Raw genomic sequence first — 72,089 nt, 5'->3', positions numbered from 1 at the left:
GCAACGGCCAGCCTCGAAGGCTTCCATATACACCACCAGCAGCCTGGGAGCCAAGCTGTCCACATACTGTTCATAAAATTCAATCGGCAGTCCGTCCACCCCGGGCGTCTTGTTGCTGGCCATATGTTTGATGGCCACCCGTATTTCTGTGAGCGTGATCGGGCTACCCAGCTCCTTCGCGTCCTCCTCATCCAGGACCGGAAGCTGCCTCTCCCCCAGGTATTCCGCAATGTCCTGAACCCCCACTCCCAGCTGACTCTGGTACAATTCCTCATAATACCCCCTAAAACGTTCCAATACCGCTGCCTGGGAGTACACCATTTCTCCCTGCGCATTATTAATGCTGAGGATCGGGCAGCCCCTAAGTTCCGGGTTAGCTAGTCTGGCCAAGAGGGTGCCCACCTTGTCCCTTTCTGCATGTGCCCTGATGATATACTGCCTGTAGTCATAACACCTTAAACGTTCCGCCTCGGTGGCAACCACTTCCTTCGCTTCCAATAACTGGGCCTGTAACTCTGGCCTAGCCGGCCTGCGGCGCTCCAAGTCCCTCAAAGTTTCTTCCGCTTTCATGAGGTCGTTCAACACAGTCGTGCGAGCATTCGAGAACCTACCCAAACACACCCCTCTCACCACCACTTTCATTGCGTCCCATTCAGTGGACCTGCTCGTGGCCGTGCCCTCATTCACTCCGAAATAGCTATCAATGCCTTGCCGAACCGCATCGCTGAACACAGAATCCTCAAGCGTCTCCGGCCGAAGCCGCCATGTTGGTAACACTGAGCGCTCTCTCTGCCACTGAATGTGTACCAATAGGGGGTTATGATCGGAAATAGTCCTAGCCAGGTACTCCGCATGGGAAATCAATGGGGCTAGGGACCCACCGCAGAGCACCGAATCAATCCTGACATGCAGATCATGGAGAGCCGAGTAAAAGGAATAATCCCTGGCTCCCCTGTGCCGCTCCCTCCAGACATCCAGCAACCCCCATCTATCCTGCCAATCCTTCCTGTGCGCGGCCAGCCTGCGCACTGGGGAGTCCACCAGGGGGGGATGGGACCTATCCAGAGCCACATCCGTGATCGAATTGAAGTCCCCCCCTAACACTATCGGGCCCGCCAGGAAAGAGGCCAGGGACCCCGAGAGGCTATCAAAGTATCGAGCTTGTTCTGTGTTCGGTGCATATACACAGCAGAAAACCACATCCCTTCCATATAACCTCCCCTCCACCGCCACAAACCGGCCATCCGGGTCCACTACTTGATTCAGCACTTGAAAGGGTATCCCCGCCCTCACCCAGATCAGCACCCCCCTGGCATACGCTGAATAAGTGGTGCCAAACACCTGGCCCGCCATCTTTTCTGCAAGGCAGCGCACTCTTTTTTGGTGTGATGAGTCTCCTGGAGCATAGCAATCTGAACCCCCCTACGTACTAGATATGCATGGACTTTGTGACGTTTCACCATAGTTCGTAGCCCCCGGACATTCCACGTCAGGCATTTCAGATTAGGTAATGTCCCCATTCCAGCTTCGTACAGTCCGATTCAAATAACGAAGGATCATAGCCCCCCCAATGCAGTTGCCCCCCCCCCGAACATACCCAAAACAGAAAAACTTCCCAAACCCCACTCCCCAGGACAGAGCACACGAACCCAATGGCCGCCCCCATCCAAACTTTGAACCAACTTCTCGCACTCTTACCCTGTGGTCTCCACCACAGTCGGCCTTAAGGGCCCAAGGGGGGTGAGTCACCGCCGACCCCAGCAAGCGGAGCCCGCGCCCCGCACCTTCATCCCCTCCGAAGCACACAGCTCCCCCTCCCGGCGTCCCGTCCTCCATCAACAGGATACCACCCTACCATGAAGTCTAGATCTAGTCCCAATTCAATCTCAGCCGCAGAAGATACCATCCGATGTCTGTGGGGTCACTATCGGTCCCTTCGAGCTCTCCGCCTCTGAGAGTTCCTCTCCCGTCCTGCTGCCTTCCCCTCCCGAGTCCGTCTCTGCCCGTTCACTGTTCTGTTGCGACCCTGTAATGGCTGCCGTCGCTGCGAGCGCATCCCTCTTTTCCGCCGCCATTTGAGCCTCCCGTTTCTCTCGCTGACGCCTGTTGCGGGATCTGATGCGTTGTGATTGCCTCACCCGGGGCTGCTTGGGTTGGTCTCGCCTGCTTTTATGCGATCTGTCCGTCCCCGCTCTATACGACTCCAGCCATTGCCAAACTTCATCCGGAGTCTGAAAAAAGTGCGTGGAGCCATCCATAATGATCCGCAGCTTAGCCGGGTAGAGCAAGGAGTACTGGATGCCTTCCTCCCTGAGCTCCTTCTTCACCGCGAGGAACAATGCCCTGTTCTTCTGGACCGCTTGAGTATAGTCCGGGAAGATCGTAACCTTACTGTTCTCCACCTCATACGGGCCCGACATCCTGGCCCGCTGGATGAGGAGATCCCGGTCCTTGTAGTGGAGGAGCCGCACCACCATCGGTCGGGGGGGGCGGCCAAGCCCCGGCGGGCGTGCAGGTACCCGGTGAGCTCGCTCCAGAGTGAAAAAAGGAGTAAGCCCCTCCGGCGCTACCACAGTGCGGAACCAGTTCTCCATATAGGCCACCGCATCCTCCCCCTCAATCCGTTCCGGCAGGCCTACGACCCGCACGTTGTTCCGTCTATTGCGGCCTTCAGCATCCTCCGCCCTCCGCTCCAGCGTGTCCAGTCGGGCCAAAATGTCCGTGATCCTGTGCTCCGCGGTCACCACCGATGGCTTCAGGTCCAGCAACAGTTGGTCATGGTCCTTGACCCTGTCCGCCAGCTTCGCGTGATCCGCGTGCAGCAGCCCCAGGCCCGTGGCCACTTGGGCAATGTCTTGGTGCAATGCTTCCTTAGTTGAGGTAATCGCATCAAGTATGGCATCCAAACGCCGGTTCAGCCGCAGTTCTTGATCAAGCTCCGGGGAAGGGCTCTCGCTCAGCCGAGTCGATGTCGCCAAGTCCCCCTCAGGGCGTCCCTCGGCCACCGGCCCTCCGATCGCCGCCATTACAGGGTGCTGCGTCACAGGTCCCGGAACCCGTCTTGCGCTGGCGCCCGTAGTTCCGTGCCAGTCTCCGGGCACCGGGCAGTGCAATGTCCCCACCGACGCTCTCAGGAGCAACGACCAGTTAGACTAGCTCCGTCCCGTCGCCCCCCTCGGAAGCCTGAGGGGGGAAGGATGAGTCTTATGGCGGTGGCCAACGAAGGTCCCCAAGCTCCTGGGTGAATCCGGTCAGCGTCCCCTGGTCTCAGGACACAGCACCGCCTATCCTAGTGCCCCGATCTCTTGCCAAACGGCGACAACTTGGCTCAGGGCTGAAGTTCGGAGCTGTCCGACCTCCTCGCCGCCATTTTCTTCGCGCCCTCGGCAACACCTCGGCCGCCTCTTCAACTCGGTCCTCTCAGGGCCAGCAGTCCCCCAGTGACTCTCCGATTGTGCCCAGCTGTCCCCTTACACTTTAGAGGGCAGGAGCATCGTCTTCGGGTCGCCTAGGGTTCCGAAAACAGGAGAATTAGCGGGATTCCGCGCGGAGCTGCGAGCTCACGCCGCCATCCCGATCGGCGTCCAAGCCACGCCCCCCGTCCTCCGCCGTGTTACTACTCAGGAGGGTGTCCGTCTCCCTGTCGATGACGTGGATCGTGGCCATTATTTTGAGGTCGTCAGCTTTGATGGGCACTGAGATTTTTCCTTTCAATGGCAGGGGCGTATCTGCTCCATACGCATATATCCGAGTTTTGGATGGTACCACCGGAGGGCGAGGGCATAGGCTTCGATACTGTTGCAGGCCCATGACTTTTACTGTCGCTCCTGTGTCGATGACCACTTTTACTTCGGTTCCTGCGACTTGGACTATGCAGGTGGGTTGGGGTCTGCGACGTTGTTTGAGTTCTTTCGCGAAAGAGACTACATAGACTTCTCCATCGTCTTAGTCCGAGGACTCTTCTACGGTTTGTCAGTGTTTCGTGGGCTTTCTCTGGGCCCGGTCAAGTGGTGCCGCGTCTGCCACAGAAAGTTGTCGAACAGCTCGCGTTGGGGGTTTTTGCCCTCGGAAGTCTCGGGTTCTATTGCGTTGTCTGCAGACGGACGCGAAGTGGTTTTGTATTCCGCAGTTAATGCAGGTCTCCCCTTGAGCCGGACAATCTTTTGCGGCCTGCGGCTCGTGTCCACATACCCGCATTTGGATCTTGACGCGTCCCCTCGTGGTCCCCTAGACAAGTCTTCTCTAGGTCTGGCCTTCCCTGCATCAGCCCGCTCTGTCTTGATGGACTCCAGTTTCCCCTGGGACTTGGTTAGGGCTTGGTCCATTGGCGTGGCTCTAGGCGTAGACAGGTTTTGAGATCTGGCTAGTATCAAGATGTATTCTAGCGTGATTCTGGGCTTTCGCAGTATTAGGACGCATAGTGTATTGTCGCGGCATCCTTAGACCAGTTGTGTCCTGATTTCCTTTGGTTGGTCTTCATTCGTGCAGGTGCTGGCTAGTGCCATGAGGCATGCGTAGAATACGTCCATTGATTCTCCCTCTCTTTGGCGGGCTTGTCCGAGTTTGAATACTTCAAAATCTGGGTTTAGTTGCGGGTCGAAATGGAGCGAGCCGCGGGTGGCAGAAACCCGCAGCACTCGGGTCTGCAAAGTGCGCCGTGTTGGGGACACTTGACGACACTGGGCTGCCCCGCCGCACACGCGGCCACTGCTGAGGCCGGGTGGCGCGCAGAACAGAGCCACGGGTACGCGACAACTCCAGGCAGACGCACAGCAGCGCTGCCGTACGTCGGCAGCAGACAAGCTCCAGGCACCGCAAAGGTGCAAGCGAGGGTTGGGCCCCCTCCGCTCGTTGCCAATGTAGTGGGTGACTCCCTGGGCTATGCGGCCTAGCGCATGGGCAGGAACGCGCGGAACACACTCGTGAGGCCACACAGATACCAGTGTAGGAAGTGACGCCCACGAGCGGCCGTCCTCCATTTTTTGGATCCCAGCAGGCCACGCCTGGCCTGCGGATGTCAGGGGTGCCATGTCAGCAGGAACAACTAGACCCCCTACCATTACACTTGTGTCTGTGGCTCTGTGAGGTATCTAACTTCTGCTTTTTCTACAATCCCTTTCTGTAAACAATTGTCTTTCTTTAGGGTGGTTGGCATTAATACAAAGTTCCTCTACTACAGAGGTTATTTCGGTAGTTAAGGCATTACTGCGGAAGTGTCCAACGAAATAATAGACAAGTTCTTGTAGGTTTTATTTGTAGTGAAAGTGCAGGTAGTGGAGGTCAATTTACGCTTACCCATTGTAGGTCTTATGACTTTGTATCGATGAAAGAGATGTGGCCCTGGCTGCAACAGGCACTGGCTGGCCCATTCTTGGCCCGTACTTCGCCCTGGCACACCTCGTGCAGCAGAGTACCAAAGTGCGTTTTTTAAATATACTGTTGCAGGGAACGATGCGTGAAGGCTCCTCCTCTCGGCCCCAGTGCAGGCTGGATGTTGAAGTCGTCGAAACAAGAAGACGGATGTCCCGCGCAACGATGTGCTAAAGCGCGTTTTATAGCGCTACTGCTTCGGGTACAGTTGTGTGAGTGCCTCACCTCCTCCCTGCCCCAATGCAGACTGGATGTTGCAGTCGCAAAACAACAAAACAGGCTTCTAACATAGGTTCTTTATTTGGATCTACTGCACATGTTATATGGTAAAATACATTAACTCAAAAAGAGAGTAAGCAGCAATCTTGGTTATTCTTATTTTTTTAAATAATTTTATTGAAAATGTTCGACCACACAATGAATGACTTCTAAATATTACAGCTATGAGTGCTTTGAGTTTGAGGTATTTTCTCATTTTTTCCTGCATTGATATTTAGTACATAATATATAGATATGATATAATTATATGTCTGTTATAATAACTATTGGTAGATTTCCTGGATTCTTCGAAGGATCGAGGATTTACTGCGTATTCTAGCAGCAAACCATCTACGTTTTTTGCACATAGTAGCACGTTTTCAAAAATGTATTTAATATTCAGAGAAACTATTTTGTTTGACTTTTTTTCCTATATTTAAAGAAGATACTCTATATTATTGGTCTGTTGATTGTATATTTTTTAATTCAGTACTGTGCCCAGAGTAGCATTTTTCCTAAGTCTAAGTTAGTTCCCATTCTCAAAGAGTTGAACACATGCTTGTAATCCTATAAGGGTCAGAGCTGATTTGCATATCGCCATTGTCTAACCCAGGGTGGTGTGGAGTGCAAAAAAACGATGGATTAGGACCCAGATCTTTTGACTGGGTTGAATGTGTGACATTGATCCTCATTCGGTCCATCACCTGTTGTTTTTGCAAACTCGCTATAAGTGTACTGGGGATGCCCAGACGTGGGTCCCAGGCACTCCACACCACTGGAGTCAAGCTAGCCGGGCTGATGAGAGGTGTTACCTCGAAACCGGTCCGGTCCTCGGATGCTTGATTCCGTTCTGGGAAGGACATGGCTTTTGTAGTTCGGACTGGACTGTTCCCATGGGGCACAGGGTCAGAGCTGATTTGCATATCGCCATTGTCTAACCCAGGGTGGTGTGGAGTGCAAAAAAACGATGGATTAGGACCCAGATCTTTTGACTGGGTTGAATGTGTGACATTGATCCTCATTCGGTCCATCACCTGTTGTTTTTGCAAACTCGCTATAAGTGTACTGGGGATGCCCAGACGTGGGTCCCAGGCACTCCACACCACTGGAGTCAAGCTAGCCGGGCTGATGAGAGGTGTTACCTCGAAACCGGTCCGGTCCTCGGATGCTTGATTCCGTTCTGGGAAGGACATGGCTTTTGTAGTTCGGACTGGACTGTTCCCATGGGGCACAGGGTCAGAGCTGATTTGCATATCGCCATTGTCTAACCCAGGGTGGTGTGGAGTGCAAAAAAACGATGGATTAGGACCCAGATCTTTTGACTGGGTTGAATGTGTGACATTGATCCTCATTCGGTCCATCACCTGTTGTTTTTGTAATCCTATAAGAGCTTTGGTGCCCTGAATCCCCATGAATGAGGGCATGTGTCACATACTGTAACAATCCTACTCCTCTTACAGGTGTGTACCTTTGCAGGTATCCTTTCCATACAACTATGGTGCACACAACCTGCTTCTCTCACTCCGTGAATTCTTAGCAGGTCTTTGACCCCCGTTTACCCTTTCAAATGCGGTGCTATTTTCCACTCCATTCTTCTCCTCTTTCAACTTGGCTACTTTATGCTGCAGAACTCTGAGTTTAAACCATGAACAGAGGACCTTTTGTAACAGCTAATCTGCATAACCATGGCATGTTTCAGAAACAATTATCTTGTGCACCCATGTGCGCTCTGTACCACAACTGGTTTCGGGAGAACCACCTTGGTATGCAAGCACTGAAAGAGCGATTGTACGTCACAGGACACATACAGTCTATGTTCCCTGTTTGTGTGCCCCTTTTGCCTTCTGTTCCGCTTGTTTCCCCAGACACTGTGGCCTTTTGTTTGAGTATTTCTGTTAATCGGAGCCCGTGAAGGGGCTCTGATTAACAGCAATACTTAAACAAAAGGCCACAGTGGCTGGGGAAACAAGCGGAACAGAAGACAAACGGGGCACAAAAACAGGGAAACACGAAGTGAACAGAGGGCAGAAGGGCACCAAAACGAGTGGGACAGAGGGCAGAAGGGCACCAAAAACGAGTGGAACAGAGGGCTGAAGGGCACCAAAAACAAGTGGGACAGAGGGTAGAAAGGCAAAACAACGAGTGGGGCAGAAGGGCACCAAAAACGAGTGGGACAGAGGGCAGAAGGGCACAAAAAACAAGTGGGACAGAGGGCAGAAGGGCACCAAAAAACGAGTGGGACACAGAGGGCAGAAGGGCACCACAAACGAGTGGGACAGAGGGCAGAAAGGCACAAAAAACGAGTGGGACAGAGGGCAGAAGGGCACCAAAAAACAAGTGGGACAGAGGGCAGAATGGCACCAAAAACGAGTGGAAACGAGTGGGACAGAGGGCAGAATGGCACCAAAAAGGAGTGGGACAGAGGGAACAAGGGCACCAAAAACGAGTGGGACAGAGGGCAGAAAGGCAGAAAGGCAAAAAAACGAGTGGGCCAGAAGGGCACCAAAACCAAGTGGGACAGAGGGCAGGAGGGCACCAAAAACGAGTGGGACAGAGGGCAGAAAGGCAAAAAAAGAGTGGAACAGAGGGCAGAAGGGCACCAAAAACGAGTGGGACAGAGGGCAGAAGAACGATTGGGACAGAGGGCAGAAGGGCACCAAAAACGAGCGGGACATAGGGCAGAAGGGCACCAAAAACGAGTGGGACAGAGGGTAGAAAGGCAAAAAAAAAACAAGTGGGGCAGAAGGGCACCAAAAACGAGTGGGACAGAGGGCAGATGGGCACCAAAAAACGAGTGGGACAAAGGGCAGAAGGGCACCAAAAATGAGTGGGACAGAGGGCAGAATGGCACAAAAAGCGAGTAGGAAAGAGGGCAGAAGGGCACCAAAAACGAGAGGCATTTGGCGCCGCAGACACGTGCAGTTTGGTTCCTGGCGCACATAGCCATGGCTGCTGCGCACAGAGACCCTCCACTGCCGCACACAGAGGAAAAAAATTAGAGGGCACATTGCATACAATTAATAATAAACAATGGGAAAACGCATTAGAAAATGGCTGCACGCACTTAAGCATTGACAAAGCATATAGCTCTTCAGTGCTGAGCGCTATACCTTGTTAACTTAGTAGGATGCTTAAATGCCAATGGTCACTTCTTCTACACGTGGCAAACGTCGTAAATCATACATAAGGGTCACTGTTGTCCAAGCTCAAAGGGGGCTAAAATTCCACTTGAGGCTTTAACTTTTTGCAAATAAATACTGGGGTTGGCTCCTTCATTTTTATTACACAAAATGCAGAAGCAAATTCCACCTACATGGAGGGGGGGTTGGGGTGGGGAGAAGGCTCACAAACCGAGAACTTAACGTTCAGGCAGTTTCAGAGAGTTCTCACCTGTGAAATTAGGCCCAGTGAGAACCACACGTTTGTGGGTGGTTTGGGCAGATTTTATGGTTTTCTCTGAACTTGATTTTTCCAGAGAGAGCCAGAACTGCCCATACAAATCCGCCTTTTCTGGTTCGCCTGCAAAATGATTTTGAGTGAATTATGTAGTCCATTGTCACTCCCCAGTTGAATTATGTTTTAAAGTGTGGCTTTCGTTCAGCGATGACCCGTCAGCCTACATTCAGCATTAGTACTAAATAGAATATTTAATTCGTACAATATTCTGTTTGTCTTCTTTAGACTCAAATTTCGCTCTGAATTAAGGTTGTAACCCATCGTAATCTGCATACTTTTAAAAGTAAAGTTTAGAACATTTAAGGGGATGATGCAAACTAACAATTGTTCAAAATAAAATGCATCCATCACGTCCCAGTAGACCTTAAATTCCCTTTAAGATAATTATTTCCATTGCCAACCTCAGTATTGCGGTGTAATTTCTTGTCATTTCCTTCAACCAGCATTTATTTGTTAATAAATAGCTTCGGTCGCATGAAGTTCCCCAGCCTGTCAGTGGCCCATTTCCTGTAGTGAATTGAGGGTCAAATTCCCAGGTCTGCAGCATTTACCATCTCTTTTTTAATCCAAAGCTCAGCAAGGACCTCGTTCTGGTGATCTATTTTATAAGCTGCTGATGGAATTCCGTAAAATATTTTCTGTGAAGCAATAGAAATGTATGGACAGTCATTAAAGAATGTGCATAGTATACAGCATTTTAGCAAGGTAATGAGTGCCTTGGGTGGAAGATTACAAACCTTGTAAAACTTTGTCCTGAGTGAATGGGAGATGTAAGAAAGCGTAAATGCATGCAATGCCAAGTAAACTGTCTTTATAAGGGAGAAGGTGGAGTTTAGCCTAAAATATGATTCGAATTTCCAGATTAAATAAATAAATTAATTAAAGAAACATCATATAACATAAAACAAAGACGCTTTTCTGCCGTTTTTCCTATCTGACGAGTATGACATGCATGACACACGCGACTGTATGACGTAGTGATTATTTCTTTACACTTTCTCGATGGAAATGTTTTTAAACCCCAAAACGGGCCATTAATCAGTCTAATATCTTAGATTGCATTTTGTGACACAGAGTTTGACTGTAGGGCACACAAGTGTCCTACACCCACGAGGAAATGTCTCCCTATTATTGGGGTAAGTGTGCAGAATTATGTATGTCTGACAAGAGTTCGAAGGGAGCACACGGTTTGGGTACGTTTGCATGCATTTATTTTCCTCTACACATTTTTTTCCACACTTTGTTCTCTTTTGCAATTTCACACAAATAACATGGGTACTGCATGGAATGCAGTGCTGTTCCACTTTCTCCTGCCATACTTCTCTCTTATACCTGCTATTTGATGATATGTTACAGGATCCAGGGCAGATTCTTGGTGCTGGAATCTGCCGAACTGCTTCATATTTATTTATGTGCCCTGTCTATTTTTATCTTCCAGGTACTATCCCACCCTCAGCAGTGATACATCCACAGAGAGTACGAGTGCTGTATTAAACCTTGTGGAGGCACCTATAAAGTCGAAATTTCAGGGCCACCCTCGCAAATGATCTCCTAACACCCAATGCACCAAATTGTTTCATAAACTGACAGCTGCCAAAAGATGAGCTTTTAAGAGGCACATGTTATGTGAATCTGATGTCTCTGGTTTATGTACTTTAAGTTGTTAATGGGTATATTACATTAATACAGTATTTTCTCTATAGAATCTTTATTGTAAAGTTTTCGTTTCTTTGAATTGATTCTTTTTTTCTATCTTTTGGAAACAATACTTAAGAAAGCTTGATTGTAATTTTCTTTCAAGATCAAATCAATATTTTTTTGATCTATTGTCGTGGGGACCCTAAAAGGAGTAGGGTCCTTGAACCGGTGCCTACTTTGCATATTTGCTAATCCGGGACAGGGGAGTACCACTCTTTTGCAAGATTTGAATGCATGGTTGTGAATTGCAGATGAGACTCGTTGCACTGAGGATCTCAGACTTGAGGTAGGTCGTGAACACTTTGTGGACCAAAAGAACTCCTGAAACATGTCAACTGTAGGTAGTAGGGAGCTGTGATCACTTCCCAGAGTCTCTGTTATTTTGTTGTTTAATATCCCACAGTAAAGAACCCAGACTAAAAGATAGAGGATGTGTTCTACTGCATGTTATTTTTATTACAGCACATACAGCTCTGACCTCATCAATAGATGAGCTCATTACATTACAACCACCAAAGTGCTCTCAAAAATAATCAATAAGCCCATCCATTCTCGGAATAAACTGTCGGGCAGATGAGATGACCCTATGGAGAAGCATGACACATAGGTTTGTGTGTGAGCGTTTAGCTTCATGTTTTATAATGTTTCTGACACACATACAGCTACTGTTGGTAGGTTCTATAACACTGGTAATGTCATGAGAACCTCCTCATAGCTAATGCCATGTAACTTGTGCTTTATGCATTCTGTGGATCCACACATAAAGTTTTTGAATGGGTCACTGCGGAATAATAGACATTGAGCACTTTTATGCTATCCGTTGTGGTCATATGGATTTTTCACATGTCTGCAAGATCACTTACGAGTTTCCTAGTTTGTTTCTGTTTGAAATTACCGGCCAAAAAGTGTTTGGCCTTTTAATCTTTTTCATAATATTTTTGGTCATGGTGCAGAAATTTCTTGCCCACGTCTTTTTTCAGACTGTGCAGCGCAATTCAAGGCTCCATTCTTATTGTCCTCAAAAAACAGTTTTCTGTCCATTAACCCCTTTGCTATGGGGCTATTCCCCTGCTGTGCTGGGGGGCGGGGCGCGCACAGCGCTCCCATGCTCATGACGAGCTGAGCTCGTCATGAGCTACAGTGCTCCGGTGCTCATGACGAGCTGAGCTCGTCACGACCACGCCCGTTTAATGGAATGCTCAGCACAGCAGGGGAATTAGCTCAGCGTGCTAGCGTTCCACGGGCCATGATGAGCTGAGCTCGTCATGAGCACCGGAGCACCGTGGGTAATGACGAGCTGAGCTCGTAATGAGCATGGGAGGGGTTAATGTATTAATGTACGGGCACCAATAAAAGTTCATTGTATATAGAACTGGTTCTTTATGTCATCTCCCGCTGTTCATATCCCTTCACTTGTAACTTACACCGTTCACCTTTTCACAAGCACCTGTGAACAGTTTTGTACAGGTTACATGAAATTTCATGTAATAGTGTTTTTGTTTTGTTCCTTCAATCAAATGTATGAAAATGTTTTTTCGCACTTATTGTTTCTTTTTGTCAATTGGTTTTCTTCCCCTCTCTATCTTTCCCACTTTCCCTGCAACATTTTTTGTGCCTATTTCTTTTTCTAATTGTCAACTAAATAATACCTGTTGAGACATTGTTTTATGTTACATAATATCTTGGACCTGGAGGAAAGATTGGAGCGAAACGAGCCGGAGAGAATATCGGGCGGCTCTTAGTACCTACAAATCTGCTATTCGGGTAGCAAAATCTGGATTCTTTGAGGAAAGAATAGGCTCGGCGGCCAACTCCTCGAAAGAATCGTTTAGGGTCATTAAAGAACTCCTGAAAACTCTCGAACCTCAGGTCATTCACGAGGACCCACGTGAGAAATGCTCAGAACCGGCCTCCTTCTTTAAAGCTAAAATTGATAACATCCTGGCATCCCTCCCCCGGCTATCCAAGGACGTCTCCTCTGGTGGTAGCTGAAGCCCTCAGCCCAGGGTACGATCAGCAGAGTTGGTTTCTCTTGGTCCTGTCACTGTGGAGGAAGTTCTCACAGTCCTGACGACCATGAAAAGTGGTTCTCCGAAAGATCCTGCACCCATGAAATATCTGAAGCAGGTAGCCCCCACCATCAACGGCCCAGTGACGGACCTTATAAACCTGTCTCTCACCCAAGGAGTGGTACCCCCTAGTTGGAAAGGAGCGGTTGTTAAGGCTCTTTTGAAGAAGCCTAACCTGGACCCAGCCGACCTTGCCAACTTTAGGCCTATTTCCCTGCTCCCCGGCCTTAGTAAGGTGGCGGAGAAGCTGGTGAATAGTCGCCTGTCGGGCTTCTTGGAGGCCAACTCCCTTCTGGGCGATTCCCAAACGGGCTTTCGCCCCGGTCAGGGGACTGATACTGCCCTGCTGGCAGTCGTGGAGAATGCTAGGAGCATTTTGGATTCAGGGGGATCGGTGGCAGTGATCCTCCTGGACCTCAGTGCTGCATTTGACACCGTAGACCATCAGGTGCTTCTCCAACGGCTGTCGGGGGTGGGGGTCTCCGGGATGGCCCTCAAGTGGTTCGCTTCCTTTTTGGAAGGCCGGACATTTGAGGTGTGGGAAGGCCACGAGAAATCATCCTCAGTACCTCTCCAGTGTGGTGTGCCACAGGGCTCATCGTTGAGCCCTACCTTATTCAACGTTTATATGGCCCCGCTGGAGAGTGTGGTACTGCCTCTGGGTATCAAGATCATCAGCTATGCTGATGATACCCAGTTGGTGGTAGGCCTCTCCCAGTCGGCTTACCATCCCGACCGGCTGCACACGTGTTTGGATAAGATCTTCACGTGGATGTGCAGCTCAGCCCTCAAGCTTAACGGCTCCAAGACGGAACTGATGCTGCTGGGGAATTCCCCTCCTTCCTTATCTCCTAGGAGCTGGCCCAACTGCCTGGGACCGGTACCCACCCCCAAGCAGGAGATCAAGAGCCTGGGGGTGTGGCTCGAGCAGGACCTTTCCTTTAAAACACACGCAAAAAAGACCGCTGGCGTGTGTTTTGGCCTGCTTCGATCAGCCCGGAAGATTTTACCTCTCCTCCCGTTGGCCTCCAGGAGGTTACTCATTCAGGGGCTTATCATCTCGCGGCCGGACTTCAGCAACGCGTTGTTTCTGGGTGCTCCAGAATTCACCCTGAACAAACTGCAGCAAGTGCAGAACGCGGCCGCCAGGCTCCTGACGGGCCATCCTAGGCGTCAGTCGGCTCGCCCTGCGTTGATAGCGCTGCACTGGCTCCCTGTCAGAGAGAGGGTGAATTTTAAGGCACTCTGTATGGCTCACAAAATTCTGCAGGGGAAAGGCCCACCTATCCTAGGGGATATGGTACAGCCTTACAAGGCCTCCCGCTCTCTCCGTTCTGACCATCAACACCTGCTGCAGGTCATGAGGGTGAGGAAGGCAAGAACCGGTGGCAGAAGATTCTCCATAAATGTGGCCACCCTGTGGAATTCTCTCCCTCTGCACTTACGCTCGGAAACGAGCCTTCTTCGGTTCCGTAAACTTTTAAAAACGTATCTATTCCCTGTCTAGTTCTGGTGCCTATTTTGGTAGTGTTTCTTTCTGGATGAGCGCGGGGATGCCCAAGGGTAACCAGGCGCTATATAAAATTCGCTAATAATAATAATAATATTAATCTTACCCAGGTATCAACTGGGTTTATAGGTACCCTCCGGCAGATTGTTTCTACACACATCTTTTTTATGCACAGCTGTTCCAGCTGCAATCAAATTCTTCTCATCTTGTGGTAGATCTTTCATGAATAGTCACTTGTATATAAGCCCTCTTTCAGTTGGACTTCTAAGTAAGTTTTCTTGGCTTTGGCAATCCTGGTGCCTTGGCCACATCCCAAGTAACCTCATTGTTGTTTTCTGCAAATATTTTCCAGGATCTCCCTAGCAGACTCTCTTAGGGCTGGGCCATGGAATACTATTTTGTAGATGTACCATGGTCTGCAACTAGGGACCACCATAGGTGGTTTCTGAATGAAGTATCATGGGGGAAGCTGACTGGATAGGACACGGGTGCTTATTTTAGTGAACAAAAATGAAGGTAGTAGCAGATTGTAGATAAGGACAACATCTATTCTAGTGTATGATTTATAAACATTTAAGAAGAATGTATGCATGTATACAGTGTTGCACTCTCCAGACATCTAAGTGTCCTGTGTGCCCTTGTTCAGTGCAGGCAGGGCGTTTTGCATGTAGAATTGAAACACCGATCTGTCATCCCTAGAAATTACAGTGACATTGCAGTCATCCTCACAAATTGTGCTGACCTTAGGAAAGGCTGAGACAGTCACAAAAAGGCTCTTTGGTTGACTTACTTTTTGTCTTCATGTGGCCTTATGCAGAGAACAGAATTATAGATGGCGAGCCCAGTGCCCCTTTCAGACGAATGATTCTGTTCTCCTTGCTCTAATACCTGTTTTCTAACCCTCATTTGAATCGGGCTGCTGCCTCTCTTGTTTTATGTGCTCCAGTAGAGTGGAATGGCTGGAGGTACCAACACCCAAGCCACCTGGATGCATCTCCAGATCGCAAGTTGGCTTCCCGTGATAAAGCGATACCTATTTCTTTAAGGTGTAACCATTTTAGCAGTGTCTTTCACATGACTGGGGAATTGAGGCCCTGCACGCTCAGTGGGACAATTGCAAGAGGATTCATGTGAGTGTGAGATTTGGGTTTTTGCCTGAAACTCACCGAGGAACCCAGGGTGAACACGATGGGTTCCCCCTTCATGTCAAGAGCATTAGCTTAGGCATGAAAGTAACATTGTCCTATAATACCCTTCTGTGGATCTCTCACCTGTCCGTGGCAATCGTAGGGAGTGTTGGTCCCAGGTCATTTATCAGAAGTCTCATGTACGCTGGAAAAATAGGAATGGTTTGTTCTTTGCCACAGAATCAAAGTCATAAATCTACAATGTCCCTAACATTTCTTTCTTTTATTCTTGTTACCCTAATTTCCCTTGTAATGTTTATTGTAGGGTTGCAGATGAGCCGAAAGCACCAGACATTCATAGAGGACACAGAACTCAGCAGCCATGCGGCCAGAGCCCCTATAGCATGGGGAGCAGAGTTCCAGCCTTGCCATGCTAGTATTGTACAGTTCTACAACATTGGATTTCCACTTCAGAGCAAGTGCTCAGTTCAGACTTAGTGCTGACTCATCCAACAGCCTTCCACGTATGGGCAACGGGTTGGGCCATTTGTTAACTAGCACCTCCTAGCCTGTGCCCCCATCAGGGCCAAGTCATGCACCTCCTGCACTCACTGCCTCCACATTTGGCTATGAAGTTGTGCTCTTACAGCGCCTCTCTCGCCATCATAAAGGTTGCGGCATGACGGCGGCCATCTTATCATGCTTCAAGAAATGCTTGAATGCCACCTCACTCTATGCTACTCTTTTCTACTCTGCACTGTTCTACTCTACGCCATTGCACTCTATGCCACTGCACTCTGCTCTGCACCACTCTACTCTATTCCACTGTAGCCTATGCCACTACACTCTACGCTATTTTAATCTACTCTACTGCACTCTCCGCCACTGCACTTGCCACTCTGCTCTACTCTCTACTCTATATAACGCTGCACTCTACACCAATGCACTCCACTATACACCACTCTAATCTACTCTACTCTACGGCACTGCACTTAACTCTGCACCACTGCATTCTACGCAACTGCATTCTACGTCACTACACTCTACGCCACTCTGCAACCCTATAATAAACATTACAAGGGAACTTAGGGTAAAGAGAATTAAAGAAATAAATGTTAGTGGAAGAGGTGTGGTGCAGTGGCCAGGGTGCCTGACTCCAGACTATGGGATTCACGGTTCGATCCCTGGTGCCGGCGGTAGGTTAGCCCAGCACCATGTTACTCTGGGCAATAGTTCGCTTAATCTTCCAGAGGGCTCCCAGCGCTGGGACACCACTTCGGAGGTAGCTGTGCATTTTACAAATACTGGTATTTCATTTCATATTTTCTATTCTACTCCACTCTGCACCACTATACTCTATGCCTGTCTTATATCGCCTAAACCCATGAATTACCTAAGTAAGGACCATGTTTGTAACATGCTGCTGGCTGTGTGCTGGGCTCTTTCAGCCAACCTAACTTGAGTGGATGAACCTCTCAACCCCTGCGCACTGTTGCTGCTAGTGAATCACACTAGAAATATCATCATTTTAATTTTCATTTCACTTCTTTCAAATATAAATTTATCACATAACCAAATTCACCATTCTTCTTTGAAAGTATGATATTTAATCATCAGTTCATTTTCAATAACTTCAAACATATATTCAAAAAACAAAACATTTCATAATTTCACTGTATCAACAGAAACTTTCTTGACAACGTATAGTTGATGTAGCCCGATGCATTTCGAGTCCTTGATGGACTCTTCCTCAGGGGCCTGAAAATATGAATATCTCATATCAGCAATTTCATTATAATATCCTGTTTTTTCTCATCAGATTCAAGTTACAAAAACCTACGAATGCTCAAAACAACGAAATATCACTTTACATTTCATGTACAAGAAATAATGACTGCATCATGCACTTTTAAACCTTTTAAATCTAGAAACCACCACCATTTCACCTCAAAAGTGACTGTGATGAAAAAATATACTCACAACCAAACCACGAGGTTGTGATACCTGTAAACAAAAGTTCTGACTGTAAATGCATGCTGAATTCGTCTACCAATGCCCTAAACCCAAAGAACCACCTCGTGGAGCTTCCTCTTACCTCGAGTCTTTTTAAGTAGGAAACCACCGCGTTTCCGTTTCAATTCAAAATGCCACCTACAACAAAAGTGTAACAATCCTTAGCTTCGTGCTTCAATTTTCAAATGTTACCTCCGCTATCCCCCACGGACGCCCGTTCTTACCTAAACGCTCAACACCAACTCCTAACTCCACTAAAAGTGCATGATGCAGTCATTATTTCTTGTACATGAAATGTAAAGTGATATTTCGTTGTTTTGAGCATTCGTAGGTTTTTGTAACTTGAATCTGATGAGAAAAAACAGGATATTATAATGAAATTGCTGATATGAGATATTCATATTTTCAGGCCCCTGAGGAAGAGTCCATCAAGGACTCGAAATGCATCGGGCTACATCAACTATACGTTGTCAAGAAAGTTTCTGTTGATACAGTGAAATTATGAAATGTTTTGTTTTTTGAATATATGTTTGAAGTTATTGAAAATGAACTGATGATTAAATATCATACTTTCAAAGAAGAATGGTGAATTTGGTTATGTGATAAATTTATATTTGAAAGAAGTGAAATGAAAATTAAAATGATGATATTTCTAGTGTGATTCACTAGCAGCAACAGTGCGCAGGGGTTGAGAGGTTCATCCACTCAAGTTAGGTTGGTAGTTTAGCAGGCACGGAAGCAGGACAAACGTGCCACCGCTGCAGCACGCATGTGCAAAAATAAGAGGATCAAAACTATATTTTCGTGAAAAGAAAGGAGTGCCTTCCCTTTTATTATCTCATTTTGTCACGTTGTCCAAACGGAAAGAGCACCCACTGAAATAAAAGATGTCGTTTGACCAAATATCAAGCCTCACAGACGAGAGAGCAAAAACTTTGGCATATACTGCCGAGCAAGCAACAGATATTTATTCTTTGATTCAAGAAGTAAAGACTTCGGATGCCCAGGGCAACACGATAGTACAACAATTGAAGCAACTACAATTTCTAGCCAAAAGAGAAGTTAGCCAAAAACTCCATGCATCGACCCTGGTACAGTACCACAAAGAAAAAAGGATCCCACGAGGATTACGAATGTCTATCAAACCAATGCTTTACAGGTTCCATTTGAACAAAGATTTTATGGAAAAATGGTATCGAATATTAAATAAGTGTTCACTAGATTTAATATTGCTACTGGTTGAGGAATTGGCTAGAGTCATTGCAGACTTGACCCGTGAAATTGATGAGATCAAACAAAACTTAGAAGGAAGGATGCAAAAGGAAGATTGGGATAAAACTTTAAATGACATTAACACCACGTTGGATAAGTACACCAAGGAAATTCAAGAAGGAAAACTAAGAAAATTCAAGAGGGACACGCTTGATTACAAGCTCAACGAAGTATACTCTTGGGCTGAAGTCTATGCCCAGAGGAGAGCCTATCAACCTAGGAAAAAACCAACCACCACTTCGGAGGAGAGCTTAGTTTCAGACACCGACTTAAGTGCTTCTAGACCGTCAGCACAAACACAAATTGGAGAGGCATCCGGCCCCAGTGAACAGATAGAACCAGATCAAACAGCAACCACATCAAAGCCATCTTCTTTTCCCCAGGCAGGGGATTTAACACAACCACCAGGAAAACCAAAACAAAAACCAGGAGAAGTCAGAGAAGGAGCAAGAACAAGGAGCACCAAGTACATTTAGTGATGAATATTTCCAAAACAGAGTTAACATCGGAAGAACTTCAAGTGTTGAATAGAGGACTGGGTTTTGTCCCGACCTATGACACAAACATCTTGGAATGTGAAATAGCATTGTTCAAATTTATGAGAGTGTTAAGACTCAGGCATTTCTTCACTAATGTGGTTCCCACACAAGAAGTCAAAGAACCTACCGAATTTATGGAATTCAAAGTTAAATCTAAATATCAATCACCAGTTTCACACAAAATCTTGGATGCATTTGAAAAAGCAGTGAGGAATGATTTAGAGAAATTGAGTTTTCACAGATCTAAAACGAAGAATCTATCAGTTCATGAAAGGAACATTTAAAAAAAACTCCAAATGAATGAGAATATCCACATTCAAAAGGCTGATAAAGGAGGAGCAATAATTGTGATGGACAAAGAATTTTATGTGGCAAAAGTTAACGAACATGTGTCTGACGAATCCACATACCTGGAATTGGATAAAAATCCCGTCTATGATCTGGAAGTAACCTTAAAAATTATCTTAGATAAAGCGTGTGAACTTGGTCATATCTCAATGGCTACGAAACAATTCCTTTCAGTACAACATCCCAGGCGACCCCGCCTTTACATGTTGCCCAAAGTTCATAAAGACAAAGTGAACCCTCCCATGAGGCCCATTGTCACAGGTTGTGGCACGATTTTTGAACCATTGGGGCAGTACATAGATACTTTTTTACAGCAATTTGTTCAAGAGTGGCCATCCTACACAAAAGATACCAATCATTTTTTGCAGAGATTAAAAGACATCACCATAACACAAGATTTACTACTATGTACTATAGATGTAAAATCTCTTTATACTTCGATACCTCACCAAGCAGGACTGGAGGCTGTGGAATGGGCGTTGTTGGGGCTAGAAACTATTAGAGCAGAAAAATCTTTCATTCTAGAATTGTTGCATTTCTGCTTATATCACAGCTATTTTCAATGGGACAAAAAAATTTTCTTGCAACAGAATGGAACATCAATGGGATTTGCGGGGGCCCCCGCATATGCCAATACGTACATGGCTAAATTTGAAGCAGACTACATTTACTCGGATAAAGAATGGCAGGATCACAGCTTGATATATCAAAGATTTATCGATGATATTTTTGTATTATGGTCAGGCAACAGAGAAATGTTGGAAGAAAAAATCTTGACTTTAAACACTCATGTAGATCAAATCAAGTTCACTCACACCATCAGTGACCAAGAAATAGCATTTTTGGATGTTTTACTGACATTAAAAAATGGAACATTACAAACTGAAGTGTTTCGGAAAGAGACCGATGTCAACAATTCTTTATTGTTTCAGAGTTTTCATCCTCAGAATTTAAAAATGAATTTGCCCTTGTCGCAATACATGAGAATAAAACGGATATGTTCAGAATCTGAGACTTTGGAAAAACATTTGGAAATACAAGAAGGAAAATATGCATCCAGAGGTTACCCGGAGAATGTACTAAAGCAAACCAAGGACAAGGTTGCCAGGTTCAGTAGGGAGAATCTCCTGGAAAAGAAACCAAAGAAGATTCTGGACAGACAGGTGTTTGTTTCAAAATACTCTACAAGCTCATCAAAAATAAAAAACATAATAACAAGACACTGGGAACTTTTGTTACACGAACCAGATTTTGGAGGCATTTTTCTGCAAAAACCGATGTTTGCATATAACAGATCGAAAAACCTAAAGGAGCTGTTGAAAACACCTATAATCAAAAAAAGACTAACCCATAAAGGGATGAAAAGATGCATGAATTGTGTGCACTGCCACAATGTGATTGTTGGGAATACTTTGCATCATCCCCAGACAGGAAAAACCATTGACTTACATCATGACAGTGATTGCAACTCCAAAAGTGTGATCTATTTCATCAAATGTCCATGCGGCAAATTGTATGTGGGGAAAACTGAAAGAAAATTAAAAACAAGAATATCCGAACACAAAAGTACTATCAGGAATGTTAATATCAAGAGTAATTTAGCTAAACACTGGTCAGAAAACAGGCACAACATCTCCCAGCTACAGTTTTCAGTTTTGGAGAAAACTGAATCACAAGAAGGAGTGGATCTCACTAGATGCCTCCTACAAAGAGAGATATTTTGGATCCGGTACCTAGGGACCCAGGAACCTAAAGGTTTAAATGAAAAGATAGACTATACATGCTTTCTGTAAGAAAGATACTGTAATGCTAGGCTAGATACATGTAGAGGTTTTGGCCAAGCCTCTCTTCAGCATGTGAACATTTGACTATATTTTCCATACATGTATATTTGAATGGTTGAAATGCACTAAATGTACTATATTCATACTGAAACATTCTCCATGCATTTTATTTATTTTTTGAGCACCTTATTATTTATATTTTCCGTTTATTTATTTTTTATTATTTATCATTTTGTCTTTGAGTAAAAGTGGTAGTCAGAGGAACTTATGGTTTTATCAGGGCGGTATTTAGTGATACCGTTCGGTTTTTGGCCGTTGAGTATACTTCCCCGAGTGCCGATGGCTTCGTTTCGTTAGACTTCACCAAAATGGCGCGCCCGAGCGTTCGGAATCAGTCCGTTTTCACTGTCTCCCGAGAGACAAACGTGTTGTAAACCTGGCGAGCCCGGTGTTGGGCTTGAAATCGGCAGGGAGTGGAGTTAGGAGTTGGTGTTGAGCGTTTAGGTAAGAACGGGCGTCCGTGGGGGATAGCGGAGGTAACATTTGAAAATTGAAGCACGAAGCTAAGGATTGTTACACTTTTGTTGTAGGTGGCATTTTGAATTGAAACGGAAACGCGGTGGTTTCCTACTTAAAAAGACTCGAGGTAAGAGGAAGCTCCACGAGGTGGTTCTTTGGGTTTAGGGCATTGGTAGACGAATTCAGCATGCATTTACAGTCAGAACTTTTGTTTACAGGTATCACAACCTCGTGGTTTGGTTGTGAGTATATTTTTTCATCACAGTCACTTTTGAGGTGAAATGGTGGTGGTTTCTAGATTTAAAAGGTTTAAAAGTGCATGATGCAGTCATTATTTCTTGTACATGAAATGTTAAGTGATATTTCGTTGTTTTGAGCATTCGTAGGTTTTTGTAACTTGAATCTGATGAGAAAAAACAGGATATTATAATGAAATTGCTGATATGAGATATTCATATTTTCAGGCCCCTGAGGAAGAGTCCATCAAGGACTCGAAATGCATCGGGCTACATCAACTATACGTTGTCAAGAAAGTTTCTGTTGATACAGTGAAATTATGAAATGTTTTGTTTTTTGAATATATGTTTGAAGTTATTGAAAATGAACTGATGATTAAATATCATACTTTCAAAGAAGAATGGTGAATTTGGTTATGTGATAAATTTATATTTGAAAGAAGTGAAATGAAAATTAAAATGATGATATTTCTAGTGTGATTCACTAGCAGCAACAGTGCGCAGGGGTTGAGAGGTTCATCCACTCAAGTTAGGTTGGTAGTTTAGCAGGCACGGAAGCAGGACAAACGTGCCACCGCTGCAGCACGCATGTGAAAAAATAAGAGGATCAAAACTATATTTTCGTGAAAAGAAAGGAGTGCCTTCCCTTTTATTATCTCATCTGGGCTCTTTCAGCACATGCTTCTGGCACCTGTTAGCTGGGTGGCCACTTTCTATTAATAATGGCCTTGTTAGGGCAATATCAGATTATTGTTTTTTGCAGTTTTATATAGGGCAAACTCAAACCGAAGGTATTGGAGCACTTTAAATGAGCACCAGGTACTCTACAAAAGGCGACATTCATTTTTCTTATTTTTTTATCAGCATGGGGAGCGTAAGTGATTTGCTCTGGATCACAGGATGTTGAGCTGACACCGGGACCCGAACCCGAACCTGCTGCCCCAGTTTCAAAGTTGGAAACTCTGGCCATTACGCCACATTGTAGGAGGTTCGGCGTGGAGCGTTCATTAGGCTTTGCAATAAGCTGCGCAACTCCAGAGAGGGAACCTTGGAGGCCCTCTTGTGGCTGGAGATCTCAGCCGGTCAAATCGGTAGCTCCTTCCGGCGTTACCTGCAGGATTCCTTACAACTTCTAGATATGGAAGAAATCTGGACCTCTAACCCATCGCAGGAGGTACTTAAAACCCACATCGAAAGAAACGTCCGCCTCTGGTCCTTCCATTCCGACAGAGCTCAACTGGCTCAACGTAAGCATGCCTGGTCAGTTATATCAGGATTTAAGCCAGGGCCCATGGGACAACATCTGTCATGCACATACTCATTGCAGTGGAAAAAAAGATTTTTGGCCCTTAGAATGGAGTGAGAGGCCATTTCTGTATCATCTGCCGGGCTGGCGACGTGCAAACCCAAACGTAACATGCAGAGGATGCGGGAGCAGCACAGAAACAATCGAGCATGTGGTATGCCTCTGTGTTGTAGCTCAAGATGACCGAAGGAAACTGTTAAAGGGCGAATGGAACAAACTAGGTATTCGCACACGCCGTCAGGCTATTCTTGCATCAATGAACCCGGAAAATCCACAGCTTAACATCAGGTTCACCAAGTTTGTTACAGCAACAGCAAAAAAAATTACAAACATCGAGGCTCTGCGAGCCACCAACGGTTAACCTAAATCCTATGCATTTCCGAAGAATAGCTGACCTGGCCTTGGCACATGTCCTAACCAGTCCTTCTCCTGGAAATTCCTTAAAACACTGTATGTGGGGGGCTCATCACATAAACAGACTGACACCCTTGGAACCTCACCACAAACCACGAACTATATCTTTAAAGTAAACTAAATGCTGCTCTTATAAGTAAATGTCTGTATTTGACCTGATTAGATAGAAAAACTATAACAGATAATTAAGGTTTTTAACTATCTTTATTAACAGGCTGTTAGGCTTTTAAATTGACTTTTTCGATTAATTATATTTTAAATCCTATTGTGATGGTATTAATGTAAACATTTTAAACTATTCATGACAAATGTTTTATAGTGCTCGCACGTTCTCTATTCTAATGATTTTTATTAATCGAAGAATAAAGTAATTTCATGTATGAGGTTCTCCTTATTAGAATAGTGCAAGCAACATCGAACCCAAGGAGCAACATGCAACCAAGGAAGAGGCTGGGTGATCCCCGTGGACCGTTGAAGAGCTGCGCAGAGAAGTCGCGTCTCTATTAACAAAGGGCCCTCGCCCTTCCCTGGCCTCAGTTTACAGCTGGCTTTGCCAGCGGCTCTTTCTTTTGGGCTCCAGGGCTGCGCCCTTCTCGTTGTCTGACTGGTTTGTATCATACCAAGAAATGGAATGAATGAATAATAATGTATTATTCACTTCTGGTGTAATAGAACAAATGCCGACCTACTTGGGGTCCAGCAACAGCCGTCAGAGTGTTTGTTCGGGGGTGGTGAAAACCTAGGCCTGGGGTCAGCCTTTGTTATGCACCAATGTACCCACGAACATAGCTGCCAGTCTCGTGAACATTGTGTGCCAGTGTGTGCCCTATGCAGTATCAGGCTTCCTTCCAAAATGCGTCGAATGGGCGGGGTCTTGTTCACCAAGACAGACCGGTTCTTTCACCTCCCGGTCCGTATGCGCAGGCGCAGAAGAAAGCTGCAAACTTACTTCTGTAATCACGCGGGCTACAGCACATTTGTGATCTGAGCACTGACTAAAACTCTCGGAGTTATAGACCGCAACCGCACCGCCGTGCTTTCGAGTTGTGCTTTCTGCAGCTCATGCATAAATAAACTGGCTTGTGCGCACACACAAATAGTCCTGTCACTCAAAACCAACGCCCTCTGTACTCATTAACCATGCAACTTTTCACACTGAGGAAGTGTGGTCACTCCCTACGTTGCAGTAAATACGATCTAGTTGATGCCAGTAATATGTGAGGCCCGGCCTGTTTAAATAGGTAACCTGCCATGGGCAGGCTTCCATTAGTGCAGCAGGTGCAGTTGTACCGGGACTCAGAGGCTTGAGGGGCCCACTGGAACCTGATTCTTGCTGTATTTTATAATTCAAACAGCAGCGGGGTGTGGTGTATCCCTTCCTTGCACTAGAGTCCATAACACACTGGCTAAGCTACTGTAACCTGTATGAATTTTAGCACAATACACAGCCCCCAGAGCAGCTCATTGGCGCCCTGGCATGTCTCATTTGACACTGAGCATAGTCACATCAGGGCCACAGGAAGTCCCCCGCCCCCACATGCCCAAACCCGCAAATGATACACAGACACCGTGTTAAGTTTGGGAAAAAATTGCTGCAGGTTTATTACATACAACATATGTAATGATGGTGGGTTAGCTTACGGGCGATCCAGGGCGGCCGCATTCTCGCCACCTGCCCGCCTGTTGAGCCAAACAGCACAGTGGCGAACCACCCAACTGCTGTACAATAAAATTACAACTACTGACACGCCCATTGCGGGGACATGACTAGGCAAACCCCCGGTTGCACAGGCCCACAACCGCCCGAAGGACTATAGGGGCGCCGACACGAATTCCTGCACCTCATATGAGGTTACAGGTTAGGCTCTGGCACCCCTATGTGCCCGCTGAAGTACATTGTTTGCACCTCTCTTCTTCCGGATCGCCCAGTAACTCCGCCACAGCCTGTGCGGTGGTACCCGCTGCCGCACAGGCCCCCCCACCATTGCTACCTTTTCTACCTGCAACCTTTGCTCATGAGTGCTTCTTTCAAGTCCAGCAGGAAGAGGTCTAAGCCTACGGGCGTGAGGTGAACACCATCATCCTCGAAATAACCCTTCACCTTGTCCTGAATCATATCATGTTTGATGAAGCCTAGACCTCTGCGCTGTGAGAACTTTTTCATGGCCGCATTGATCCGCCTCCTCGCTCTCTCAATTGCCTCACTGGACTTAGCACCCCGCCAGTTTCTCCTAGGCACTATTTCGGACCACCAGACCTCGCATTCCCGCAGAAGGCCACTGATGATGCCCAAGTCGGTCTTCATTTTGAGAAGTAGAGTGGATTTCCCCAAGTACGTAATGTCATTGCCACCCAGGTGGATTATCAAGTGATGGGGAGGAGGTCTACCCTGGGCAAGGGCCTCCCGCAGCCTAAAGAGTAAGCTATGCCAACGCATGCCCGGGAAACTCCACCACACACAGTCTATCCTCGTGAAGGTACTAGTCCACTGCCAGATGGCAGCCCATCGTGCCAATCTGTTGACCATAGAATGCCCCAAGACCCAAACACGTGAACCTGTCAAAGAAAGACGCAATATGTTCAAGGGTGTTTATTAAGTAAATCACAAGTAAAACAAAATGCCATCACAAAACACAGCAAACAAAGCACAAACTCAAAACATAATTGGAATCAAGGCCTAATGTAATGTCTATAGCAAGCTGATTCCCAGCGCCCAACAGACTACACCTGAACTGGCAACATACCAGCGCGGAAGGCCGATGTGGCCGCCCCTATACGGAAGGAATGGCTAGAAAACGTCTTCCCCTGTACCAACAGAGCAGCCCTGTCCAGGCAGGCCAGCATGATTTTGTCCATCTGGTATTTAGTCAAGGGGCTGAGGTCGGCATGTACAAAAAGGTAACCCGGCCCAGCAGGCCGCACAGCAAGGAAGGCCCTTAGGACTGCCACCGGGCAAAAACGGGGATCCCCAAGGGGGGAGAGTCTAATAACAGACCCTTTTCCAGCTTGATCTGTCTTAGACCGCCTCAGCGTAATGGACAACCCACTCACAAAAGCGATATCCTCCAGTCCCAGCGCATCCCCAGAGATATCTGTCTTAGAACGGGCCACCAGCTCACTACTCCTAAAGGCCCCAAAGAATGCTAGGACAAAGGCAGCAGAAAAGAGGGCCGCTTCATACTGCGAGTGCACGACTGCCTGCAACACTTGTAACATAGCCTGTAGCGATGGAAAATCAATGGGGGACCTGTCATCTGGGACCCTGGGATCCTCCCGAGCCCAACCCTTCAAAGCGGCCCTAATCACAAAAGATTTGGCAGGATCCTTCCCCCCACCCAATCTAGCCTCATGACTAATGGCCGCTAAGTGGCCGCAAACCCAGGAATGAGACTTTTTCTGCTTCTTGGCCCACACAATGAATGTCTGAACTCTACTCTCCATCGGCAAAGCCTGCAAGCCCAGGTCAGAGATAACTTTAATGAAAGTAGCACGTTGACTCGCATAGCGTTTCCTTGTACCCAGCGCTAAAGATTTCTCTCCTAGTTCTCTCAATTGCTGCTCCACTCCAAGATGTGCCAAAGCCCTGGTGCAAAGGGGGTCATCTCCTCTCTCGCCTGAGGGAAAGCTGCCCGGAAACGATCCAGCTGCAAACGAGAAAGAGCGTCAGCTGCGACATTAGTGACCCCTGCAATGTGTCTAGCTCTAAATTCAACATTGCAGCGCAGGCACCTGCTAGCCAGTTCCCGGAGTAGAGACAGCACTAACGGGCAGCTGGCAGATATACCATTGATTGCCTGCACGACCGCCATATTGTCCGACCAAAACAAAACCTTTCAGTTGGACAGAATCTCAGGCCACAGGTGTAGGGAAATCACAATGGGGAAGAGTTCCAGGACAGCAATGTTAGCAGTAATACCACGCTTGCGCCAAGAATTGGGCCATCCCTGCGCACACCACAGCTCTCCCAGAATGGCACTGAAGCCCTCACGGCCCGAGGCGTCCGTGAACATGTTCAACTCAGGACTCTCCACCCACGGGGACCTCCATATCACTGTGCCATTAAAATCAGACAAGAAGTCATCCCACATTTGCAAATCCTTCTTAAGTCCAGAGGTCAATCTAACAAAGTGATAATGTTTGTGGACCTTGGCAGTAGCCTTGGCTAAGCGTCTCGCAAAAACTCACCCCACAGGAATAACCCTAGCAGCAAAATTCAGCTTGCCTAGAAGACTCTGAATGACCCCCAGAGGTGCCTTATCCCTGCCTAGCAATGCATGAATGTCGTTCTTCAAGCCAACCACCTTTTCTGCCGGGAGACGAGACACTCCCTGGACCGTGTCGAGCTCGATCCCCAGGAAGGTCAGCACCTGAGCAGGGCCCTCGGTCTTACCTGGCGCCAGCGGCACGCCCAAGCGACTGGCTAGTTCAATGAAACAGTCCAGGCCCTCCTGACACTCCTGCGTGCCCTCCCTCCCAATAAAGAGGAAGTCGTCTAGGTAATGAGACACTGCTGCCACTTTGTATTCCTCTGTGAGGGCCCACTGCAGGAAGGTGCTGAAGGCTTCGAAGAAGGCACATGAGACATCGCAACCCATTGGCATACACTTATCAAAGTAGTACCCCCCATTCCACTTGAAACCCAACAGATGCTGGCTGTCAGGGTGTACAGGTAACAAACGGAAGGCTGCCTCAATGTCTGCCTTAGCCAGCCAGGCCCCCTCCCCTGCTCTCCTCACTAAGTCGATGGCCATGTCAAGGGAACAGTAAGAGACAGAGCAGGCCGCTTCTGGCAGCCAGGAGTTGACGGAGTTCCCCTCTGGGAAAGACAAGTTATGAATCAGCCTGTAAGCCCCAGGTTCTTTTTTGGGGACAACACCCAAAGGGGACACCACAAAGTCAGGAAGGGGGGGGGGGGGAAGGACCTGCCACCCTCCCCAAGGCTACCTCCTTGCTAATATTCTTGTCAACCACCTCCGGGAGCTCCCTGACAGATTTTTGGTTCTCAGCATCCCTGAAACCATCCAAGAAACCTAAGGTCAGGACATCCCTATCTTTCTCATTGGGATAAGCACGAAGGAGGGGCAACAGACTGGGTATGATGACTGGAGACGGGCCTTTAGACCTAAGGGGGTGAGGGTCCCCAGCGGGCAGCATAGGGGATGAACCCCCTGTTTGGGCAGGAGTGGAGAGCTGAATTGGCGGGGGGCGCATCAGGGGGGGGGGGGAAGGGGGAGATGTGTTCTTGGGGTCACTATTTGTCCTTATTGGCAGCGCTAGCAGAGGAAGACCGCTTCTCGCAGGAAGACTCAGGGTGGGAACCTCCGCATTTGCTGCAAACGTGGGAGAATCTACATGCTTTCCCCCAAGTGCAATTCCCTGCATTGTACATCCTGCAAGTGGAAGAAACATTCTTCTTGGCGTACTGCCTGTTAAAACTGCCCCCCCGCGCCCCCCTCGAAAGGACTGTCTGAAATTACTTTTCCTCTGGGTGAACTGCTTATCATTTTCTGTCTTCTTAACCTGGACAACACTGTTGGCACCACTCTCTACTTTTCCTCTACCCATGTGTACCATCCACAGTCTTACTTCAACCTGGTCCCACTCCAGTTCTGGACAGACAGACATTTTTTTGCGGAACTCACAATCATACAAGTACCACCCCATCCCCGTTGAGGCTTCAGCTTCATTGATTATGACACTGTTATACTGGAATAGCCCTTGCGCCTGATCTGGGAAACGCTCCGTGATTACCGCTGCCAGGATGGCAAATGCCTGACGCCAGTTTTTAATTGTCTTCTCAGGCCAGGATTGAAAGCGCGCCTTCTTCTCTTCATCCTTTGAACCCATTCTTCTTACATCCACCCCATCTGCCCCCAGCATGAGGAGGGAAAAAATGTCTATAAATTCTCTACGCCAGATGCCCTCCTTCGCTTCCTGCGGGACCTGCCAGGCTAGGGAACATTTGCCAGGAAAAAGAGGCGCCATAGTCATCAGAACTGTGGGCGCAGGAATGGCAACCTCAGCAGACGGGGGAACCACGGAACTGATAGCTGGCAGGGGGGGAGGAGCGGCCGATGAAATAACCTGAGGCAGGGCCGAGACCGCAGTGGGTGAGAGGGCCTCCTGAGACACACTCGGGGCCAGCGGCAAAACCTGGGGAAGAGGCGCTGAGGAAACAGACCTTTGAGCCGTGCTGACAGGCAGTGCAACTACACCCTTCAGGGGACAAGCATTATCCCCCCCTTGCACGGAAATTCCCCCCCACACTTGAACCACGTCCGCCTCCCCTGCGACAAGAAGTGGCGCCGCAACCAGCGGTGTTACAGTCTGAGAATGCATTAAATCAGGAGACTGCACCGGGGCAGCGCGCAGACCGGCTCTGATTTCCGACATGAACAAAGCCAGCGAGTCTGTAATCTTACCCAGATCTTCCCGGGTAGCAAATTCCACACTAGGCGCCGCCGGGCGAGGGGGCGAGGGAGGGCACACCCAGATCACCGCCGGGGGGGATGCCGGGGCGTGCACAATGACATTCCTGACCGGGTCCGCCGCCCTGGTCTTAGTGGGGGGTTCCGCGGGGAAGTCCTTCACTGTCGGCTTCCTAGTGCGCTTAGGCCTCACTGTGGCAGGGTCCTCTACCACTTCTATTTCAGTTATTTGTGGGGCGGGGGCCGGCCCGGGGGCTTTAGGGGGGTTGGCCAACAAAAGTTCACTGGCCCACGCCACCCCATTAGCCTTTATCATATCCAACAACGCTTTCATCTGTGTGTCCTGGGACGGTCCTAGACCCGAATCCTCAACCTGGGACGTCTGCGTAAAAAGCGAGGGGGACCCCTGACTCTCCATGGTGCCTTCAAATGTATCCTGAAAAAGAGATAACCATGAGCCACCATGTTCAACAACTTTTGCCAAAGAAAGCACGCACGTCCCACCCCATGGCTGGCCGTCCCCCACTCCCAACACCTTTGTCTCAGGACCTGTGGAGGGAAAAGAACCGATACTGCAACTGGGGTGGTTGACCGACCGCGACCAGCACCCCCCCCCCCCTAGTGCGGACCCACTCTTCACACGTACATACCTCTTCTACTATTCCCGTGAGAGCTAGCGAGATCCGAGACTATGGGGCGGCCCCGATGCTGCTCCTCGGCTGTGTGCAACCGCGTAAAACAAAAGAGAGTAAACCACTTGTCCTGAAACAAAATTCAACCGGCCGTAACCGGAACACAAAAGCCAACACAATGCCCATATTTGACGATCGGCGGCCCCTGTGCCCCAGACCGAGCAAGGCAGGAAGCGGGCATACCTGTGATGAAAACAAATTAGCGCCCAACTCTCCCGTTCGTACATACCTTGCGCTGGTACTGCTAGGGGGGGGTGCGGGGGGGCGAAGGTCAGATAATCCGCAAAGGCCTAGAAGCGGTAAGCGATTGCGCGACAGAGCTGAATCTGCAAAAACAAAGACGACAGGTTAACATGAGGCCAGCGCCAAATGCGTCAATGGCCATCGCTGCGCACACCATGGAGGGAAAAGAAACTCATCGCGCTGAGATTAAGTCAGTATGCAGCGCTACCAATGGGAGTAGTATATTCAGGAGCGGCTCCTAAAGAAAAAGACATAACGAAAATAAGTCACATACGCCACTACGACAGGAGGGGGGGGTGAGGACTACGATTGCACTGAACCTTGTGCACATCCATGGTGCCTACCTTTAAGGGGCACCAGCACCCCCCAGGCCCGGTCCCCTGCCACATGCTTGCCCCCCCCCCCCCAAGAAGGACACATCGCGCCGCACTTCCCCGGGAGCACGGAGGCCTCCGCCGCACACCCCGCACTCGGATCAGGCAAGGGCCGACCGGGCCGTCGGTTCGACAGAATGCGCGCAGTGGCCAGGTGGGAGGGGGGTTTGCGGTCGGGTTAGGTGGCAAAGAAGGACGTTTGCAAAGCACTGCGGACCAGGCGTGCATAACAATTTCCAGCTCCCACCACGCAGCCCCGCATTCACGAACAGCACAAAGCGAACAAAATATCACCTTGGTTAAACAGAAGCAGGGCACTAAAAGGCAATAACAGATTATGCGCAACAGCAGGTCTGGGAAAACACGCTTTAAGCGCTCGTCGGGTCCCGTGCCCACGTGGGCCGAACTCCGACACGCACCACGTTTCTCCATCTTCGTGCTTTTAAACATTCATGTTCATGGAAAGGCGCGAGCGCCCATACTTAAGTACACCACAGATCTGCAAGAAAAAGTGCGAGCGCACCAACGTGACAAACCACAGCTCTACAAGGAAGGCGCGCGCGCACATACTTTAAACAAAACCTCAGATCTGCAACGCATCAACCACAGAACTGCTAAATGGCCGCCCGATAATTTACCCGCCTAAGATGGCCGCCGGAAATGCCGAAGGGGGGGGGGGGCGTGCAATTGATGACAAACCATTTGTGGCTGCCGGTGCTAAGCAACGACCCAGAATTACGAGATCGGCACATGGCCCCCCCCTTCCGACCAGTTTGGGAGAAGAAGCGCCGCCTCTGTGCTAACAGATGGGCCTAGCCGAGGGGAACGAGGCTGGCCGTAAGGACCCAGGTACCGGGAAGTACGTCGTGGAAAAGCGGCATGGCACGGGACCAGCAGGACGCTCGGCTGCCGCGGCGGGGCCCGACAGGTACAGGCCGGACCCGCTAAAACCCACCCACCGGCAAGGAGGGAGGGGGCAACGACAGGGAGACCCAAGTGGGGAACCGGACGTCCCCCCCCACAGCAGCCCACGCTAGTGGGCCGCCTCGCCAGGCTCACACCTCCCGAGGAGGGAGCAGGCGGAAGAAAGGGGGGGGGATGGTTAGGCCCAAGGCCTCGCTCACCTCAATAGTCAAAAGAGTGTCCCGATAGCACACAACGGCGTCCGGGGCGGCAAAGAGGCTCTCCAACGGGGTACAGGAGCTTAAGTACCATGGAAGCCCCTCCCCGCCGCCCCGGACGAGTTTCCCGGCCAGCCGCCTCTTCCAACCAGTGAGGAGGATACGCTGGACATCCTGCTGGGGGCGGGACAGCCCTCCGCGACTAGGAGCCCGCCCTCTCAATGGCCACTGCGTGGCCTCGGGCAGGCGCATTGTCGCCATTTTAACCATCACTGATCACCCAACGGGCTGGTATTTTCACTGGTACACAAGGGCTTAAGCAAGCCACACTCCTTTTAGGTGTCATAATTAGATCCATACTATTACTAACACATTTCTGATGGACACTCAAATAGCACAAGAATAGTGATGGGCAATATAATCAGGCACAGGAATTAATACTGGCGGCATTCCTCGTGTTCAGTGGGACAAACTGTACTAGACACACATAGCAACTTGCGTGACACACATCTTTGCCTGGTGATCAATCAGTTTTAGTATCCAGCTTTCAGTGTCTTTATGCCTTATAGACACATACACGAGTCTCTGCTGTGGAGGCATGTTGCTCCTGGACTCAGTACCATGCCTTGAAGTATTGGACTTTTTCATTAGTTCCCCTTCAGGGCTAGCTGCTCTAAAACTCAAGACCTTTTAGCTTATACATTAGAAATGTGTCCCACAACATGCACCAGAAGGACACATGTTTTCTAAAACCTTCTTGAGGGCAAGATTCCTGTGGCCTTGTACTGCTGCCCCGAGAGGTCCCATCCACAGAGGCCAGGCTCGCCCTCAGGGTTCATTGTGAGGCTGGCATGGAAATGTGTTCCAGGGATGATTTCTGTTCCCAGTCTGAGTGGCAAAGAACGAGGCCCAACAAGTTCTTTGTCAAGAAGATGCTTATTCAAAATAGATCACGGTAAAACAAGGAGCAACAGGTACAGGGGCCCTCGCCCAGCTGACTACAGTAGAGCCTAAAGCCAAACGCACGCACACCACAATTCACACTCAATCTCCCCACATGGTGCAAGATATAATAACTTGCATCAACAATCCAACGGCATTGTAAATACCATAGTCAAGCCCATGGGTACTTGCAAACATCTGTCCAGGGGTCACAATGTACAGTCTGTGGTGTGACTGATGCCAGCAGGGTGGCGCTTGGGGTCTGAGTGGGTCAGGATTTTTGTAAGTAGGTCTAAAAAATGGTAAATAAACGGGCAAGCATTTATTTGCAGGTTAGCAAATGCATGCCCGTTTATTTAACGTTTGTTTTCTGAATATTAAAGCTCAGCAACTAGATAGCCACTAGTACTGCTGTTTACCAGGGGATCCACATATAAAGGTCAAGAGGGCCGGAAGTAGCCCCCGGCCGTACTTTGAGTATCACTGGTCTAGCCCTTTCAATAGATTACACAGAGAAGCACTCCCTGATATTAGAAAGAGCCATTATCGCACCCCTTCCCCTCTATCACACACTGTTCGAACTTCACACACAACAAGAATCGCTGGGCCAATGTGGGTAAGAGTGGTGGGCCGGTGGGGCCAGGCGGGGGAGGGGATTTCGACAGCCGATGACAAGTAAAAATTAATTTTGAATTTAACCCCATGGCTGCTGGCGATGGCCAACGGCCGTCGCGTGCACTACCTATGGAGTGCTGCGCACGTCCGTTGGCCGGCGCGGCCCCTCCTGCGCAGTAGAACAATCCGCACTAGCGCGGAACGTTTGGCGCAGTTAAGGTGTTAACTTTTTCTCCTTGTCGTCGTCTGTCAACCCCCCCCCCCCCCCCCAAACCCAGCTGCACCGCTCTTACCTGCACAGGACGCGACTGAACAAGAATAAACCCATTCTTTACCATCACTAACAATCAGCAACAACTGCCACTCCAGAAAGTTCTGCTGTTTGAAGATGTTTGCTTAGGTTTGAATCCTATAGTGACATAATTCACTGGCCTTTTAATATGAATCGCTTACCTATGAATCTATGATTGCTTCTCCATAAAGCAACTATTGTTCGGCACTGACCTCCTTCCTTTATCATTCATTGCCACCACACCCACCTCCTACCTGAAAAGGAGGTTAGGAAAAGTTGCACAACGCTTCAATACCCCAAACTGCTGGGTGATAATTCCTCCCCGCATATGGGATAACTTCTTTGTGCTCTTCCTTCTTTCAGAAGAAACTATTTAAAGAAAATTCTGCTTTCTAAGGCTTTCGACCACACCTCACTTTCATAATAATTCTTTTCTGCAGTTCAAAACCAAAAAAGGTATACATACTAAAAAATAACAGTGTTACACAGTACACATTGAGCATAGAAAAAATTGCAACTACCCGAGGCAAAACTGTGACTAATCTTATAGACCATGTGCAACTGTGCAAAAACTCAAATATACAACAGCATTCAAAACAGTATTATTTATTAAAAACTAACATCTATATATCAAAAGTTGTATCAACATTAAGATACGAGACATAGACAAAACTAAGATTCCATAAAAATACATATATTTATTTATATATCTGACTTTTATATAACAAATCGTGGAGTATCAAATGCACATATTTTTTAATTTATACAACAAACGTAAAACAAGATAGGTGTCCTTTGAGTTTGTCAATGAGTTTCGGTGGAATAAGTTGTTTCAAACCACCTTCCTCAGGACTTAATTTTCTTTTTTTAATCTTCAATTTTAAATCTCATTTGCATTTCCAATTATACAAACAGAAAATGAACAAAAATATTTGCTGAAAAACAAACATAAACATATAACATGATTACAGTTTTTTGCATAGAAAGCACATAGTCACAGCCCAAATTGCTAAAAAATACCGCCCTGTGGACCGTCAAAATATACAATGAAATTGAAGGATCTGGGGAAACATAATGCCCATCTCTAATGTGAGGCAACAATAGTTTAACCAATCCAGGCTCTATGAAACTCAACCCAGAAGATCTACCGATCTGAAAATACACATCCTACATCAATGTCCATTGTGTCTTTTGACAAGCTAAAACCACCCTTTTCTCTAATGTATCTAATCCATAATTCTTCCTCATAATATAGATGGTACTAAATGACTCATTTTAAAGATGTTAGGTCCTCCATTAACAGTAAGTAAACAGATTGTGCTGCATAGACATAAAACACCTATTCTTGTTAAGAATATCACTCACCAATCAGTATGCGTTAGGCTATCACTTCAACACTGAAAAATATATAAATGTACTACTTGGTTAAAAGTCACAATCAGTTATTGCTATCATCCAATTTATAAAGAAAATGAATTCATAAGACATCTCTCTGTTAAAAGTATAGTTGGGTGATTCACGTTTTTCACGCCAAGCAAACCACAGGGAGAAGCCCTTTTTAAACAGAAAATCTATAAAGACAAAAAAATTAAAGTAATCAGTAAAGGTATCTTGGTATTAATCTCTACACTGGGGACTGGGAGCAGATAAAGGTCCAGTACACATGCTCCAAAAACAATGTGACACTAATGTATGGAGGTACTGTTTCTATAGTGGAAAGAAAGAAGAAGAGGAAGGAAAGGTGGGTTTATCTAAGAGGATCCTTAGATTATTTCTTAATGCCCTCACACATCCAAAATGATGTCATGCTTCATCATAGGGTTTGCTCCTCATCGGGCAGGCACTGCAAACCCCTTTGGGCCCAGCAAAGGTTCTCTTAGTCAGAGGTCTTTTTATTTTTAGCTGAAATGAAGTTTGCGTGTGTGGACAGTCGGAAAAGTAATAGCAACCACAATCTTTGAGTTGTGAATGGGGGCATCTTGTGGCCCTAAATGAAATGCTGTGTCATATGGAAGTACGCATCTACCATGAATAATGACAACTGGTTTGCCTAACATCTCTCTACATTTCTTGTTTTATTTAGGTTGGACAATAATTTTTATCGAGGTAGTTTCCTATAGGGAGTACCTGACACTACACATTATTTTCTAGGTGTGGGGTAAGGATTTGTTCTAGGTTCCGAGGAAGCACCGAAGATCCGGCTGAACCATTAGGTGCGAAACATGTTGACTTGACCGCACCCACTCATTCAGGCTAACTGGGGCCATTTGAGACCTCATAATCGCCTCCCATTATTCGTTTTAACCCTGCCAAGGGAACATCCACATTAAAACATAATTTGGTATTCTTTAGACAATTTTAGCTTCACTTCATCTTACTTCAAACACTCACTCCACCCCACACATTCTATGCCCTCACACATGCATACTTCATTACGGCTAAAAATAAAAAGATTTCCGACAAAGAGACCCATCTTGGGGCTCACAGTGCAGGCACGACAAGGAGCACGCCCTATGATGAAGAATGACATTCTTTTGGATATGTGAGGGCACCAAGAAATAATCTGAAGATTCCCCTTGGATACATCCACCACTCCTTCCTCTTTCTTTCCACTATCGAAGCAGTACGTCCATACATTAGTGTCACTTTAATCTCTACACCATATCATATTAATATCTCTACACAACTCACTTCTCGCCTGTGTGTTCAGAATTCTCCTTCCTTTAAGACCGCACTGTGACATTCCACATAAATATGGAACACTACCCGGTAATGGAACTCACCTGAAACATATCGCCATCATGAAAAGGATATAAATCATGGACCTCCATATAACTTGGAACATTCCCTACTCCATCATAGAAGGGGCTGGACTTAAAACTGAAGCAGCCATGTTGCAATTAAAAAACCGAAAACAATTAATCGCCATCTTGGACTAGTCCTTTGTAGAATAGCTCACGCTCCTAACGGTGGCAAAGCACATCTATATGCCTAAAATTGTCTCATGTAATGAACTCCCTCAAAGAAGAAAATACCAATTAAACCCAATATGTTATCCATGCTATCCAAATGTCAAATATAATTCTAGAAATTGTATTTATAAAAAGTATATATAAAAAATGTACTGCTGACAAGGACATCCAAAAATAGCTAAAACGCACTAAAATAGCTAAAAAACGCATGTCCTTCGTATAATTGATAAATAGGTAAAATGGTTGTAACCGCTTAGCTCCAAAATGGCCCAATAATATGCTTCCATTCTTCGCTATTTTTCAATCCAAATTTACATCTTTGAAGTAGAACATGAAAAATTGATCTCAACATTTTTTTTCATGTTATGTCACACCCCTCAGGGACAGCAATGTTTTTTCTAAAACAAACCACTTAACTTTGTTCTCATTGTGGTTCATTTTTACAAATTCCTCAACAAGGGGAGCACCTTGTGTTCTTTTTAGGTCTCGCGCCTAGCGTTGCAGTTCGCAGCACTGTTCGCACAGCGAGAGTTCTCTTGCAGTTAGTTTGAAAACTGACCTAGGAATCGCACAAGCTCATGCATGTGCTTCTCCTTTTGGTCCACGCTATTGGCCTTTGCGTGCATCTTTTTTAACAAAGACAGCACGCAATTGGCCAAAGGTGGGCGTATTGCTCCGCCCATGGCCTATTGGTGTCGGTTACCCGCACCGCCGCCATGTGGTTTCTATTATCGTGCCCAGACAATTGAATGGCTCACTGTGGCGCATGCGCACGCACCACTCGCGTGCTTGTTCTTTTTTGGATCCATTTCACAGGGCAGCAACTCTGCCACTCCAAGTCCCCGTAAAAACTGACCTATCGCAGCTTATCAGTCATGGGAAACTTTGCAGATATGAGTATGTGTGTGACTGAAAAGTGTGTTTGTGAGACCATTGTGATATGTCATGTAAGCATATAAATAACTATTTTACTGTGATTTTTTTATTCTGTATTGGGAAAAAATACCAAATGCTGCATTGTGTGACTTTAACAGCAGCAATTCAGTTGTTACAGCATGTGTTTTTCATAGATGGTTGTAGTTCAAAACAATTTTAGAATCCTGTTAAAGAATAATAGTATAGAAAAAGTGAACATTCACTGTGTACATGTGAGCATCAAACTCCACTGCCTGACCTAATAAGAGAATGCTGCGCATCCTCACATCATCCTTTTAGTATATCCAGGTGGTTGTTGTGTCTTTTATTTTTAAAACATAAATGTGGTGCGCTCATCAGCTACCTACAATAACCGGAAAAGCCCAATCATATCTTGCATCGAGGTATATTAAAATCATATCTTGCATCGAGGTATATTAATTTGCTTAGATGTCTCTCGTTTTCAACCGGTTGTCCGAAGTCCGGAAGTGAGAAGCAAACATCGTCTAAATCACTTGAAATCTCATTGCCCTAGCAATCCGGAAGTGTCGAACCATTTTTCTCTGAAAAAGTGTGTAGTCGTTGTGCCGTAAATCGGAATGTGTGACGCGCTATTCAGGCGCCCGGCGACTTTCCTCTCTGTCTCTGGGCTACCGAAGTGCTCTATACGCGGTAAGGAACAGGGCAACAATTCAGGGAATGGGACATTAAGGAATAACGGACCGGAGAAACCGTGACCATAGTGTGAGGGTATGAGCGACCTTTCCCTGAACAGATGTGGGGTACGAAAGGAAAACATTAGAGGCCTCATCCTTTCCCAGCTATAGCTCTTTTTCCAGAGGGGGATGAGCTGGGGGCTTTAGCGAGAAAAGAATCGAGAGTTGTTTCAGCCTATGGAGCAGAGTAGACCGTTCTCACTCGCCATAATTTAAACCTTTACGGGACGCCTCAGAGGCACACTGGTGCAACGTGCAAGGTATAGTAGTTTGTAGCTCATCATAGGTACTGCAAAACTCCGTTTTCCATCAGTCACTGGTTGAAACAGAGAAATGAGGCTCTTTGCCCACTTCCAAGTGATTATTAATTAATAACGTTTCTTTTTTTTAAAGCGTTGTATTTTTTCCCATGCCATTGGCCGAGGGGAGATTTTGAAGAAAACCTTTATGTTTAATGGAGGACTGTGGCAGCGTAGGTGTAACCTGAGTGAAAATGTGCAACTGGGCTTCAACCAGTAGCTCGTGAGCTCCTGATACCTCTCTATCTACCTGCCAGTAGCTCGCCTGTGTGCATCCTACCCTTCTAAATTGTAACCTTTTGCTTGGATGAATGAACGTTTGTATGACAAAATTGTGTTCTAAGACATAAATGTGTGAATTTTCAGAACTCATCAGCTGACTGTTGAAGAAAAGTGGCTGAATTTTCAAACTATAGTTTAAACCGATTTTTTAGTGATAAATTTGTGGGGAGACGTATTACTAATATGATTGCTTTTGTGTCATGGTCATTGGTGCTGTGGCTAGCATGTATTACCTACATATAAGCAAAACAAATTGACAAAGCTGTTTTTACATTACTGCTGGCAACCTTCTTGCGGTACTGAAGTGATTCCTGCTGGTAATCTTGAATATGGTGGGCACTAATACATCCTTGTCTGATTTGGTCTCTGTTAAAGCACTAATAATAATAGTAGAATGCAGTGATTTTCATTGCACGGAAGTAGCTCTTATTACACAAAAGGTTGGAGATCTCGGTGTAAATGGTGATGGGTCTACTGAAGCTGCAAAACAATCATTTGCACTGATTGGTGTATTTTATTGATGTAGTACACACTAAGCTGTTTATTCTGTTATGTATTTGTAGTGCCAGCGCCTGCCTTTCTCGGACCGTTTACGCCCCTAGCTTAGCTAGATACCTGTTGATTGGTTTACTGGTTGGGCAAAATACATGCTGTTATTCTTATTTTTATGGTCGAGGTTGTGAGAGTGATAGAGCGGGCTGCAGAAAATATTTTATTCTGGCCTGTGGATTCAATTCCCTATAACATTAACTGATTAATTAATGCACTGTTGCATGATTTATTTTACTAATTCAACCTAGATTAAGTTTGCACCACACATGAACACGCGGGAAACTAATTATATGTGCTTATGTGCATTTGCAAGTCTGTTTTTGTAACACATTATTAATATTGTCCTGTTTATTATGTCTGTCCTATTGTCTTTGTCACCATTAACATGCAGCTGATCATTCATGGCATGTGCTTTTATATGTGCTTATATGTGAGTCTTATGTTGTGTATTGTCTGTCTGTGTGTCATTTAATTATCTTTTTATTCTTTCAGAAACATAAAGCTGGACTACATGAAGAATGGTGGTTATTTTATGTGCTGCTTTAAATGTTTGCTTCTGCTAAATGTTTTTTATTAGTGGGTTAATTAATAATTAATAAGGGACTGGGTGGTTCACAAGGGTTTGCTTTACTTGAATTAATCACTCTTTTGTGTTTGTTTAAATAATAGCTCAAGTGTGAGCTGAGGCCTAGTTCTTGCTTGGAGAAAGTTGGTCGGCCTGAATTGAGCAGAAGCTGAGCCAAGCTGCACGGTGAAAGAAAAAAAAACATTGCAAGAGGTCAATGAACTTGCTTCTCTGGCTCAGAACTTTATTAAAGAAAAGACTTTTAAATGGAGTTTATTCCATGGACTGCTCTGGCTGATCCTATTCAAGGTCGAGGAAGTGACAAGCGTGAATCTGCCGAGCTCTGGTGGAAGTGGATTGGCAACTTTTTGTTGCAAATGCCTCGGAAGTCGTTGTCACTTTGAATGGACAATGGCACAGTGACGCGCATATTCTCTGGACTAGTAGCTGAGGTGGTGTGATGACCATAAACCAATCACAGTGCTGAACTTTACTAAATAATAACATTTAGTCAGATTTGAGAGCGAAAAATGATATAAAATTGGCTCTCTTGTGGGGTTGGGAACGTTCTTTTCCAGAGGGGCGAAGCGCTGTCGGATTGCCTTGGGAGAGTGTAAGCATGCAACTGTTTATTATTTGTTTCCCTTTCAGGCTTGAGAATTAACTTGGAGAAAAAAGCTAATGTTTACTTAAATTCATCATTTATGATTAATTCTGACAGCTTACTTTGTGCCAATGATTAATGCAATTTGAATTAATAAAACTAAATGTTTGATTCTAGTAAAATGAGTTATTAAAGACTTTACTTATGAAATCTAAAAAATAAACTTTTTAAAATGACAAGCTGGTCTTGTTTATTGTAGATAGTTTATTGCATAGAGTCAAAATAACATATGATCCATTCACCTCATTCACTATGTTTATGGGCCTGGTATTGTTGGTAAGTGTGTTAGTGGAATGAGTCATCATTTATAAAGAATTTTAGTTTCTAGGCTCTTTCAATTGGTAGCATTCAGACGGTTTATATGTTGTTTTTGACATGCATGTTACATATATGTTGGTATAGACATAGGATTGATGTTTAACATATGTTAAGTTTTTGATTCTGTTAAGTTGTTATATGTAGTCTTAAGGAATTTTTCCAGCAGTGTGAGAGATTCCTGGTTAAATTGCTGGCCAGCAAGGTAGTGTGACTAGAAGAGTTACACAGTGCATTTGTCTGTTTCAAAATTGTGGTATAGCATATATCACGTGTTGTGGGCGTACAACACAAGTTTAGGGACCTTAGATTGTATGGTTGAATGTGTAGTGAGGATTGCCTATGAAATCGTAGCATTAAGCAGAGGGACCTGGTGAGCCTGTTTTAAAGCTTTCTGTGAAAAGAGTAGTAGGAGTTAATTCAAACTCGAGTGAAGGGTAAAAATAGCGTCGTCTATTCTTATCAACGTCTGGCGTTTTCTGTGGTTGGTTCAAGTCCTGCCAAGAATTCGTGTGTGTGTGAACAGGGTTTTCTTTGTTTGAAAGGGTGTGAATGCTTTGTAAACTGAAGGGTAGGGTAAGAATTGCCTTGCTAGTGAATGAGACTATTCTGTGAGAATAGCGTCGTCTATTCCACACTAGGGATACTTGAATGAATGTGTAAAACTATCTCTTTGTTAGAGAAGCAGACAAATGGTTTGTTTTTTATGTTGTTATTAATTGCGATTTTATAAAAATGATTTGAAGTGTTTCTAAGTCTTTATGGTGAAGAAAATGCTATTTTAGGTATAGTGTGTCATTCAAAACTTTTTATAAGCATTTTGTGTTATTTAAATGCTTAAAAAACTGTCCCGATCGAAAATTGTGAGGGAGGGGCTGTTTGGAGGAGTGAAAGCGAGTGAGGAGACTTTGCAGCTGCAGCCTGCTGCATACGTCAGAGCCTGCCGCGCTCTGATTGGTTAAAAATCCCTGTACTGACAAAACAAGCGCTCCCATTGGTTAAAGCGCGATCTAAATGTTTGAAATGGTATTTGTATTGTAAATACCTTATTAAATTCATTGCGCGCTATTTAGGGTGGATTTGACCCCATTTCTGTGAGCCCTTTGCTATTTGTATTTTGCGCTCTTTTAATTGGCAACCCGCCTATCTACATGCGCTTGCCTCGAGCCTATCTAAATATTTTGCTCGTTTCCCTCTAAGATTATGTGTTGTTTCCTTTGTTTCCTTCTGTATAACACCGAGCGTTCTCGGTGTTTGTAAAGGAGGGGGGAGGCCTGTGAGTGAGTGGAGAGGGGCTGACACTGCAGCGGCTGATTACGTCAGCCGCCGCGCTGCCATTGGAGGAAACACCGTCGCGTCACGTCAGAGCCGCGCTCTGATTGGGCGAGGCCGGCGAGCCTCCACAGAGGAGCTGCGCAGTGATTGGGCGAAGTGATCGAGCCCACAGGAGTCGGCGAAGCTCCGTTTGTTGTTGTGCAAAATTAGGGGGAGCCGGGCTCTCGTTAGGAGAGGCTTTAATAATTAGTTTAATTGATTCATTCCCCTGTTTATAAAACTTGCAGCGTGTTCGCTGTTGCGCAGATTAAAAGCTCTCTCGGATTGTTTTAGCGAAGCTGCGCTATCATTGGCCTTTAGCGCGTCGCGTCATGACAAAAGCCGTGCTCTAATTGGGTATTAAGCGCGTCGCGTCACGGGAGAGCTGCGCTCTCATTGGGCGAGGTTTTGAGGCTTCGGTATTGAAGCCAAGCAAGGTCTGCTATCGCGCTGTGTGAGCGCGAGTAAATGCGCTGTGTGAGCGCGAGTAAATTAAAACAAAGTGACAGCTCTGGGGAGCTTGTGTAGGGAGTGCCAAGCGAGGTCTTGCCATCGCGCTGTGTGAGCGCGAGTAAATCAAAATTTGACATCTCTAAGGAGCGTATACTAGGAAGTGCGCGTGTTGGGAAGTGAGCACTGTGCTGTGTTGGCACGTGGTAGGAGGTGGGCAACATTTAGAGAAGTGAGCACTGTGCTGTATTAAGCACGTTGAAGAGGTGAGGCTGGGAGGAGGAGGCTTGGTGGGGCTCTGTGGAGAGGCGAGGTGCATTACAAGGGATAGGGGAAAGGTAGTGACGTGTGTGGTCACATGGAGTCAGGCTTTGTGCTGATTGGTTGTTGACACTACAGTGTCATAGAGAGGTCGTGATTGGATTGGAGGAGACAATAAGCACTCTCATTGGCTGAGTGCTGTGTAGCCACATGGTGATTGGTCAAAAACACACAACACATTGTTTACATTTCCAGAATTAGTTTTTCCCACGCTATTTATGCCTAAAGCTTCATTTTTCTTAAATTTAAAAATTGATTTGATATTCACCACTGATAATTAGTAAATAATACAGCAATAAAGACTTTAATTAGGATATTAGTACCAAAGGTAATTTAAATAGGGATATTTATTATTTAATTAATATAAATTAGATAAAAATAGTTGTTTTTAACTGCAAATAAAAATTATAAATTTATAGGTTTGGAATTAAAATACAAAAATGAGTTATTGGGATGATTATAAAAAAAAGCCTACATGGTTTCAAAAGGTAAAAAATTATTTTAAACCTGATAAGAAAATTGAGACACGTGGTGGTAAATTACTTCATAAGTATAAAACACCTGCAGCCTATATGGAAGGTGAATATGGTTATCATACAGTAATTTGGTTTGATAACTGGATGCAGTATACCAAAAAGGATGGTGTACTAGCCTGGCCAGAAGATGGGTCATTTAATATGAAAGTTTTACAAAATTTAAGAGGAAAAATGATGGATCTTGTACCAAAGCCAAGACCTACACAATTTGAGGCCCTAGTCGAGTGGGAAGTTGAGATGATGGAACTTGAACGCGAAAGCAAATGTACAGCACCTAAATATTCAAAATATGTTGTAAATAAAGAAACACATGAAGATAAAGTGAGACGCTGGAGAAAAGCAGACATGTATGATGGTCTGTATCCCATAAGAATAATGATTAATGGAGATTTAGAACAAAAGACAGCTGGAAAAGAAATTGATGAGGAATTAGATGATGCAGTTTTAGAAGACATTTATGCCACTAAACCTAAGCCGCCACCTTATCAAGCAGGTTCTCATTCTATCCCGAGAGTTTCTACAGAAGCATCTCCAAGCGCACCACCTAGAGAAGTTGAGGAAGGTTCTCCTAGATTTTTAAAATTACCTGGAAGGGCAAATACTTCTAGTACACCTAACAGAGGCAGAGTAGCTTATCAAGAAAATAATTCTGTAAGAAATCAGGAAAGATTACCAGCTGAGCAAGAAGTTTCTAGTTATAATAAAGCAAAGCATGATTTGATTGAACAGCTGACAAAAGGTATGGAAGCAGTTACAGTACCAGTAACTATTGGTCCTGTGGTACCAGTTTTTGACCAAGGAGAAAATAGACAAACAGCCTTAACAGTTCCATTAAATGCTGAAATTCAAAAGGTTGCTGAAAAATTTTATTCAGAACTTTCAGAGATTCATAGAGAAAAATCTATAATGCCAAATTTAACACTACATGGAAGTTTACTAAGTTCACAGTCACCAACTGTGGCAGGTTCAGATTCAGGTTCGTCAGAAAAAAGTTTAAACAGAACAGAATTATCTCAAAATGAAATGTCTCCTGAAGTCCCCGATTATAAAAAGCTTGATGTAGCTAAATTAAAAGCTGATCTGGAGGAATTGATCATTGGCACAATTGGTACTGACAATTTAAAATTGTATCAAGATGATGAATTATTATTCATTTGCAAGAGCATTCAGTGGAAAACTAAAAACAGGTATGAACAACTGGAAGAAATGGCTGCTGAATTAGAAATTGATTTAAGCAAACAAAAACATTTACAGAAACATTACAGGGTAGATTTTTCTGAGAGGGACATTGATAATTTAAATGCTTCTGGAAGAATAATTCATATAAGAGAATTAATAAGCTTTCTCAGAAAATTAGGTGAATTAGGTAAATGGAGAATGAAATGGTCAAAGAAAGAACAAGATAAAAGACTAAGAAATGATGAAATTTCTGAATTTCCAATGAGAGAAATAGCAGGAGGTGGGTATGTGCATGTTCCTTGGTCCAGACAGGATATACTCCTGTTTACCAATGATTTTCCACGTTTAAGGGAGAAACCAGTGGACTGGTACCGACAGGTAGACAGATTCATAAGGGTGTCAAAAGTTCTGTGGATTGATCTGGATGGATTCTTTGACATTGTTGTTCCATCAGATCTTTGGACAGAATGCAAAATTTCTATAGATTGGCCAAAAGAAGAACCTGCCCGAGATAAAATTACAGGTGCCCCATCAAAAGATGTCATGGATCTTTATAAAAAAGTAATTTATTGGCTAAAAGAGAAAATTCCCCCAAAGGAAGTGGACTGGGTTAAAATAGACAGAACAAATCAGGAACCAAAAGAATCAGTTCATTCATTTTATGAGAGGTTACTGTTAGTTTTTAAACAGTACAGTGGCTATGAAAAATTAAGTGAACAAGACATGAGTCACTTCATATACAAATTTGTATATGGCCTGAGACCTGAAATTGGTGACATGATTAGAAATGGAATTGTTTGTTGGCAATCATTATCACTTGACGACATCTTGAGAAAAGCAAAATACTGTAGTGATGAAATAGATGCAAAGCAGAAGAGTCTCAAGGAAAAAGCAATGTGGGCACAGGTGAAGGTAGCTGAGCAGCAGCAACAACAACAGCAGTTAGGTTCTATGCAACAGGGAAAATTTAGAGGTAATTTTAATAATTCAAAGCCAAAATTTAATGTAAATATTGAAGAGTTAAAACAAAAGCTCCCATGTTTTAATTGCGGCGAAATTGGACACTGGAAGCGAGAGTGTAAGAACCCGCCCAGAAATTTTAAAAATAATTCATTAAATCCACAGGTGCAGTGTGAATTAAGTCCGCAGCAACAACAACAGCTACAGCGGCAACTGCATGAAATTAATCAACAGCGACAGTTACAGCGACAGATAGTCAACCAGACACAGCAGAGCCAGTATCAGCAACAGAATCAGGTACAGCAGAATCAAATTCAACAGAATCAGTTACCTCAAGCACCATTTCCTGGTTGTGCTAACACACAGAGATTTTCTCCTGAAACAGGTTTCTGTGGAAATAATTTGGTTAAAGATGTGTTGAAAGTCAACATGGCAAATGCTTCTCAATTTTGGTTAAATGATAAAGAGGTGAGTGATTCATCAGAGGATTACTCATGACGGTGCCTGAGAGAGGAGGAAGAGTGTGTGCTTGGACCCACTCTTGAGGTAGATCAGTCTGGTCCATTTGTTAATGGAAAGGTGAATGATAAAGATATCACTTTCCTTGTGGACACAGGTGCTACCCGTTCTACTGTTAGATCAGCAGAAATAGAAAACCTTCCTCTCTCGGGTGAAACCATTCAAGTTGTAGGTGTAGCTAATCAACAAATTAAAACCAGTCTGACAGATCCAGTAAAAGTGGAGATAGGCAATTACAAAGATAAACACAGATTCCTTGTTTGTGACAGCAGTCCTGTGAATTTATTAGGTCGTGATATATTATGTAAAATGAATTGCAGAATATATTGCTCTCCAGAAGGCATTGAAATGCAAACAGCAGAAGAAGATGGTCTTTATAAATGGACCATGATGATGGTGGAGGAAGAGAAAACACCACTATTTCCTGTATTTGATAAAAATGATTTACCAGAAGAGCTCAAGGAGCCAGTCAATCCAGCAATTTGGGACCTAACAGGTAATGATATGGGTCTTATGAAAAACATTGATCCAGTAAAAATCACTGTTAAACAAGGAGTTGATTTTCCAAATGTTCCTCAATATAAAATGAAGGCAGAGACAATTGAAGGTGTTATTCCTGTGATTGAAAAATTCATAAGTCAAGGAGTGTTAAAAGAAATTGAAAGCAGTCCATGTAATTCACCAATTATGGGTATTAAAAAGCCAAACGGAACATACAGAATTGTTCAAGATTTAAGAAAGATTAATCAGATAGTTGTTCCCTGCTGTCCCATTGTTCCAAATCCTGCAGTGATTCTTTACCAGATTCCACATGATGCAGAATGGTACACGGTCATTGACCTGTGCAATGCATTTTTTACAGTTCCATTGCATCCAGACAGTCAGAAAATTTTTGCTTTCAGGTTCCAAAATAGGATCCTAGCATGGTGTAGAATTCCTCAAGGGTATACTGAGAGTCCATCTATCTTTAATCAATTATTAAAGAAATCTCTGGAAGATCTAGTGTTGCCTGGTAATTCCACATTGGTACAGTACATTGACGATTTGCTTGTGGCAGCCAAAACACGAGAAAATTGTGTTACTGATACCATTACCCTGTTAAACCGTTTGGCAGATGAAGGACATAAAGTTTCACCAGCAAAATTGCAGTTTTGTAAACAAGAAGTGAAATATCTTGGTCACAGAATTGCAAAAGGAACCAGAAAAGTGACAGTTGAAAGAATTAAAATGATTCGAGCAATACAACCACCAACAACACAGAGACAGGTGAGAATGTTTCTAGGAATGGTTGGTTACTGTCGACAATGGATTAGTGGGTTTTCAGTCATTGCAAAACCACTTCAGAGACTGACAAAGGCAGATGTAAAAGATCCCATTAAATTGTCAGAAATTGAGCTGGAAGCTTTTGAGCAGTTAAAAAAGAGCTTATGTGAAGCTCCTGCTCTGGGTATGCCAGACTATGAAAAGGAATTTGAACTCTACTGTAGTGAAAGAGAGGGTTGTGCATTGTCAGTCCTTATACAAAGGCATGGAAACTTAAGAAAACCAATTGCATATTTTTCAGCAGTTTTGGATCCTGTTGCAAAGGCTTTGCCAGGTTGCTTAAAAGCAGTGGCCGCAACAAGTGTAAGCCTTGACCAAAGTGAGGGTATCATTATGGGTTTTCCTGTAAAGGTATATGTACCTCATTCAGTTGAAATTCTCCTTACCAGAAGTAGAACTCAACATTTAACAAGCAGCAGACTGACAAAATATGAGAAAACAATTTTGGGTTCAGACAATGTAACGATTGTCAGATGTGTAAACTTGAACCCTTCCACATTATTACCTGATGGAGCTATTACTGAGGTGAGTAATGAGGATGACATTGATCATGAATGCCTGGATGTTGTAGATTACTGCACAAAACCAAGACAAGACATAAAAGATGTCCCATTACAAGAATCAGATGTGGTATATTTTGTGGACGGATCTTGTTTGAGAAATGATGAGGGGATTCTAAGAGCAGCATACTCAGTGTGTACAGTTTCAGATGTTGTTGAAGGTTCACCTTTGGATGGAATTCGTTCCGCTCAAATTGCAGAATTAATTGGTTTAATTCGAGCCTGTGAAAGAGCAGCTGGCAAAAGAGTAACCATAGTGACTGATAGTCAATATGGTTATGGAGTTGTTCATGATTATGGACAACTCTGGTCCAATAGAGGTTATTTGACTTCTGCAGGAACTCCAATAAGAAATGCTAAATTGATAAAAAGATTAATTGACGGCATTCAATTTCCAGAACAAATAGCTGTTGTGAAATGTTCAGCGCATAAGAAGGGTGATGATTACATCACCAAAGGGAATGCCTTTGCAGACGAAATGGCAAAATATTGTGCCAGAAATAATTACGCAATCAATCGGGAAAAAGACAAAAGTCATACAATGAATTCTCTCATGCTAATTTCTGTAGTTGAGACATGGCAGGAAATAAAAGAGTTACAGGATGAGGCAAGTGAAGAAGAGAAAAATATATGGCTAAAAGGTGATTGCAGACCAAGAGAGGAAGACGGGATTTGGGTACACCAGGATGGAAGAGTTGTATTGCCAGACAGTATGATTGCTGACATGGCACGGTTGTATCATGGTCAAACTCACATGGGAAAAGGGTCAATGATCAATTTATTCAGAGAAACATGGTTCAATGTAAAATTTAGATCAATTGCAGAGTCACTTTGTCAAAGATGTTTAACTTGCCAACAGATGAATTTCCACAAAAAAGTTGTTACAAGCTTGGGAACCATAGGACGGGAAGGTGGTCCTTTTACCAGGTTGCAAATGGATTTTATTGAAATGCCAAGACATAATGGTTTACGTTATGTTTTGGTGTTTGTTTGTTTGTTTTCAAGATGGGTGGAAGCTTTTCCAACTCGTCATGCCAATGCTGCTACTGTGGCAAAATTACTTCTAAGAGAAATCATACCTAGGTATGGATTTCCGGTCACAATTGAAAATGATCGTGGAAGACATTTTGAGAACAGTTTGATGAAAAGAATCTGTAATGCTTTAAACATAGAACAGAAAATGCATTGTGCTTACAGACCACAAGCATCAGGAGTGGTTGAACAAATAAATGGCACAATTAAGAATAGGATCGCAAAGATGTGTGATGCTACAGGAGTGAAGTGGACTGATGCACTTCCACTCGTTCTAATGTCATTGAGAAGCATTCCAGATAGAAAAACAGGTCTTAGTCCTCACGACATCGTGATGGGCAGAGTGATGAGACAAGCATTTGTACCAGTTGGCAAATTGATGAGCATTAATGACAGTGCAATTTTTGAATATTGCCGAAATCTGTCTGATGTGATGCATTCTGTGTTTCATCAGGTGGGAACTGACATTATTACAAAAGAAAAGGTACAAGCTCATGATTTACAACCCGGTGACTGGGTTAGGACGAAGGTTCACCGAAGAAGGAACTGTTTGTCACCAAGGTGGCAAAGGCCACGTCAGGTTATCCTTATAACAACAAATGCAATAAAATGTAAAGGACTAAAAAGGTGGATACATCCAAGCCATACAATTCGTGTGTTACCTCCTGAAAATGATGAAGAAGGTGATGTAACAGCTGACTCAGATTCAGAAAGAGACCCAGAAGATCCATATTCTGATTCAGATTCAGATTCAGATTTTGGTGATCCCCAAGAAAATCAACATCAAGAAAATCTAGATGGAAGTCAGAACTTGAATAAAGAAGATCTGAATACTGGAATTCAAGGTGTTGATGATGATGATTTGCTTGAAGAAGAATCTCTGAGAGAAAAGAGAGATTCAAAAGAAGCAGAAGATTCTGAGCAAGACAAAAATCTGAGTGAAACTCTTGAAAGGCAGGAAAGAAGTAGCTCTGTGAACAAAAAGCTTGAAGCTGGGAAGCTGAAGGTGATTCCTGAAGAAGAGGAATTGCCAAGTACCAGTAAAGGTATTGTTTCAAATGGAGTGAAGTTGCCGAGTAGAGAAATTCCTAGATACAGATTTGATGTCTCAGATACAGACACTGAAAGTGATGAAGATTCTGAAATAAGAAAACAAAGAAAAAGAGCTTGGAAAACTGAATGCAACGAAAGTGTGCCAAAGAAAAAAGTCTTGAGAAAAGGAGACATTTGGCCTGAAAATAATCTGAAATTCAAACTGGTGAAGAAATCAAAAGAACAAGTCAACGAAATTACTAGTCAAGGAAGTGAACTTGAAAAAAGTAACGAAGGTGAAAACAAAAAAATAGAAGTCATCACTCGGAAAACAAAAAGAATAATTAGGCCAAATCAGAAATATAGGTCTCCAGAATGGACCTATATAATCATTCCACCGATTGTTGAGGTGGACAGCAGTGGTCAAGAATTTTTAGAAAGTGACAGGGATTAAAATTTGTTAGAAATTAGTTGAGGATCTATTTCCTGGCACAAGGCTGAAGAAAACATGTATTAGGTACTCTTTGTTTCTTGGCATAAGGCTGAAGAAATTGTGTATTAGGTAACTTTGTTTTCTGGCATAAGGCTGAAGAAAATTTGTCAGGTGACATAAGGTCGAAGAAATTCTGTTTAGTTATCTTTTAAAAAATATATATATTTTGTGACTCAAGGTCGAAGAAAAATTGTTTAGGGTAAAAAAAAAAAAAAAAAAAAAAATATTTTAAAAGGGGGGATATATAATTGTTACTTACATTTACTTACATTTTATTTAAAATTTTTGTTTTTGTTTTTGGAAATGCCTAGATCAGATACTTCTAGGTGTACAATTTTTAAAAGGTGTTGTAAGATGACTTCAATTTGTGTGATATTATTAATTCTACTTTGGCTAATTTTAGCTGTGGTCTATCCTTTTGATGTTAATAAGCAAAAATCTAAGACTAATATTACTAGTAAAGCAGAATCTATTCATGAGAAGCATGCTGGCAGGTCCAGTAGAGTTATTAATCATGACCCACTGTCTCATCAAGATAGATCAATTGGTGATTTTTCAACCAATTCATTTTCAAGGCTTTTATCTGAATATGTCAAAGTAATGAATGTCAAAGATTGCTATGTGTGTGTAAAATTACCCACTTCTGTTTCTGAGGGAGTGACTTATAATATGTTACCTCTCACTTATGGCATTACCTGTAGTGTGATTACTAGTCTGTTCTATCAAACTGGTCGTCTGGAGTATTATTATTCAGACTTTGATGAGGTTTTTGCAAATCTCAAAATTGTAAATAGCTTAAACAAAGTAAGATCTGCGAAGCAGATGAGGGAATTCTTTTTAGTTACTAATGAATTAAACTATGAATATGCCTATAGAAATAATTTAACATGCAAAATGAGAGCTGAAGAAAAGACATTCCTTAACATGGTTGAGGAGAGAAGGGCTGTTTACAAAAGAAATGAGAAACTAAAACATGCTAAATCTAAATTTTGGCAGTTAGAAGATGCTAAACTAAATGGTGTTGATACTAATGCAGCAATACATATTGATGAACCAGTTAGTGGTAAATTTTGTATTAGAAGAGATAATACTTTGTATGATAATCTTTTTGTAGGTGCTAGTCAATGTGAAGATACTTATCGTATTGAAGGGGGATGGGGATTTAAAGGTGGAAAGGATCCAATTTTTCCTGGAATTTATTTTATTTGTGGCAATAAGGCTTATTTTAGTCTCCCAGATCACTGGTATGGGACATGCTATATCGGCCTGGTCTTTCCAAAAATTTTTCATATTGACAGAAATGAAAAAGGTACTTTTGAATTTGGTGAACACTTGAATCAAAATAGATACAAAAGAGAAAGTTTCTCAGAAATTCTGGGAGATATTTTTGGTGCTGTTATTCCTATGGTGGGGGTAACGATGAATTCTATTAAAATTAGAAAAGTGTCCACAATTGTGGATAGGTTGTCAACTGATACTGCGAGTGGTTTTCAATTGGTTAGTACAGAACTTGTCGCAATCAGAAGTATGGCCATTCAGAATCGTCTTGCGCTAGACATTCTGCTTGCAAAAGAGGGTGGAGTCTGTGGGGTCTTACATGTTCAACATTGCTGTACCTATATTCCTGACAAGAGTCGGGATATAGAGTTGCTTGTTAAAAACATTACACATTTTCATGAAGAAATTGAACCTATGGAGGAAGAAACTTTTGCGGAAAAGATTGGAAAAAGAATGGAGGCCATTAAAGATTGGTTTTCAGAACTTGGCAGGTCCATCATTGGCAAAGTGCTCTATCCAGTAATTGTCATTGTTATAATGATAATGCTGCTAAAAATTAGTTGTTTGATTCACAAAAGAAGGAAGCGTCAGAATGAGAAGAAAAGAATTTATAAACTCAAAAAGGAACAGGAAAAGGAATACGAATTAGAGGAAATGCGAAGAGCTCAGTTTGATAAAATTAATCAGACAGCTGAGACAGGGGTTTAGGGAAACTAATATCGAGAGAATTCACTGTGTGTTGTCTCTAAAATGGGTGAAATTTTTTCTAAAAATTTTTGGAGTGTTGTTTGGTGATTTTAATATCACCAGATGAGGGAGTTGATAGAGCGGGCTGCAGAAAATATTTTATTCTGGCCTGTGGATTCAATTCCCTATAACATTAACTGATTAATTAATGCACTGTTGCATGATTTATTTTACTAATTCAACCTAGATTAAGTTTGCACCACACATGAACACGCGGGAAACTAATTATATGTGCTTATGTGCATTTGCAAGTCTGTTTTTGTAACACATTATTAATATTGTCCTGTTTATTATGTCTGTCCTATTGTCTTTGTCACCATTAACATGCAGCTGATCATTCATGGCATGTGCTTTTATATGTGCTTATATGTGAGTCTTATGTTGTGTATTGTCTGTCTGTGTGTCATTTAATTATCTTTTTATTCTTTCAGAAACATAAAGCTGGACTACATGAAGAATGGTGGTTATTTTATGTGCTGCTTTAAATGTTTGCTTCTGCTAAATGTTTTTTATTAGTGGGTTAATTAATAATTAATAAGGGACTGGGTGGTTCACAAGGGTTTGCTTTACTTGAATTAATCACTCTTTTGTGTTTGTTTAAATAATAGCTCAAGTGTGAGCTGAGGCCTAGTTCTTGCTTGGAGAAAGTTGGTCGGCCTGAATTGAGCAGAAGCTGAGCCAAGCTGCACGGTGAAAGAAAAAAAAACATTGCAAGAGGTCAATGAACTTGCTTCTCTGGCTCAGAACTTTATTAAAGAAAAGACTTTTAAATGGAGTTTATTCCATGGACTGCTCTGGCTGATCCTATTCAAGGTCGAGGAAGTGACAAGCGTGAATCTGCCGAGCTCTGGTGGAAGTGGATTGGCAACTTTTTGTTGCAAATGCCTCGGAAGTCGTTGTCACTTTGAATGGACAATGGCACAGTGACGCGCATATTCTCTGGACTAGTAGCTGAGGTGGTGTGATGACCATAAACCAATCACAGTGCTGAACTTTACTAAATAATAACATTTAGTCAGATTTGAGAGCGAAAAATGATATAAAATTGGCTCTCTTGTGGGGTTGGGAACGTTCTTTTCCAGAGGGGCGAAGCGCTGTCGGATTGCCTTGGGAGAGTGTAAGCATGCAACTGTTTATTATTTGTTTCCCTTTCAGGCTTGAGAATTAACTTGGAGAAAAAAGCTAATGTTTACTTAAATTCATCATTTATGATTAATTCTGACAGCTTACTTTGTGCCAATGATTAATGCAATTTGAATTAATAAAACTAAATGTTTGATTCTAGTAAAATGAGTTATTAAAGACTTTACTTATGAAATCTAAAAAATAAACTTTTTAAAATGACAAGCTGGTCTTGTTTATTGTAGATAGTTTATTGCATAGAGTCAAAATAACATATGATCCATTCACCTCATTCACTATGTTTATGGGCCTGGTATTGTTGGTAAGTGTGTTAGTGGAATGAGTCATCATTTATAAAGAATTTTAGTTTCTAGGCTCTTTCAAGAGCATGTGCTAGCGCCTGCGTTTCACTTGTGAAACACTATTGTATACAGAAAAGGGCTTGGAGCCCACCCATGCTTACAATTTGTGCACTTCTGGGTCCCTCTTATTTACAGGCTCATTAATTGGACAGTGCCTGTGAAAAGTCATTTCTGGGCATTTCTGTGGAGTTGGGAGCAAGCAGAGATTGATTCAACTTAAACCATGCCCGTCAGCTGCTCCCGACATGATTGTGGTACTACTTCTCCCTGTCCTTCCCCGCTGATTCTATTCCCTCTATAAAGTTTTTTTTGTCGCTTGTTGTTGCTTCCGACTTTGTTTATTACCTGCTGATTGCACCATCACCCTCCCATAGTTGTTGTTTGCATCCGCGTCCTTGCTTCCATCTCCTCCCTGCCCCCTTCCAACTTCAGGCATTATTGCTTGTTTTGTTCTCCCTTCCCTCATGGTCCTTGGTAGGGCGCTTCATTGTTGCTGCTGCTGATTGAAGTTTATTTTCATGTTACACCGTGCCTGACTTAAGTGAGTGTGAATGCATGTATTAACATACATGTGCAGATGACTTGCTCCCCCCACCCCGGACCTCCTTATCCAAAAGCAATAAAGGTGATGGATGTGTTCCTATTGTTGCACATGTGCCAGGCTATTTAGTCGATTGTGCTAGATGATATACTGTGCATGTGAGATAACCTGCAGTGCTTCTAAAAACTGCAGGTTTTTTTACTTTTGTTATTTATACCAATGGCAATAGCACTAAGAAAATATAATTACTACACAGCAAAAAAAAGAAAAAACTTTTAACAAATGCGAGACCTATTGCATTGCAAATGCTTGTTTTAATGGCCTGTGGATGTTCACTAAACCTGCTTCATAATTCTCGACTGGTCTCACCCACATACCCCCTTCCCACAGGAGTACCTCAGCAGGTAAATTACATTTTTACTCCTACAGTTGGCTATACAATTAATCAAATATTTCTTATCATGGCATTCTTTATGTGTACAACTCAAGATGAGCTCACTGATACTAACGACGCAGGCCACATTGAAAGTTTCCAACTATCTTGGACATTTCATCCACACTCGCCTGTACTGTTGCTCCTGGACACAGTGCTGACGTATTGGTTTGTTACATTAGTTCCGTTACAGGGCTCCCTGTGAAACTCAAGACCGGTGAGCCTATATTTAATCAAATGTTCCTGTAAAATTCAGCAGGTGGAACATTGTTCTAAAACCTTATTCGAAGACGGTACGCCTGGGCCTTTGAACAGCTGAACGAGGACATGACATGTCCCCTCCTCCCACCCACAAAGATGGCCAGGCCAGAGAATGTTTCCCAGGGCTGGTTTCTGTTCCCAGTCTGTGTGGCAAAGAATGAGGCCCAACGTGTTCATTGCCAAGAAGATGTTTAGTCAAAATAGATCATGGTAAAACAAAAAGCAACAGGGACAACATGAGCCCCCACCCAGTTCTTTTTGTGAAACTCCCAACTGACTACAGCAGAACCTAAAGCCAAACCACACACCACATGCCACATGCCACATTCCATCTCCTCATATAACAAGCTTTGTACAAGACATAATAATATTCCATCAACAATCCAATGGCACTGTGTAAATACCACAGTCTGACCCTGCCAATAGATTACATGGAGAAACACACTCTTAAATTAGAAACAGCCCCGCCTCCCCTTTAGTACCCAACTGTGTGAGGTGCGCTCACACTAAGAACAAACATATTCAGTGCTGGAATTGGAAAAGGAAAAAATAAAAATGGGGGGACCCATATAATTGAGGATTAAGGTGTGGCCGAAGAAAGGTGGTGGAGTTTTGAGGGACAGAGCTTAAAAAGCAGAGTCTGACAGTCAACGTATACATTTATTGAAAAGAAATCTGCCCATAAAATTGGCAACAAGGTCAAATGTCACAGTAAATATGTTATAGTTTACTTAATTAGTCACAAAGAAGCTGCATTTTCAAACATCTTACGGGGTTAAGACGCCTGCTGCAGAGATCTTTGTGTGCCCAGCACCTTTGAGGGGATTATAATGTTTACAAGTATGGGCGATCGGTGATTACTACACCTTATAACCCTCACTGTGTTATGTAACATTTCCTATATTTCTATTTTCAGACTAGTATGATTATTGTGTCTCTATGTGTGCTGTAAAGCTACTTGGATACCAGTGGCGGCTCCCCCGCTATGGGGTAGGAGCGTCGCCCCACTGCTTTTAAGCAATGCAAATAACGGAAACATAAAATGATAATAACTTTGATTTATTATCATTTCTGTGCTGCTTTGCGGGCGGGGCGGGGCTGCTTTGCTCTAAGAGGGGAGCAGGGGAGGAGTGGTTTTCCCACTCCTAAGTGCACATGACAGTTTGGCCGGTCCTCTGAGACCGGCCAAACAGTCAAGCACACTTTCCCTGTTCTCCATGCAGACTGCATTACAGCCTGCGTGGAGAACATGCCAAGGCCCCTATTCCCTCGCTGAACGTCGAACCACGACCCTCAGACCAATCACAACGTTGCATTGCAGCATTGTGATTGGTCAGGTGAACCTAGCTGTGCTTCCTGTTCCTGGAGTCTGATGGAGAAGAGCAGGAGCAGAGATGCAGGACCGGCGGCAAGGTAAGTGTTTTTAAAAAAATTACATTGCGCCCTCTCCCCAGTATCCCCCACCCCGCTGTGCCTGCTACACCACTCGCGAGCCTTGCCTGCTGCCACTGATGGATACCCTATTCTGTGATAAGTAGTGCTTTAAAATAATTAAGTACAAAATAAATTAGTAAGTGCCATTTAAATCATTATTTGTGTTCTTACTCATGCACACAGATAAACCTTGCACTGTTACAGATCATGCACATTTCTTACATGGGGCTTTGAACAAAGTCAAAAACTGGCCTCCAAGTTATAGTTTCTCTAAAGTACTTGTAAAGTGACAAGCTGTGTGCCTTTGTCTCCTTCCATTGCATTGGCATCTAGATAATAGGCTATACATAGCTCTCAGCCAGGGTGATACTCCAACAAAAGAAAGGCTGATGACCCTTTATTTCAGGTATTTGTTCTGGGCGCTGCTGGAAGTGAAAAAAGAAGAATCCCTTGCCACTTGGAGGTTGCTGCTCTGAAAAGAGTGCGAACATGCAGGCGCTGCAGAATTGTGTTCCGGTGTCAGAAAATGACATCAGGACAAATTCTCCATATTTGCTCTGGGCCCAGAAATAGCAGCCGGAACTGGGATCTGGCAGATACCCATCTACTTTCCAGCACTAGACACATTCCTTCCCATCTCCAACAATCAGCAACAACTGGCATTCCAGAAAGTTCCAGTGTTTGATGATGTTTGCTTAGGTTTTGAATATTATTGTGGGGGAAACATCGTTTACAATGCAGGGATTACATTGTGATGCCATTACATCGCGGTTTTTACAACGCAAGTCGTTACAACGACTTGCGCTGGATGGCGCTCTAGGAGAAGGAATAGTATAATTTACTATCCAACACCTTCCATACTGTACGTAGACTGGAGTTGGAATAGTAAATTATACTACTCCTAAGTCCTGAGCCCTCCAACGCAAGTCGTTGTAACGACTTGCATTGTAAAAACCTCGATGTAATGTACCACGATGTAAATGTATGCGTTGTAACGTCATACATCCTATTGTGGCATCATTCACTGGCCATTTGAAGTGAACCACGACCTAAGAAGCGATGCCGTGTTCAGCAAAAAGCCTACTATTGTTCAGCTGTGACCCACCACTCGTTTATCATTTTTGGCAATCATAACCACCTCGATCCTGAAAAGGAGCTTAAGGTTAGTTGCACAACACTTCAATACCCCGACATGCTGCATGTCCACCCATTCCCACATAGGGTGTAACTTGTTTGTATTCTGCAGAGTATAACTTTGCGGTCTCCTGTGCCATTGACCTGCTCGCCCCATTGAAATTACTCCCTAATTCTACCAAACGCCCCCAAGCAGCCAGGTTTTCCTCTGAGCTCAGGACAGAAAAACGCCAGTACAAAAAACGGGAAAGGCGATGGCGCAGTACCCACAATGTGAGCTACAAGAACAGATTTAAAGTAACACTATCCTGCTGTCATAAAAATATAAGGGCAGTACGTAAAGCCTTCATCGCTTCTTGGCTAGCTCAAGCAGGGAATGCTTCAAAAACCCTCTACCAAATTCTCAAGTACTTCACCAACCCTAAGGCCTGCGACAACGAAAAGGTCCCCTCCCAATCTCTCTGTAATGATATAACACAGCATTTTTCCGAAAAAATTTGAGCTTATATATGACAAAATTATCTCATCGGGGCACCAGGCCCTGGTTGCTATGTGACACTATTTGCCAGAATGCCTTAACACTCAATTGCTGGAGAGCTTTCCCCCACTGACCTTCGTAGATGTGAAAGCACACCTACGCTCAGTCAAGTCCTGCTCTCCTCTTTACATCATGCCAGCAACAATAACTCCCTCTCTGGCCCATCAATTGTTCCCACCTATAGGGGCTCCTCTAAACCTTTCCCTAAGTGAGGGTCATCTTCCCCTGGAATGGAAAGTGGCTCAGGTGATACCTATTCTGAAAAACTCTAACGCCCCCATGACAGACCTCTCTAATCTCCGGCCCATCTCGCTCCTCCTCCTTCTGAGCAAGCTACTTGAAAAACATGTAAATAAACATCTGTATGACCATGTAGAGCGCACCGGCAGCCTGGCCCCTCACAATCAGGCTTTAGGCCCAATTACAGCACAGAATCTGCCCTACTAGCAGTCACAGACAACATCAGGAGGACCCTAGACAGGGGCCAATCCATGATTCTGGTGCTGTTGGAACTATCTGCTGTGTTTGACACTGTCTCACATCAGATCCTGCTCAGGATACTGGAGGAGATCGGACTTAGAGACTCTGCCCTCCAGTGGATGATGAGTTTTCTCTCTTCCCGCTCCCAAACTATTAACTTGGGTCCATAGGGCTCGGCAACTACGACATTGACCAAGGGAGTTCCACAGGGCTCCTGTCTGAGCCCTTCCTTATTTAACATCTATGTTTCCCCCTTGGCCAAGCTCCTTATAATATGTGGTGTTATCCCCATATCCTATGCCGACGATATGCAGCTTTTATTTCCTTTCACTAGTTTCACCCCTTCTGTTCAGAAGGCTTTCTCCGAGGGTATGAGGGCCATTTCCAAATGGATGAGAGGTAACTTTCTCGTCAATTCAACGTTGGAAATACGGAAAGCATGCTTTTCGGTGAGGGCCCCATTGCTATGGACGCCTGATTGGTGGCCGGTGGACCTCGGCACCCCTCCGGCCCCTAAGTCCCTTGTCAAGAACTTGGGCATACGTTTAGACAAGTCACTCATCTTGAAAGAACATGTTGCGCAGACTGCAGGCACCTGTTTTCACATGCTGGGTCACCGGCGCCGGGTCTTCCCCTTGCTCCCGGACTCTACCCGTAAAACTCTGACGCAAACCCTTTTACTGAGCCGCCTGGACTACTGCAATGCATTACTGGTCTCAGCCAATGAGTCCTCGTTATGTAGATTGCAGGTGGTCCAGAATACCATGGCACGCCTGGTCCTCATGCTCCTCCAAAAACCTCTTCCCTTCGTCTCCTTCGCCAATTGCACTGGCTCCCAGTTCGGAAGAGGGTAAAATTTAAAATCTGCTGCACGGTGCATAAGGCCTTATATAATATCGTCCCTTCGCACCTTGCAGAGAAATTCACTCCTTATGTGCCCTCCAGATCCCTCCGCTCGGGAACGAAATCCATGCTCACAGTTCTCCGAGTCATAAGAGCCAGGCTAGGTGGTAAAGCCTTCTCCCACCTGGCCCCTCTCCACTGGAACCAGCTTCCCATTGATCTGAGACTGTGTTTGGGTCATCTTCAGTTCCGGAAGCGCCTTAACACTATTCTGTTCTGATCATGCTTTTTAGCTAACCCTGCAGCCGTGTCCACAGCGCAGAGATACCTCTTCGGGGGTCGATTCAGGTGCTATATAAATAAATAAAATAAAATAAATTCTTCCTTCTTTCGGAAGAAACTACTTTCATGAAATCCTCCTTTCTAAGGCTTTAGACCACATCTCACATTTTATTATTTTTCTTTGCAGTTTACTACCAAAAAAGGCATATGTGTTAATCATACTTACATTACCCGGAACACATCCATCACGGGGTAAACAGCCTTTACAACGAAACTTTTAAAACACACTACCATTACGACGAAACCATTACAACGCAAACCATTACAACGCATTGCGCTGGGGGGCGCTCTAGGATAGGGAATAGATTTAATTTACTATCCAACACCTTCCCTACTATCCACGGGGACTGGAGTTGGAATAGTAAATGAAACTATTCACTATCCAGCACCCCAAAGCGCTATGCGTTGTAATGGTATGCATTGTAAAAACTGCGTTGTAACGGCATGCGTGGTAAAAGCATGCGTTGTAACGTCATACATCCGACTAGTTCGCGCTACAGAAAACACCACAAAAAAAAGATAGTGCACAATCAAGTTTAGTTGTGTCTGTCTACTCATTTAGAATTCTGCATCCCAGGAAGTACATATGGATATGGCTTCTTGCCATTAACCCCTTGAAGTCCGGCAAATGCCCACCCTCTGCAGCAAATCAAGGCACTTTTCCACACGTTGTGTGGGAGTGTCTGCTATCTCTATGGTTAATGGTCCTTCATACTCTGAGTCCATTCTTAACTATTTCATGCCCCATTTCATCTTCACCTATTTGTTGGGCATCTTGCATCCCTTCTGTAAAAAAATGCTCACCACATCCTACTTGCACAGCTACCTTGCTTCTGGTGTAAAAATTGAAGCCATACACTGGTTATGTTTAGCAAAGTCCACTTATCTGCTGTGGCTCTCTAGCATTATCTCTAATATTTATGTACTCTGTCATTCTTGTGGACTCCACTTCACCCCAATAGGGATCAGAATTATTATATGGTAGAATATATGGACTATGTGTGAAGAGAACCCTGCATCCCAAATTTCTAACTCATCCCAAATTTTGGATCACCCCAAATTTACCTCTGGCAGTTTTTCTCCACAGTTGATCTTGCGATAAAAAGCACTCTCCTCAATATCAGGCCCAACATTGGTTTAGCAGAATATCAAAAATAAATAACTGACACCACTCAATAACTCATTTCTATTTCAGAGGAAAGTTACAAAATGTTATTACAAACTCTAAAAATTCAAGCGTTACAGAAATAAATGTTAAATGCCATGAATGCTCAAATGAAGAGTACATAGCCAGAATTCAGAAATATTCTAAGTCCCAAATGAACAGCAAAATCATAGGAGAAATGGACAGTATCCAGAGCTGTAAGATGTTCAGGAAAATCTCTTACATTTTAACTGTCAGAATCATAAGGAAAACAAGGGAAGGGAAGGGAAGAGTATCTCTAAAAGTGAACATAGCCCCTAGTATACCCGGAAAGTCTTCTGGCTCGCCCCCAAAGCCAAGGGTTTTTATACAGAATTTCAGCATAATTAACAAGCAAGGCTTGTAGTGTCACAGTGGCATGATTAGAGAAAGCATTTTCATCAATAAGTTCATTACACTAACCCACTTCTGACAAAGCATTGAGTAGCTTCTACACTGTTTCTGTCCAGAGTTGTTCCCAGGAGATACACATCACAATAATAAACATTACTTGAACAATAACCCATACACCAATGAATTCTGTGAATCGCACAATTAATTCTGTGAATCGCACATGGGATCTTCAACTGCAATGTTATTAATTCAGCATTTGCTTCAAGAATCAATCATTAAAAATCCTTAATACTCGACATAGATTGGTACTCACAATTATGTATCAAAAAAACTTCCACAACCGTTTCTAAACTAATCTGCCATCATGCTAAGGGTGCATTTTTGGGAGTGTATGGGCTGCAGAGATGCCCCCTTGCATGACCTTAAGGTTAGCTGTTCTTGTTATAGCCCTTGTTCCATGTTTTATAGCGTCACCTCTACTGCTAAAAACTCCTCCCCTCCTTTTTGTTTGGTCCGTGATGGGGATGTATGACGTTACAACGCATGCTTTTACCACGCATGCCGTTACAACGCAGTTTTTACAACGCATACCATTACAACGTATAGCGCTTTGGGGTGCTGGATAGTGAATAGTTTAATTTACTATTCCAACTCCAGTCCCCGTGGATAGTAGGGAAGGTGTTGGATAGTAAATTAAATCTATTCCCTATCCTAGAGCGCGCCCCAGCGCAATGCGTTGTAATGGTTTGCGTTGTAATGGTTGCGTCGTAATGGTAGCGCGTTGTAAAAGTTTTGTTGTAAAGGCTATTTACCGAACTAGTCATGAAGGTATCGGAGCACTTTACATGAGCACCAGTTGTGTTACAGGTGGACACATTCATTTTTGTTAGGCACAGGGAGATTAAGTGATTTGCCTAGAATTACAGGATGTTGAGTGTCCCTGCCAAGACTCGAACCTGGTTCCCCAGCTGTGAGGTCGACCTCTCTAGCTGTTAGGCCAGAACGCAGCTGAGAGGAGATGGACAATGCCAGCCTCCTGTGTACCCCAGATTCAGAGTGGGACACCATTTTTATTTTAATTGATTGTATAGTGTATAATATCTTGCAGGCGCCTGATCAAGGATTGCAGGGCCTGAAAAAGAAGTGTGAGCTTTGAGGGCATTATGGCTGTATTGCAGGAGCCTGTCATCATGTGTATCAGATGATCATATGACAAGAATTGTGGGGGAAAATGTTCCCATCAGGTTTGAGGAGATTAAACGGCTTGAAGGTAAAGTCTGTGACCCACTCTCATCTACTTACTTGATACGTTTGCAGATGGCGGAGGAACTGGTCCCAGATGAGCATGTCTGGAAGGAGCATATTTGTCAACTTGAGTTGGCCCAGCCTGTGGGTGACAGGATCAGGTTTTATCCCAGGGAGCCAAACAAATGGGAGATCAGAGTGGACAGAAGCTCTATCTACAGGCCAAAAAGGACAGTGACAGTGTACTATCATGCCTCGTGCCTCTTGTCAATTTAGAAATGGTAGCACATTGTGGACTCGTTCAAATACCATGGGCCAAATCTAATGAGAAATTGTGCATGAAGTGCCTTCATCATCTCCAATAAGCCACAAGATAATGTCATCATCCATTCAATCAGGGCGTGAGGAGAAAGAGCACCATTTTACAAGGAAAAAGGGACAAACAATGCCAATCTGGCAGAAGTAAACAAGCTCGGGACTCCCCTTTCTCCCCGAAATGCCTCTAACAGCACTGCAGTTTGGTCCTAAAACATAGATTGGACATTGTTGACTTAATCACCTCAAACAACCGCATCTTATCTTCCTGGCCGAAATCTGATTAAATCCAGCCCCTTAACCAGTGCTAGACTTATGTGTCCTACCTAAATACTCTATTGCCATCAGAACACAATACAGGAAATAATAGGACAAGTGGCAGTAACCCTTAAACAAACTCCTTAAAACACGGCAGTATAAATCTACCCTCCACTGCCCTTCAGTTCAAATAAACACTATTGTTAAGATAAAGTTTATTTATCAACTACCTGGTTCCAACAATAAAATTGTGAGACAATTGGTTGAACTCCTCACAGAATCCCCGATGAACTCAGATGACACCGAATCCTTGATTAACTGAGTGAGGGTTTAACTCCACTGGGGAGTCGTAAAAGAACCACTTCATTACTTTTACCTTCAGTCATACTTTTAAAAATGTGTTTTCCCGGCTTTTTTGCGCAATTGACAGACAAATCAATGGTGTACAATATACAGGGGTTTTGCGTGTCTATATATAACATTCTATACATCGCTCGTTCGCATTAAATCAATAGCTTAGGAAGACACTCCTTGGTACGGTGCGAGCCGGGGTAAACAAACCTATCTGAGCTTATCTCATCCCTAGCGCGAGTCCACTCAAACGAAGGAAGGTGCGCCCGGCCCATCTCTCTGTGCGCTGTAAGGCTACGTCGTATCTGAGGTCGAGAGCCTGCAGTGGGGGATGGGGTGCTGGCGGTCAAAAGAGAGGAGTGAATAAGAGTGTTTGCTGAAATACTTTTGTTTGGATTAACTTACTTTTTTGGATCCTCTTACTGCTTGTGCTCGGGTTGGTGCCAACAGCTTGATGCACAAGTGAGCACACTTCAAACTCCTCTCCCTCACCTACAAAGCACTCCACAACCCCGGCCCTGCCTACCTGAATAGCCACATTCATTTCCACCAACCTTACAGACACCTAAGCTCAGTCGGTATCTCACTGTCGCACCCCACGCATACACACAATCACAGCAGGAGGTCACACCTTCTCATTTTGTAGCTTCAGAATAGCGGCCGCAGGGATATTCTAAACATTCTTCTTTATCAAAAAGGGTAGGACCCTCGGGGGGGGCCTGGCAGGAGGATGTGGTCGAGCTGGAAGAGGAGGACTGGAGGGAGGTCCTGGCAGCACCGCGGGGAGCGGCCATCGGTGGCGGCATGGAAGAATGGCTTGGACTTTTGTGTGGGGCTGGAACAGCCTATTTTTGTTGCCAGGGGATGCCCATGCAAACACTACATAATATGGAAAAGATGGGTGGATTACTGGGGCCTGTGGCTGGAGCCCCCAGCAGCTGTAGAGGTGCGTGCATTGGGATAACGTCATGTGCACGGGGGTCTGCGGAGGTGGTGTGGTGGGGAGAGGGGCCGGAGGGGAGTGTGCTCTCTCGATGGAATTGCTTTTTCTGCATAAAGGCAGTGGACAGGACTATGCGGACATTGTGCAACTTTGGGGGGAGGGGCGAGTGAGGGAGGGAGTTGGGGGAGTTGTCTGTATTATTTGGTATGCTTTTGTTATGCTATATAAAAAAGTCGATCGCTTTCTTGGTCCTATCTGGTTTGATTATGCAGATGCCTCTGGTGTGCAGAGCACCTGCGATAAGTATGCAAATTGACAAATAAAATATTTTCCCCCAAAAAATGGGTAGGACCCATGTCTACGCCGGTGACCTTCGCTGTTCCCCTCTTCCCCCAACTGTATAAAGCTGGATAAAAAAATTCTGCAGCCAGGACTGCGCTCTCTCCCATCAATTCACACAAAGGCTACCGGAATTCCACACAGACTCTTCTTGCTCTTCCTAGCAACAGATCTTTACCAGATGCTGCAGTACAACCCTCCTTGGTGAGGACCACAGTGTTTGTCTCTCCCTATGGGACTGGAAAGCATCTTTCTGTGCTTAGCTTGCCAGTTATAATGTGCTGGTAAAAATGAGTTATCGACTGGCTTTGTTTAGGAATCGTAATCCACACTGGGGATGAACAAAACGTGATATTATGCTTAAATGCAGATTTCCTCTTTGATATTTTCAAGTGTGAGTAAATTCTCTCCCAGTGCCAGGGGCTGACGGTAAAGAGGATGAATGTCATATCCAGGGAAATGTACTCAAAACCACAAGGTTGTGTGTCTATGGGTCTTCACAACAGTGGCCACGACCAATGCCCACCTCAGACACAGTGATAGATTTACTCCCGTAAAGTCCCAGGGTAATACTGTGCCAAAAGATGCCCAGCATGCTGAAGACTAGTGGGGTGAATGAGAAGGTTTTTTTCCTAGATAAACATCCCATGGAGAAAAACAAACAAGTATAAGAGCACTACAGAGCTACACATACGAACACCTACATTTACACCACATACATTTATCTTGCAAAAAAAAACTTCTATGGGTGAAAATGGGAAATAAAAAAAAAGCGAACACTCCTCTGAACGTCCGACTGCTACAGCTTCCCTTTTGTACTCCTGGACGGCTTTGTGAATTCCAAGAGAGCCAGAAATGTATTCACCAAGACTTTTTCCATCAGTTGAGTTTAAAATGTCTGTGCTTAAAAAGAGTAAATGTAGGTTTCATCCAAATTGAATAAACAGATAGACATAGTTAGCCTCAAAGCTGAATCTCATCTACTCTGGGAGATGTCCCTCCAGGGGGTGGGGGGGGAGGGGGGGGTTGGCTGGATGCCAGTTCTTATCATTTCTGTCATGGGGGAATGGCAGACCTTGTCATGAAGGTGATCAATGGACCCGAGATGACAGCCTTGTAGGAGCTTGGTGACTGATTCTACTGAAAAAGGTATATAATGGAAAGAAATGATGTAAAAGCAATTATTCACAAACCGGGGAAAATATTTTGTATTTGGGGTAAAGGTAAGTCATGTTACACACATACATATTTAATACACTAAGGCCTGCAAATCATGTATGAAAACCTGGCTCTAATTTTCTTATTATAGCCTAGTCATCTGTAATAAAACAGCCGTGTCACCTGTAATAAGAACATTATATGGCTACTCTATTGAATGTTATTACAGACAAATTGTAAGATCATAATATTGCTGACAAAAGCCTGGTCTACCTTTCATTCTTTACACAACCATTGCATTGTGTTTAGTGACCTCCCTTCAAGAGTTTCTGCTGGCTCATCGCCAGAGGGACTTCAAAGGAGGCCGCAGAACAGACACACAATGGCTGTTTCACACAATGATTTCATTTACACATTATTAGCTTTGCAGCAGCATTGTGTTGTCATACATTATCTGTAATAACGTATTACAATAGAGTACTCTTTCTGAAGTTCTGAACTGTGTTCTTCTAAAATGAAGTCAGAAGAAAGGAGACATTCATTTAGTTATGTTTTATTTTTTCATTGCTAGGTTGCAGTACCTGCAGGTTGAAATATTGCTGCATGAGAGACACACCATGCACAACAGGAGTTTCTAAGTCTCACCTGAGACCGTCTATATAGTGTCACTTGTGAACATTTTTAGTTACTTCAAAATAACAAAATTAAAAAGGCTTTGGAAACACACGTTACTTCTCATTGGTTAGCTTAATTGTCACTATTATTTTCTTGCTTTTCATAGTGAGACCATGCCAGCTTTCAGTTTGTCTTCATTTCTTTTTCTCCCCCTTCATTCTTTGTATCTGTTTCTTCCCCTTGATTAGAGTACTTCATCGCTACTTACCTTCAGATTGTGATCATTCTTTTCTTTGTTTTACTTGCAAGACCACTTAATAAATACATATTTTTTAATTTGCTTGCAAGACAACTTTATTATGGGATGGTGAGAACTGTATAGCACGACTATAACCTCCCTTTACCTCTACCCACTCAGAACCCTAAAATCACCCTTACATCCTTTTACCTCTAGCCACCATAAACCCTAAATTCACCCTTTCATATCTTTACCTCAAACAACCTCTGAACCCTAAAATCACATTTTATCTCTACCTATCAAAACCCTAAAATCACCCTCAAATCCATTTACATCTACCCACCCAGAACCCAAAAGTCACCCATCCCTCACTTCACCTTTACCCACCCATGAACAGTAAAATACCCCTAACATTCCATTACCTGTACTCAACCCTAACATCATTCTTATCTCCCTTTACCTCAAAAGGGAGGTAAGGGTGATTTTACAGCCCGTGAAGACTAAAATCACCCATGCCTCTCTTTACCTCTACCCACCCCTGAACCCTGTAATCACACTTACCTTTTGTCTATGCCCGAACCCTAAAATCATCCTTACCTCCCTCCCTTTACCTCTTCTCACCTGTGAACCCTAAAATCACACTTACCTCCCTTTACCTCTACCAACCCTTGCACACTGAAATCACCATTACCTCCCTTTTCATACTTGCCAACACTTTCAAACTAGGAATAGAGATTACGAAAAACAAATTGGGGGAATGTATTTTCCCTATTCGCTTATACTGAAGCTGAGGCAATTTTAGGCGGGAGACACTCAATTTCAGCCATTTTGGGTTAAAAAATTGGGACTTGCAACTTCAGTTTTTTCATTTTTTTTCCTAGAGTGTGTGATTTATGTTCATTGTGTGTTTGTCTCTGTATTGTCTATTTCTTATTTTAGCAGGACACAGCACCTGGTTGAGCATCACTGATAAAGATAATAAAAATATATCACTATATATCACCTTCCTTACAGGTTACCACCTATTATGATGGTTGATGTACATCTTATGTTTTTAAATACTGTGTTCTTTTCTTCCAGATTTACATAAAGTAGTATACCTATTGGTGTATTGCATGCTGTGCATGTTTATTTGGCATGATCATCACGTAGTGTTATCTACATGTACATACACACATTTTTTATGATTATTTTCTATAATATTTTTGACATTTCTCTACATTAAATTGTGAGTATAGAAGGGATCTTTATAGTCCTGATGAAGAAGCCAGGGGAGGGCTTCAAAACATGTTGACGACATAGGAGAAACTGGTCATCATGCATTGTACCTCCAAACTATTCCCCACTTTTAATAATACCAGGTCCTAGGAATATTAAAGTTTTGTAGTCCATAGAGCCGGGTATTTTTTAACATAGCATCACTCACTCCTGAACCTTCTACTCCTTTTCCTACACTACACATAGTTTTTCAAGAACAGTGCTCCTACATATTCGTAGATCGTAGCACGCCCCATCCCACAGCGGACAGGCAGACGCTGACAAGATAAGTAAAAGCTCCATAAAAATCAGCATGATTTAACAAGGACCATTTTCAGTGGACTAAAGAAATTATACCTCTGCTCTGCAGTGGTGGCTGGTGGCATTTGAAAGGGATGGATTGTAAAATGTGTGTGGGCGTGGACTGTGGCGAGCAAGCCTGAACAACCCAAGGGGGATTCTGGGGGTTCGTCCCCCGAGAATTATTTTTTAAAAGAGTGGGTAAACTGGGACATCTTAAGGATTTTAGGGTCCCTGGGTCCCCTGTTAGGTACAGCTTTGAATAAATGGTCTAGTTTTAGCTGTTTCCTGCCCTATTTGACCAGGTCACTGACAGTGCATAGCCAGTCCTCCAAAATGTGTTCACATCTATAATATTCATGGATAGTGATGACATGGGTTTTCAATATTGCAACACAACAGCAGCTCACTAATATTAATACAAATAATCTCTGTGACGCCCTCCCATTTCTCATATGTTGAAATAGACTAGTCTCCCACATCACCCACATTAAAAATAAATGTCAGAAAAACGGCAATTGCTTTACCTCGACTGTACCACATGGCGGCATCTGGTTTACAATCAGTATCTAGAGCCTCCCAGGTGTGAAAGATACCCACCACTCTACTCCCCACCACCTCTTTCCAAGAAGACCCTGCAGCAGTGTGCACCTGGCAGCCTGAGGCAAACCATCACACATCTGTCTCCATGTGGAAATAACTCATTCAAGACAACTACTGTTTTGCCCATAGAAAGCTCACATCACACAACTAATGCGGGCCACAGAGAAGCGAGGCAAGCTGACAGAGAAAACCAGGAGACAACTAAATATGTATGGATAGGAATAGCACGAACAAGGATAAAGGTATCCTGGGGTAGTGCGCTTCCAATGTTTCATATATATATATGTGATTATCGTGGGTGTCTTCAACAGCGCTTTTAAGTCAGTTTGCAACAACGCCACTGAAGAAAGAATCACCCTAGAAACGCGTCTGGCATACACATTTGAACATTGCTGTTTCCTTGATGGTTCCTGCTGGCAGGCTGTCGCCCAATAAACGCGAGCTTAAAACTTACCTCCATGTGGCTCTGCTTCGAATGGGTTTCCTGTGATAATATATATATATAAAGGTTTATCTCGGGCTTTTGTAAAAATCACAGGATTTTCCAAAAGTCCTAATTTCCCAATGTCTTTGCAAAGTGCAAAATCCTAGCGGGTCTGATAAAACCTTTATACAAATAAATGTTCATCTGGAGTAGCTTGGCTATCCAACTGCAATAGTGCATGACACCTCCATTCTGACACCAGTGGTATAAAAAACAATCACCCACCACAAATACTGCTGTGCAACCCATGCCCCTAAGAACGAGATTTACAATATTGCCAACTAATTCAGAAATTTGGTGAAATAAATGGAGAATGATTGGTCTAAAACTTTCAGCCTGTATTTGGGGTTGGTTTATATTGATTGGTCTTGTATTTGGAAAATATTCCTAGTTTTTCAGCGGAGTGATTTTAGATTTCATATTGTTTATTACCAATGGCCTCTATGTGAGACAGTGAGTTTTAAATGTAGTACCATTAAGCTGAGCAATATTACCTATTTTTAAGTTAACAAAGGTCCTAGACTTCAAAAATACTTTAAGAAAATGATAAGCACAGGCTTAGAATAAGGACTGTGTGTTTTTCTCTTCAGTGTCCAGCCGGACATACAAGTATTTATTTAGAAAATTTGATAAGGTCATACACCAGACGGGACCCATCCTTTCGTCCCAACACGTCCACATTGCGGTTCGTCTTGAAGAGGCTCACGCTACTCAGCCCGTTGCCTACACATCCAGTATTCACTGACTAAGGTTCTCTGAACCTCCAGGAAACATGCTTGCGGTTCCAGTCACAACCGCGACGATGCCTACGCAATAAAGCCAGGCACCCTTGAAGTGACATTGCTGCACCGCTATCTAAGACGTGAACGCACTCCAAGTGCGACGGCTTATATAATTGCAATCAATCAGGCAAAGCTCTTTATTGTAGTCCTGAAGATGATCCCAACATAACCTTGGAGGTAGGGATCGAAACGTTTGTCGACTGTTTGTACAGTACTGCTCCGTTTGCAATTTGTAATTTGTGTTGCAGTTACTGTGGGTCAGAGCTTACTTAAGTTTTTATTGTATTGTAAGCCACCTCTTTCTCCAATTTGTTTGCCTGTTATTTTCTTCTCTCACTGTTTCTTCTTCTACGTATTGTTCTCCCTTGACTCGGTACAGGCTTGTGCCCAGTTATTAATGTGTGACTTGCTTCACCTTATCAAATGTATGGCCTTATCAAATTTTCTAAATAAATACTTCAATGTCCGGCTGGACACTGAAGAGAAAAACACACACTCCTTATTCTAAGCCTGTGCTTATCATT

The 72,089-nt window shown here is 44.2% G+C and overlaps 1 protein-coding gene across 1 annotated transcript; it reads left to right on the top strand.

Moving 5' to 3' along the window:
* Positions 1 to 20,301: 20,301 nt before the first annotated feature.
* On the top strand, positions 20,302 to 51,741 carry LOC147710469 (uncharacterized). The gene is made up of 4 exons (XM_086919358.1): positions 20,302 to 20,823; positions 41,439 to 41,540; positions 46,832 to 46,963; positions 50,555 to 51,741. The coding sequence occupies exons 1-4, from the start codon at positions 20,302 to 20,304 to the stop codon at positions 51,584 to 51,586; spliced, it is 1,788 nt and encodes a 595-aa protein (XP_086775484.1). The 3' UTR covers positions 51,587 to 51,741.
* Positions 51,742 to 72,089: the final 20,348 nt, after the last annotated feature.

Source organism: Lissotriton vulgaris, chromosome 5, assembly GCF_964263255.1.
Source record: "Lissotriton vulgaris chromosome 5, aLisVul1.2, whole genome shotgun sequence".
Classification (NCBI taxonomy): Eukaryota; Metazoa; Chordata; class Amphibia; order Caudata; family Salamandridae; genus Lissotriton; species Lissotriton vulgaris.
This window is presented reverse-complemented; position numbering and strand designations above follow the sequence as displayed.

Bases quoted from the DNA above. Each gene is read 5' to 3' on its own strand.
- LOC147710469 (XM_086919358.1), top strand. From the start codon at position 20,302: ATGGCTAAATTTGAAGCAGACTACATTTACTCGGATAAAGAATGGCAG. The intron at 20,824-41,438 runs GTGTTTGTTTCA...AATAACATTTAG, and splicing joins AGAAGATTCTGGACAGACAG to TCAGATTTGAGAGCGAAAAA. The intron at 41,541-46,831 runs GTAAGCATGCAA...TTAAATCCACAG, and splicing joins TCGGATTGCCTTGGGAGAGT to GTGCAGTGTGAATTAAGTCC.